Here is a 61,257-nt window from a genome sequence, read left to right on the forward strand (position 1 = left end):
GAGATTTGATCCCCAAATCCCTGGGTTGGGCTTTTTCCCCACTATGTCACATCTAGCTCTGAGATCTGCTAGATGCCTCCTCTGTGTGTATCCCTAGAGAATTGGTTCCTTGCAAGCAAACTGGTACTGGGCATGCTGGGTCAGAGGGCTAATCTGTAGTCTCCGGGAGGGGAGGTGGGGGTTGAGCATACGCAGCTCCTGCTCCTTCACCTGAAGTTGTGTGCAGTCTGCGCTCTTTTACAGGACTCTTCACTGTCCTCTTTTGTTGTTGTTTGTTTTTCTTGAGACAGGGTTTCTCTATGTAGCCCTGGACGCTGGGATTACAGGCATTCGGACCACCACCCTGGCTGCCCCTTAGTTTTTACTTTGTGTAACTTTCCAACTCTGTGCCACTGGCGTCACTTCTTTCCCCCTGAAGAATCGACCCACCCCCCAAATGGCCGCTTCCTTCAGTACTGGTTCTCAGACAATGCCAACACCTAGAACCCCCAGTGGAGCTTCTGGTTTCTATCTTGTCGCCCTACTTCTGTCCTGTGCCCCTCTCATGCCTGAGCACTGCTTGCTCTTGTAGCTAAGAGCAAATTGCTCAGGGAGGATCCTGAATTCTCATTAACAATGGTGTATAATAACAGTCCGGGTTTAATTGAGGACTCACCACGTGCCGCTGCACACCAAGCACTTTAAAGCTATTAACTCATTTCCTCTCCACAAAACCTTACAAAGTTGGTGGTATTATTTTTGCTCATCTTTTCAAACAACAATGCAACAGGGCAGACAGAGATTAGGTAACTTATCCAATGTGGCACAGCCACTGACAACTTCTTTACTGATTCCAAGCCAAAAATGAAGTTCAAGAAAGTCCTATGAGAGGCTCTTTGGGGCTTTTGCCCTGTAGCTTGCAGGAACCCATCTCCCACCGCTCTCCCCCTACCCCCGGTGTAACCCGCAGCCTGCCGGAACTATTTATAGTCCCCAGAAGCCACCGGGAGCTCTCACTGCTCCCTGTCTTTGTGCATGCTGCTCCCCCAGCTCTATGAAGTCAACCCGTGCACCCTTCTTTCCTGTTTCCTGTGGACCTTGTACACTACATTTTCGTTTTATCAGTGTGTTCTTTGTGAGAATCTATTTGCCCCAATCCCGACTGAGAATTTGACAGAAACAGAGGTCTTTAGAAGTGGACTCCAGAGCAGGGGCCCTGGTAATTTCAGCCCCTAGGATATGTTTGTGAAGGGATAAATACATGCATACTTCTGCCACGGAGGAGTCTAGCCCTAGCCTCCACCCTAGCAGGGGAGATTCGCCTAGAGAAGGTTGGGAGGTTGGCTCTAGTGAGCTGGTGGCTCTCTGGAAGGACCTTCGGAAGCCTTCGCCAAGGCCAGCTTGTGGGGGCAGGGCGTGAGCGCGGACACACCCCCCTGCATTCCCTCCAAGATCCAGCAGAGGGCGCCGACCCACGCCCCGCTACGCGCCGGGCAGGCCCCCTCGCGCAGGCGCGCCGCAGCGGGCGGAGGATCCGGGCCGCGCTTCCTCTCGCCAGGCCTGCGAGCTTCCTCCCTTCGGAGCCCGGGCGAGCTGAGGTTGGCCGCCACCGCCGAGCCTGCCGCCTTCCTTGCGCTCCCGCGACACCCCGCACCCGGCCCCGGAAGGTCACACCGGGGTGGGGTCCGAGCAGAGCCAACCCGGGCCGCGCCGCCGTCGGGGCCGTCCCCGGGCCAGCCGTCCCTCCCGCCCCGCCAGCGTCCAGCCGCCCAGCCTCCGGGGTGTGGGGCGCGGGCGACCCCCGCGGGCCGCGATCGAACGCCCGGGGCGGCCCCCGGCGGCCGGCGCGACGTCCCCAAATCGAACCTCGGTGGCCACGTTCGGAAGCGGAACTCTGCCGGGGCCGCGCCGGCTACATTGTTTCCTCCCCCCCGGACTCCCTCCCGCCCCCTTCCCCCGCCTTTCTTCCCTCCCCGACCCGGGCTGCGCGGCCGTCCCCCCGCCTGTCTGGCCGTCCTTCCTCCCCCTATTTTCGCTCCATACACCTCTTTGTACCGCACCCCCTGGGGACCCCTGCGCCCCTCCCCTCCCCCTTGGCCTCATGGACTGTCCTGCAGGCCGCTGATGCCGCCCGCGGTGAGGTGGCCTGGACCGCAGTGCCCCGAGAGAGGTGAGTGCTGGGCAGCCCCCAGGAGGTGGTTGTCCGTGTGTCCCCTGGAAGGGAGGAGGTCGCTTGTCCCGCCTCTATGGCCACCACTGCCGCGTCCACACCCATCGCCCCCCCCCCCACCTCCTAACCGGGTTCGAATTCTCCCGGGAATCACTGTCAGAACATTACTGGGAGGGAGCCACGAGGGAGGTACTGCCCTGTACCACAAGAGACTTAGGTTAGCCAAGTCCTACCCCTCAACCCCGTGTGGAACAGAGTGGGAAGTGGCTGGACCCCGAGGAAGAGAATCGGTATGGGTTGGGAAAATGGGCTGGACTATAGGGAGTTTGGCCCTTCCTGTTCAGGGCTGCCCTGAACATACTGACTTGCTTGATTCTGAGGTCTTGCTGGCTCCAAGCGGCCCACGGCCATGCCACCTCCCTTGAGCCCTGCTAGAAGTCTGGGTCCTTGAGCTGAGTCTGTCACCCTTGGCCTGCCAGAGGACCAGGCTTAAAGCAAGGGACCTCTGACCCTTGGGTGGAGAAACTGGGCAGAGCTTCCAGTCTGAGTGGAGGTGACACTGGACATTAGTACTATGCCCCCACCTTTAGCACCCCGGTCAGCCCATTTCCCAGCTCCTCAGGACCCGGCCTGTTGTTTGGAAGGGGTGTGTCGAGTCGCTGGAGCTTTGGAGCTTAAGTAGGTGCATTTTTTTCTTTTTGTACACTAGGGAACCGAGGCCCAAGGGGCAGGTCATATTCTAGGCCTCTGGTGGAGGAAGACTAGCTATCTTCATCCCTATTCTGCAGGGATGGATTGCTGTGGGTGGAGGACAACCAGGCTCGTTCTGGACTTACCAGGGACACAAGCGGTCCCTAGCCTGACCGAGGAGGGACCTTGTGGGGTGAGCACGTGTTCCCCTGCAGAGGGCTAGAGAAGAGGGAAAGGGCTTCCGGCCCTAATGCTACCTCCTTGTGAGCTAAGACATCATGGGTATTGCTTGTGAGACTTCTCCCTGATGCCTGGGACTGGGTCCTTTCTACTGGTGTGGGGACATGGTGGAGTGGAGTGTATAGAGCGTGGTCCTGACCCTGCCTTCCCCACATTTCCCAGCTGGCTCAGTCAGAGTGGGGTCAGCCTGGGCAAAGTGGGAGACAGCCTTGGCATGAAAGTATGGAGGAGTGCGGACACTATGGGACTTGTTTCTTCTGCCTCCCCGTTCCCTGGGCGTCGTGGTGTCTTGGTATGGCCACAACAGGATCAGGCCAGAGGCAGCAAGAGTTAGGTTGATTGTGCAGCAGGATCTTCTAGATCCCTTCAGGATGCTGAACTATGCCTAGGCCCCCTTGGAACATCAGGCAGTTTTGTCCTGCTCAGGCCCTTGCCCTTGTTTAAGGTTTTTCCTGGTGCCCTAAGATGCACTGGGGGGCGGGGGAAGGTGAAATACTCCCCGCCTGTGAGGCTATACTCACATAGTCTCATGCCCAACCCGAACTTCCTGTCCAGCCTCAGGGGTTGTGGCTGGGCCTGACATGGCTGGATGCTTCTTACTTAGCTGTAAGGGTGTGGCCAGGGTCCAGAGGCCTTTTAGAAAGCAGCTTAGCTTAGGCTAGCACATGTTCACAGCTGCTAGTTTCATTCGGTGAACTAATGCCCCCCATCAGAAGCAGCCACTCTCTATGTGTTGGGATGGGAACAAGGAAAGGCCAGGAAAGCAGATGCTGTCCCCACAGAGGCCACTCCACCCGGAGTGTCCCACAGCAGGTGTTGGTGAAGGGGCAGATTCCAGCTTTCTCCATGCCAGTACAAGTGAGTGGGCATGGAAGCCATAGCATGACCCAACCTCCCTGGTAATCCTCCTGGATCCCCTCCAAGTTGGTGGGACCACCCACATCCATTTCTGGGGTTCATCTTTTGAAGGATTCTGAAGTTTTGACACGTAGCCCTCAAAGAACAGAGATGTTAAGTCTGGGAAAGAGGGTAGAGAGGTCCTCTCATGCCTGAGAGTGTCCCAGATGGGAATAGCTTCTCCATAGCTAAAATGTCCTAAGTACCTGGACCAGAGCTGAAGTGATAGAACCTAGGAAAGCCAGTCTGAAGTCACTTAAAAACTAGACCTGCATTAATTTTAATATTTCGCAAGTACTGAGGGCCATACGTAGTAGCATACACCTGTAATCCCAGTACTGGGGAGGCTGAGGCAGGAAGAACCCAAGGTCAAGGCCAGCTTAGGTTCTAGACTGTGAAAGAAAGAAAACAAGCCCCAGAAATTTTAGAAGGCAGTGTAAGATTACATAGCGTGTTAGCCCTGTGTTCCTGATTTTCTTCCTTTGTTGCTGTCCCATTCAAGCATCTGCCACAACTCTTTCCCCATTTAATACTGTGTCCCTGGACATTTCCCGAGCTACCTGTCATGGTAACTGCCTCTAAAAAGCTTCAGGGTATTTTCAGGAGCTCTGCTACAGCATCGTCGCCCGAACCCTCTCCCCGAGTGTACGCTGCTTCCATCTGTCACTGTTGTGGGCTGTTACTACACACCCCGCAAGCAGCTCGTAGAGCGCAGACAGCTTAGCAGCCAAGCTTGTGGATTCCAAGCCCAGCCATCCCGTTGCCCCCTGAGCAGAGCTAACAGGTACAGAGAGAGACCCTTCTACCTCAGAGGACACTGAACTAACTAACCTACCAAGAAACTAGAAAATGCCTGGGACGGTGGTTAGTGTGGCTGCCTTAGCGTGGAAGAAAGATCCCTGAGCCATGGGCCCCAGAATGGCTGTCCCCTCAACTATCAGCAGTAAAGTGTCCTACCCCTCTGAAAGCCTCTGTGCCTGTATTATTGGCTTTTGTGTCTATGCTGTGTCCCCCTCCCCCTCCAATCACCATGTGATAGACTGCCTTAGGGCAGGGGCTGGCCTTGGAACCACAGACTGCCAGTTGCTGTCCAAGGCCTGACCCCACCCATTCCCCTTCATAGACTTGGAGTTGAGAGTAGCCGCCTACCACTACTGCTTCCCGGCACACAGTGGTGGTGCTTAAGTAGCCTTGAACTTGAGATCCCTCTGCTACAGTCCTCAGAGCACTGAGATTACAGGTGTGCACACGCTGAACCCAGCCTGAAGAGTCCCCTTGCCTTCCAGATTCTGCATGACTGTTCTAGGCTGCATGTTCCAGTGGAAAATGAGGGTTCCCAGTTTTCTTCGGTGACCAGGGAAGGGGAAGGTTAGAGTCTTGTACCTGAGAGTTAAAAACTAGGCTTATGTGCTAGTGTCCTCCTTTCCAAGTGTTCCCCAGGTCTAAACTGAAGGTGTATCTCTCACATGTGTTGCTATTCTTTATTGTGACTGGAGTAACTGGAATTGCCCTCCAGACCACACTGTGGGCAGTGGGAAGAAATCAGTCTCTGCTTGGCACATCCCGGGCCCAAGAAACTGTAGCTAGCTAGCCCTAAGTGACTATAGTGTGGCCCTTTAAATACAGAAGTTCTCAGGCTTGTAGCTTGGGACCCTGGCTGCCAGACTTCCTCTCTCTCTCTCTCTCTCTCTCTCTCTCTCTCTCTCTCTCTCTGTGTGTGTGTGTGTGTGTGATACTGGTGGCATGAAAATGGGCATTACTACTGCCCTCCTGTCCATAACTTCAGTAGGATGAGGTCACAGGGTTGGAACTTGCCCAAGATGCTGGCCTGGCTGGGATGAGCCCTTGGTTTCTCAGTTTCTCCCACCCTTGGTTAGGGACAGGATGGGTGGAGGAGCAGGCTGCTCCCTAAACCCAGCAGGGAGCACTGCTTCCCTCCTCCCTTCTGGGTCCCTTCATCCAAGGGCTGGAAATAGAATCCGCTAAGTAATGATTAAAGTCAAATTCGGGCCTAAAAATAAAGAGCTGAAGAAGGAAGAGCCTGTGTGCTCCCTGCATGGCTAAGGGAAGATGTGAGAGGGAGAGGCCGTTGGGTGGTTGAGCCCTAATCCCCAGAGTCAGGAGTGCTCCAGGAATTGGGGGATGCTCTCTTATTGGGTGCGATGCAGCCTGCCGCACCCACTGGTTGTAAACTGAACGGATGGTGTGCAGGATGAGAGAAGAGAATCCCATTTTGCCCCTGAGGAAACTGAGGCTCACTGAGTGAAGTGACTTACTTGCCCTGGACTAGCAGGGAGCTCCCCTGAGTGTAGGCCCCAGGACTGGAGGGCCCCACACAGCCCCGCCCACCCTGTTTTTGCTTGCTTTCTCTTCCTGGTTCTGTGAGAAGGGCAGCTTCTTCTAGCACACTAGTGCACACCCTCCAACCGCAGCTTCCCTCCGCCTCTCTTCCGTGGCCTGCTGTGAGCAGAAGAGAGCTGCTGGGCGCTCCCCTGGCTGCCCTGGCTCTGCACGGTTGGAAGACTTGTGGGCGGGTGGAACCTGGGTGTCATCCGACCCGTACATCCTGGCTGCTGCTTTTCAACCCAGCCCAGCCTGGCACCTGGTTCTCACCCAGCCTCAGGCGTTGCAGCCTTTAATGTGCACACTACAGGGAAAAAGGACGGGAGGGTGAGCTCCATTACTGGCCAGAGAAGAGGCTGGGCTCAGGGAAGCCTGGCAGGATAAGCCTGTGGTTCTCTGACCTGCAAGGCTGCTGGGATCTGCATAGGCTGGAGCAGCTTGGAGGCCTTCCTGGAAGGAGAATACGGCTTGTGAAAGCATTTGAGGAGGAGACAGAGCCAGCAGTCCTTGTTCAGTGGTTCTGCTGTCTACTCTGGGTTGCTGTGAGACTGTATGATGTCCTGATCTGTCTGTGCAAAGGCGGGGTGTGCAGACAGCCAGGAGTGAGTGCAGGTGTGCCTCTGCTTGCTGGAGCAAGAGGGGCGTGATGTCAGTAGTTGTCCCTAGCATTCCTGTTCTGTCCTTTTCAGGATGTCATACGATCTGCCAAGGAAAAGTTGGGAGGAGGGCTGCTAAGCCAGGTTCCAATGTAACTAAGTTTAAGTCCCTATTCCAGCACTTGGAAGCTGGTGGCCGCCTAGGTGGTGACCATTGGCAGGCTTGTTTCTTCACCTGTCTAGCAGGGATCTACCAGGGCTTGTGACAGGTAGGGGGGAGAGGATTAAGTAGCTGGTGCAAAGCCTCGAACCCAGTTGGCGCAGCAGGCTATCAGCCACATGCTTTTGTTTTCCATCAGTCTGCTGGGTGGGGGGTTGATAGCCCCTTCCCGTAGGTCTGTCCCTGGTGCTGTCTCAGTAGCTTAGCCTCTGGGCTGGGTGTTCTGCCCATGCTTGCTCTGGTGGCCCCTTGGTTGCTTTTGTTTGCTTTTCTGAGGCAGGGTCTCACTTTGTAGACCGAGCTGGCTTCAGATTTACCTGTCTCTGCCAAAAGCACTGGAGATGAGAAATCTGCCACCCAGATTTGTAGATCTTTATCTTAGTCACCTGTCCTCAGTCTCCCCTCCTGTAACTTGGCTAGGAGAAGTTGGTGGTGTGGAACAAAGCCGCTGCATGACTTTAAAGGGTTGTTGGAGGTTAGCGAAGAGGCTGTATGTAAATACAGGCAAAAGAAGATGCAAAGACCTAGAGTCTGTTCTAAGGGGTGGGGGGCAGAGGCCTCGGGTAGGACCCTGGGGAGACCTGGAGGCCCAGAGGCCCAGTGCCTGTAAGTAATTAGGCTTCTGAGTGGTAATTAGAAACCTTTCTGGGCCAGCAGTGGCAGCCTCTAGCCACAGTGTACCCTGGGGAGGAGGCTCCCCGTTAACCTCCCCTTAACTCACCCCTACTGCTCCTAAACTGCCAGACAGGATTTCCGGTCTCGCTGAGCCCCAGTGCATGCTATAATTTGGTTCTTTAACATTTTTCAACCATTAAACTCGGCCCTCCTCTTAGGTCAGAGGTGCTGGAGGCTGAGGGAGCCTGTGGGTGGGGGCAGGGCAGCAGGCCCCAGAGCCCAAGCCAGGCAGCTTTCCCACCCCTCTTGCCCAGAGCTCTGCACCCCAAAGGTGTGTGCTCTCAGACCTCCGGGGCTTCTGTGCAGTGGGGGTGCTGAGGGCCTGGCTGAACTGCTGGGATAGTGGGAGCCCTCCAGCCCCTCTGCCTAGTGTGTAACTGGGTAACAGTGCTGTCTGCCAGAGAGCCCTCTGCAGAGCCAGGGGTGGGGCTGACTGTGGCTGCCAAACCAGCTCAGCTGCTGGCTGGCTGCCCTTCTCAGGTGCTCAGCCCACTGCAGGGGGCGTGCCCAAGACGGCAACTCCACCTTTGCCCCTGCTGCCCTGTGACCTATGGGAAACTTCCTTTGGCAGCCTTGATTGACTCTCTCAGCAACCTGGCCTGCTCTAGGTACTCCTTTCCCGGTCCTTCCTGCTAACTGCTAGGCAGCTCTGGCTCTCTTCAGTCTTTTTAAGGCACTGGGGGTAGAACCCAAGGGGTTGGGGGTGGGCACATGGCTGTGCACATGCTTGACCACTAAGTTATACCCACAACCCTCTGTTTTTTGAATCATGGGCACACCTGGCCGATTGTTGGAGTGTATTTTGTTGGAATCCTCAGTACCTCAGCATAGGCTCGGCACAGAGGAGAGTTCTTATACCTCTAAGCTCCTCAGCCTTCCCTCCTCCTGCTCATCTTGACCACCAGACCTGACATGAAGTGCAAAAGAAGGCCCCTGAGACTCCAGCAGAGTGAGAAGGCAGAGGACCTTCCTGTGTTGCCACCACTGCCCCCCCTCCCGTGTATCTGTGTGTGTCTGCAGACAGTTCAGCTGGGTCCTGTAGCAGGACTAGAGTCTCTGTGGCCCATAGCGCCAGTCCCCCCAGGTCTCTGGTACACTTCCCTTTTCAGTGGGTATTTTTAGCTGCGTGTAAACAGTTTCTGAAGGCTCCCACGCCCCATTAAGCAGTGGAGTTTTGGTGAGGGGGTAGGGCTGGAATCTTTTGACCTACCCTAACCCTCTGCACGTGCCTGGTTCTGGGGGTCTGCAGCTGCTTTAGGGCAAGGAAAGGACAGCCTGGGAGCATCTGGGCTCCTACTTTCCCCCACTTCTTACCCGCTCCCGGACAGCCTGGGCTCCCAAGAAAGGCCTGCCTGAGGCTGCAGCCACTGACCTCAGCGCTTGGGCACAATGCCCAGCCTGTTCCTGGGACCCCGGCACAAGGGCTTCTGGGAGCAGGGTTTAGGGCAGGAAGTCAGAGAAGAAGCGTTGGCCCTACCACAATCCCAAGCCCCTGTCCTCCAGCCTTGTGGGGGTGGGAGACAGCTGCTGACCCTTTGGGGTTAAATATAGTCCTATTGGTTGCAGAACCTAGCGTGCCGTAGCCGGCCAGGCTTTTCCCTTTCTTTCGTTCATTCATTGAGTACTCATTACTTAGCAGCAGCTCTCAGCCCAGCCCATGCTGGGGATGTAGACATGAGTCAGAGCCCAGCTTCTCTCTTCTCCTGACACAAAGCTCCCCTTCTACCCTCAACTATAGGCCGCTGCTAGTGAGGTCCTTCGCTGGAGCACTGTGACATGAGAGACCCTGGAGGCAGGACCAGCTTGCACAGCTGGAGGACCAAAGAAGGCCTCCTGGTGGAAGTGGCTTTCAAAAATGGTGTATTTTCGATTTTATTTTTAGGGGCAAAGTAATATAGATGTTAATAGCTTTAAAACAAAACTAGGGACTGTCATTATCGCTCACTTGATAGTGTTTGCCTGGCCTTTCTGAAGCCCTGGGTAGACAGGTTCAGAAATTTAAAGTTAGCCTTGGCTACATAGTGAGTTAGAGGAACAAGTTTTCCTTTAATTCAGTTCCATCCCAGAAGCCACCTCTGTTGTCTGTCTCTCTCTCTCTCTCTAGATGTATTTATTTTATGTGTGTGAGTGTTTTCCTTGCATGTGTGTGTGTGTATCACGAGCATGACCGGTTCCCATGGAGTTCAGAAGGTGTCAGATCCCCTGGAACTGGAATTACAGACATTTATGAGCTGTTGTGTGGGTGCTGAAAACCGAGCCCAGGTCCTCTGCAAGAGCTGCAGTTGCTCTTAGCTACTGTTCCGTCTCTCCAGCTTTCTCCGTGTCTCTCAGAAACTATCTAGGCATCCCTAAGCTTAGGAGTGTGTATTTGTTTTCTGTAAAACACGCCTTGAGAGCCAGGGAAACGGTTCTGCTGGTAAAGACGACTCTGCCAAGCTTGACCGCCCAGGACCCACTTGGTGGAAAGGGGAGAACTAATTTCCGCAAGTCGCCCTCTGATTTCCACGTGCACCCACATGGATATAAGATAAACACATGTGTGTAATAAAAAATTTAAAACAACACAATTTATACCTGAGTGTGTTGGTTCATGCCTGTAATCCTGTCCTGGAGACTGAGGCAAGAGGACCTTGGGGTTTAAAATCTATCTGGACCACATAGCAAGAAAGAACCTGTATCAAAAATTCAAAAACACCTTGGCATGGTGGCACATGCCTTTAATTCCAGCACTCAGCAGCCAGAGGCAGGAGGATCTCTGTAAGTTGAAGACCAACCTGGTCTATATAGCAGATTCTAGGATAGACGGGACTACATAGAAGACCCGGTCTCAAAAAAACACAAACAAAAAAATCCAAAATCAGCAATAACAGCCACAAAACAAAAGCCCCACCTACAATTTGTAGTACACTGTAGGTCATCTGTGTCTGCATTTGCCTTTTTTTTTTTTGCTTTGTTTCAAAATCACCAAAAAGCAGAAATATATTGGAAGGTCCTTTGCTCATGTTTACCCATTCTTTAACATTTTGCCACATTTATATTGCTACTTTTGCTTTTTTGTTTTGGGGTGTGTGTCGCGCACGTAGACATCAAACGTGCCACAGTCTCTGTGTGTGTCCTATGGGGATCAAAGAACAGCTTTGTGGAGTTGTTTCTCTCCCTTCAGGCATGGAACTCAGGTTGTCAGTCTTAGCTGGAAGTATCCTTACCCTCCCTTGTTTTTTTTATGTCATGGCTGGGAGATTGGGGCCTCGGGCGTCGCGTGTGTCCCGGTTACCACCATCTTTCTGGAGTTGGGCGCATGCACGTTTTGCTACTTGTTAGTTGCCAGCATCATGTCTCTTACTCCGGAGAGTTTGGTTCTTTAGTTTGTTTTCTTTTGTGTGTCTGTGTGTGTGTAGGGAGGGGTGTGTGTGTGTGTGTGTGTGTGTGTGTGTGTGTGTGTGTGTGTTCATGTGCACATAAGAGTATGTGCATGTGAAAGCCAGAGGTCAGCGTCAGGTCATTCCTCAGGAACTGCTCACCGTGTTCTCACTGCACCCTGGGACTCTCACTCTGTAGCATAGGTGGGAGAGCTAACAAATTCCTGGCATCACGGGGTTTGCAAACTCATGCTGCCAACACTCAGACTGCTGTGGGTGCTTGGGACCAAACTCGGGTCTTCACGGCAAGCATTTTGCCCACTGAGCTATTTCTTCGGGTCCTTCTGTCTGTCTGTTTGGTTTGGTTTTCTCTGTGTGTCCCTGACTCTCCTGGAGCTTGCTCTGTAGACCAGGCTGGCCTCAAACTCAGAGACCTGCCTGCCTCTGCCTCCCGACTGCTGGGATTAGAGATTGTTTTGTTGTTTTAAGACAAGGTCTCACTTTGTAACCCAGTCTTGCTTCAAATGTATAATCTCTGTCCATTTCTTGTCACCACAAAGAACTCCTATTGTATTTTGCTCTTTTGTTTGTACAACAGTAGCAGCCCCCTCTGTGCCTCAAGGCTGCACAAAAATTCCTGGGATGATGGGAGAGGGCAAGTAAGTGGGCAGAGTGTAGGTGTCTGGGAATAGAAGTGAGAAAAGGGGACAGACAAGGTGCTTAGAAGCTAGAAAATGTGGGACATTCCAGTGACTTCCCAAAGGTCACACAGCAAGTCAGTTATAGGGCCAGGGCCAGGACTCAGTGTCCCTTACTCCCAGGACAGTGGTCCTGAACTACCTTCCTAGAGTGACTTGGGACCGTCTTCTGTGCCTACTCTTATAGTGGCTTATAGGAAGCAGCCTCTTGAAGCTGCTCTGCCTGGAGAGGCCACAAGGCAAGCTCCAGCCAGGACACTGCAGCTGCTCAGCCTCCTGGCCTGGTGACCTCACCATGACGGACAGGATGGAGGGTGTGTGGGAATGCAGTGACCCAGGTGCCAAGAGGATGGCAATGCTGGCTGTGATTGCAATTGTAGGCCCTGCTGGCTTCTTACCTAGCTGGTGTGTGTGTGAGGAAACTGTCTCAGAAGGCTCTGCTCTGGACTTCAGAGGTGGTGGTTGAGCAGCCTGCCCCTCTAAGCAGCATCCCCTGACTACCACTGCCTTGTCCCATCCTCTTCCTACATCCTTGTCCCTCATGGCTGCTCTTCACCCTGTGTGCCCCAGGCTAGGGTAGTCCCAGATAGACAGCATTTCTGGGGACAGAACATGGGATGCGGGAGGCAGGGGCTACCAGGAGGGCAGGGAGTCCTGGCCGAGGGGCTCAGGAGTCTGAATGTGAATCTCACTGGAGCTATGACCTCGGGCAATCTGAGCCACACTTGGGGGCCTCATCTATGAAATGGGGTTGGTAATAATAGCCCCTCTGTTTCTCAGCGTCATTAGGATTGGACGAGCTGTGAAGTGCCAAGGATAAGGCCTGACACTGAGTAAGTGCTCAGAAAACGGGGCCTGTGATTATTTTTATTATTATCATCAAGGCAGCAGGGAGGTGGCGCAGCAGCTGCAGGCCAGGAAGGAGTGTTTGCAAACTGACAGCTGGAAGGGTGACTAACAGTGCCCAGCCTCCGCTCCCTCCTGTGGTGGCAGCAGTGAGTTTTGAATTTGGGGAGAGTGGAGGAGGTGTGGTGAGCTGGTGAGCTAATAAGATCTCCATAGAAGGGCCCCCTATGGTTGGGGGCTCAGCCAACAGCAGTGGGACCCCAGCTCATGCTCAGGTTGTGTGTCTTGGGCAACCTCTTGGGCCTTGGTTTCCACTTCTTTAACGGGGAAGGAGGGCTCACAGCTCTCCATAGCGTGTGGTCCTCAGGACCCAGGAGCTGGTTCTTGTGCTCATGCTGGCTCAGTCATGGAAATATGGGGTGTGAGGGGGTGGTTCCTATAACACTTCCTGGGCCCAGTCTAGACAACAAGTTTGATAGGCTGGCCTCGCCTCTGGGTGCAAGAAGGGCTGTTTGTTCTGGAGAGGACAGGAAGCAAGCCAGACGCCGCCAACTCTGGGGTCGCATTCCATTCCTTCCCTAGCCTCTTTGCAGGGGTTCACTGTGTCCCCTTTCAGGATGAGGGCATACGAGGCCCAAAGGGTTGGTTCATTCTCTCCAGGTTGGCATGTCGATAAAGCCAGATTCAAAGCGCAGGTCTGTCTAGCTTGGGAGTGCTGGTCAGTGCCTGCACCCTTCATCCTTGCTTCTGCTGGATTCTGGGAGCATAGGCTCCCTGAAGAAGTCCCCCAGGCTCAGCACCCTCAACGTCCAATCATAGCTCTTCACAGTGCTGCCTTGCAGGCTCATGCTAGGGCCTCTGGAACCTTTCTCATAGAACAGACAGACAAGGGTGCTTGGGGCGGGCTCAGCAAGTTCGGGGTCATAGGGCCCAGAGGGCCCGTTGGTTCCGCTTTGCTTCATCAGCTTCCACCCAGGCCAGTTCTTTTTATTTTTTATTTTTTTAATTTTTATTTGCATTGGTGTTTTGTGTGCATGTGTCTGTGTGAGGGTCTCAGATCCCCTGGGACTGGAGTTAGAGCTTAAGTCATGTGGGCTCTGGGAATCAACCAGATCCTCTGGAAGAGCAGCCAGTGATCTTGACCACTGAGCCATCTCTCCAGCTCCCTAGGCCAGTTCTCCAGGCTGTGCCTACCTTCTGCTCTGACACCTTGGCCAGGATTGGCTAATAGATTAAGCTTTTCCATGTTACTTTTTCTGGCCCATCCTCATAAAAGAAGGTCTTAATCATGTAGCTCAGGCTAGCTATCTCTATGCCTCACCCTATACCATCTGCCTTTCTAACAAATTCCTTTTTATATCAATTTTTATTTGCTTGATTGCTCATGAATTTGAAACACACACACACACTTTGTGCTAGGGTTTAAACCCAGGGTCTTAAGCATTCTAAGCAACCACTGACCACTAAGATCAGTCTCTACTCCCACCCTCTACCTTTTGAAGTCTTCCAGTCTTCAGGGCTCAGTTCCCATGCTTCCTGCATTGGGTGTACGTGTGCCAGCACTTACACTGAACGTCCTCGTCTAGTGGTGAGGACACAGCCATAAATGCAATTACTAGACCTCACCTCTCCCATCCCAAGTGAGTCTGTCATGTAACCATGTGACCACAAAAGGGCCACTGGGTGTTTCCTCACCAGAACGGGAACAGTAGCCCTACTCTCTCTGCATCCTTCTGGGTTTCTCTGAGGTCTGGGGCCACATTTGGACCAATAGTAGTGGTGACCTGTGTGTGCAGACATGCTTGCTGCTCTTGAGGAGTGACCTAAGGAGTTGCCGTTACAAAAGTGCGTAGACATCCATAGCCCGCAAGCTGCTGTGGAGCAAGCCTTCTCCTGCAGAGGGGCTCAGACAGTCCCCATAGCCAACACCTTGAAGTCCCCTCATACTTGTCCAGTTCTTTTCTCTGCAGACATTCATCCTAACAGGCCTGGGTTGGTTTGGCCAGATTTTGAACTTGATACAAAGGGAATCACAAACCTTGTGCTTCCCTGTACTTGATTCTTTGGCTGAGAATCCAAGGCTGATGGGTGGCTGAGGTGGGTCATGCCACTACCGTACAGAATTCCCTTCTGTGGCCTCTCCCTGTTTCATCTACCTTGTTTTCAGCACCTGGGCAGTTCCCAGTCTGAGATTTACTACGGAGCACATCCACCACAGGAGAGCATCTGCCCCTCTCCTGGTGGACCTGGGCTGTTTTCTCTTGGGTGTGCACGTCGAAGTAGGCACAGACATTTACCTGTGCAGAGGCTTCTGGAGCAAGTTCTGTAGCCTGTGAGTTTGTACAGAGCACAAGTGATTTTCTTGGACCACTAGAAACCTGCCCAGTTTCAGTTTCCCTGACAACCCTCTAGGCCTCATTGGTCCTATTGGTCATTCTGTGAGACCTAGAAGGCCCCAGAGACATAGAATTGATGGCCACTTCTCTGGGACTCTTGAGTCTGTGTGCGTCTGCCCGAGGCTAGATAGAACAGCCCTGGATCCATGTCTCAGTTCTCGGAAGCTGTGGCACCGCTGCTTGTACTGCTTTGAAGGGGTTGATGATTACTGAGTGGGTAGGGGTCATCTCTTCTCAGCCTTCCTCAGCTTGGCTTTTCTCCCGCAGCTCTAATGGTACCAAGTAACAGATTGGCCTTCCTGTAGCACGGGGACGCCAGATCTAAGAAGATGTCAGCAATACAGGTACCATGGGTTGTGGTGGGCATAGATAAGGCAATCCCACGTTCCACCATCTCCAGTCTAGAAAAGAGGAGGTGCTTAGACCAGCCTATTCCCCATGCCCAACCCTTCATCCTAGTTGAAACCTTGAAGTAACTTTAATTCCAGTGTGCTCTGTTGGGCACAGGGCCCCAAACTGGGTTACAGAGGAATTTGAGCTGGAAGGAACTCGGTACTTCCCCAGGTTCATGGAAGTCAGCTAAGATGCTCTGGTCCCAAGGGCACTGGGGCAGGTGGGCAGAGAGGTGCGCCCCAGGCTGCACCCACACACCTATCCCTTACCCTGTAGGCCTCCTGGCCATCCGGTACAGAATGTATTGCCAAGTACAACTTCCATGGCACTGCTGAGCAAGACCTTCCCTTCTGCAAAGGAGATGTGCTCACCATCGTGGCCGTCACCAAGGTACTTGGGGACCCTAGATGCCTATTCCATTCTTTCACCGTCAGGGATTCCTTCTGGGTTTGGCTCCCCTTCAGAGGGAGGCAGACCTGAGAGTCTGTCTGGTCTCTCTCTCCAGGACCCAAACTGGTACAAAGCCAAAAACAAAGTGGGCCGTGAGGGCATCATCCCAGCCAACTATGTCCAGAAGCGTGAGGGCGTGAAGGCGGGCACCAAACTCAGCCTTATGCCGTGAGTACCAGGAGGAGGGCTGTAATCTCCTGGTTTGGGGAGAAGAGAGAAAAAGAGCCCCTGAGTAAGAGGCATTGTAGGAATGGAACCAGAGGTTGCACCTAACAGAGAGGAAATGGGGACCCAGCAGAAGAAAAAGAGGGCAGGGGGAAAATGATGTCCTCAAATGCCTGACTGGGAGTTGTAGGAAGTTGCACATGGGAGGCTGGTGGGAGGCACCTGGGTCAGTGCCATTGTGACCCCCAGCCTTGCCATTCTCCAGCTGGTTCCATGGCAAAATCACACGGGAGCAGGCCGAGCGGCTTCTCTACCCACCAGAGACAGGCTTGTTCCTGGTGCGGGAAAGCACCAACTACCCCGGGGACTACACACTGTGTGTGAGCTGTGAAGGCAAGGTGGAACACTACCGCATCATGTACCATGCGAGCAAGCTGAGCATTGATGAGGAGGTGTACTTCGAGAACCTCATGCAGCTGGTGGAGGTGAGCGCGGAGTCTGGGTGCTTGGGGAAACTCCCCTTCCTCCCCACACTCAGACATACCTGAGTCCATCTAAGGACATTTAGCACAAACCTGGCCCGACTCACCTGGCAGAGTAACCTGGACACGTTGACAGCTTCTGGGAGTCTTGACTCCTCACACCTCAGTGGAGCACCTGCTGTGGCCAGGGCCATAGTGTTTGCTGCCCATAGTGCCCCAACAAGGGCCCCAGCTTATAGGTATGGACACAAAGTTCCGGCTCAGTGAAGGTCTCATCTATGCGTTGGAGGGGCCACTAGGCTTTGAGCCCATCTGATCCAGAGCTCACTTCCTCTGCCACTTGGAACCTCATGGCTGAAGGTGTACCTTGGCCATCAGGGTCCTTGAGGGCTCTGTACACCCATAGGTTCTTGCAGCTTCCAATGCCAGCTCTGCCAGCTCTGCCCAGGCCATACTTGGCATTGGAAAACTGTCGGTTCCCTCCAAGCTCCCTCATCCTGTCTCTAGCTTACATCGGCCCTGAGTACACCTGGCTCAAGGCTGGAGTAGGGAGCAGGCCAAGCTTTGCTGTTTACCTTAAGATGCTGGTGAGGCCCAAAGCAGTAGTGGCAACGGGGAATCTAGTGGCCCAGGGTGGGTGGGGTGACAGGCATTCCCACCCTTCTTGAAATGAGGAACCCTCTCCACACAAAGCAGCTCGGGGCTCTGTGAACTGGCCTCTGCTGCCCTCTGGTGGTCAGGCCTGAGCCATGCATGAGTCAATGAAAAGTGAGGCCCAGTGGGTCTGGTTCTGAGGGCCTGCCCTCCCTCTGCAGCACTACACCACAGATGCCGATGGACTCTGCACGCGACTCATCAAACCAAAGGTCATGGAGGGCACAGTGGCGGCCCAAGATGAATTCTACCGCAGTGAGTGCCCACTACACCTCCCACACGCCCACTCCCCGCCCCCCACACTCCCACTCCCACTTCTGTCCTACCCTGGAGGCTTGGAGACCTCAGCACCCACATCTGAAAGAATCTGCCTTGCATCTGTCATCTCAAATGACCTCAACTAGTGTTCACCTCACTGACTGCTGCCTTTCCGCCCCGCCCACAGGTGGCTGGGCACTGAACATGAAGGAACTGAAGCTGCTACAGACGATCGGGAAGGGGGAGTTTGGGGGTGAGTTAAGGGAACCGGAGGGGGGGTGGCATTGAGAAGCTTCAGGAGTCCAGGAAACAGCGCCCCTCCCTTCTCCCCCCAGATGTGATGCTGGGTGATTATCGGGGTAACAGAGTTGCAGTTAAGTGCATCAAGAACGATGCCACTGCCCAGGCCTTCCTGGCTGAAGCCTCTGTCATGACGTGAGTAGAGACAGGCATAGGGCGGGCAGGCTGCCTGGGGTCTGGGTGGAGGGGAGGAGGCTGGCCGAACTCAGACCACCCTGTCCTGCCTTGTCCAGGCAACTTCGGCACAGCAACCTAGTCCAGCTACTGGGTGTGATTGTGGAGGAAAAGGGCGGGCTCTACATTGTCACAGAGTACATGGCCAAGGTAGGTGCTCCTCAGCCTCTCACTGTCCCCCCCCAGCCCCTCTACCTTGGCCCCACAGAGCTTTGAAGTTGCCAGTCTTGACCAGACACTTATTGACTGACTTTAAACAAGTCATGCCACCTCTCCAAGCCAAGGTGTCCCCACCCTCACATCCCTTTCTGTCCTGCCCCCAGGGGAGCTTGGTTGACTATCTTCGATCACGTGGTCGTTCGGTGCTAGGCGGAGACTGTCTCCTCAAATTCTCACTGTGAGTGATGCAGCCTGGGGTGGGGCTAAGAATCCTGAGACCCCTGCCATGCTGTGGGAGCCCCAGTCTGAGGAACCTGTGGCTGTCCTGTCCTCAGAGACGTCTGTGAGGCTATGGAGTACCTGGAGGGCAACAATTTTGTGCACCGAGACTTGGCTGCCCGGAACGTGCTGGTGTCTGAGGACAACGTGGCCAAAGTCAGTGACTTTGGCCTCACCAAGGAAGCTTCCAGCACTCAGGATACAGGCAAACTGCCAGTTAAGTGGACAGCTCCTGAAGCCTTGAGAGAGAAGGTGAGCGAGGGTCCTGGTTCACCCCCTCTCCCGAGCTTCCTAGAGTCAATGCTGATTGTCTTATCACATGGCAGAAATTTTCCACCAAGTCCGATGTGTGGAGTTTCGGAATCCTTCTCTGGGAAATCTATTCCTTTGGGCGAGTGCCTTACCCACGAATTGTGAGTATGGGTCTGGAAGCCATTGCATTGCAGAAGCTGTTGGCGGGGTGGCAATAGTAGCATCCTATGGGAACCACCTCCCTGGCTGGAGCCTAGTACCTCAGCTCTGTCCTGAGGAACTTCCAGGCCGCTCCCTGACCTGGACCTGAGGCAGGAGGAATTCTGGGTAGGGGTCCTTTCTGTGGTAAGGCATTGAACTCACATGCCACCTGCTCACAGCCCCTGAAGGACGTCGTCCCTCGGGTGGAAAAGGGCTATAAGATGGACGCCCCGGATGGCTGCCCGCCTGCAGTCTACGACGTTATGAAGAACTGCTGGCACCTGGATGCTGCCACGCGGCCCACCTTCCTGCAGCTTCGAGAGCAGCTGGAGCACATCAGAACCCATGAGCTGCATCTGTGACCTCTGCCTCCGCCTAGGCTGTGGGCCTGCAGGGACAGGGCCTAGAAGATCACAGATCTGGTGCCTGCTGCTCACTGGGCCTGAACTTGAACTGAGCCCCAGCGGGCTGGTAGGCCTCTTGCCTCTGACCTGCCTGTCCCTTCTGGCCCCCCAGAGACCCCACCTAGGCCTGGCATCTTCTCTCATGGACCCACCTATAGGGCTTGGGGCGCCCACTGAAGGGGCAGAGAAGGGAGGAGGACAGGAGCGGGAGGCAGTGCCCACAGTGGTCAGCCCTCTCTTGGCCTTCCATCACTCGCCTTCTTAGAGTTTTATTCCTTGCCTTTTTTTGAGATTCTTTTCCGTGTGTTTATTTTTTATTATTTTTCAACATAAGGAGAAAGAAAGTACCCAGCAAATGGGCATTTTACAAGAAGTACGAATCTTATTTTTCCTGTCCTGCCCCTGGGGGTGGGGGAGGAATCAGCCTCTCTCTAGGGACCGATCACCCCAGCCTGTTCCCCATCCCGTGTTCCATGTCCAGTGTTGCCTCGGTCGCCTATGTTTGCGCTTGACCATGTTGCACTGTTTGCATGTGCCCGAGGCAGGCGTCTGTCAGGGGCTTGGATTTCATGTGCTGTGGCCGCTCACCCACCGCCTTGTGAGATGGAATCGTAATAAACCACTCCCATGAGGACACCGCCACCCAGCCTCGGCGCTTTCTCCGCCGAGCCTGCCTGTCTGCCCAGTCGTCTTCCCATGCCATCTTGTCCATTCCCCTGTCTCTGTGAGTGGGGCTGAGAGGGAAGCATGGCCAGATGTAGCGCCTCTTTGTGTCAGCTGCACGAGCCAGTGTCCTGTGTCTGCCCATGGGGGAGTGCTCACCGCCTGTCCGTTCCTACCAGCTGCTACCTGAGCCCAGCACCAGGGCTGCCTTGGGCCCTGGGACCAGCCCGTGGGATGCTGCCTGGGTATTCTGGCTGCCTCTCCTGTCACGTTGTCATGGTCTGAAGCACAAAGAATTTGAATGGAAGTCCAGGCCTGCCCGGATGGGCTGTGGCCCTGGGACAAGAGCCCAGATAAACATGCCTCGAAGATACTGACCTCAGGGGTGATGGAAAGGGAGCCACTGGTGATTCTCACATTTCATCTAACATGTGACGGCCTTCTTTTTCTCACCCCTACTGTGTGCCAAGCCCTGACCTTCCTGGGTATTGCATGGATTGAGGCACTTTCCTTCTACCCCAACTGGGATAGACAAATGGGAAATGAGGGTGGGCCCTGGGCTTTTCTCCCCTCGGGTTGTCCAAGGGTGGTAGTAGAACTCAGGTAGGTAGGAGAGACTTGATTCATTTGAGATAAATAGGGAGGTTCCCTTTGTCTCTTGGTCCTGGCCCTCCCCTAGTTACAGGACCCGAGCCCCGGGAGTTTTGGCTTGAAGCATGTCTTATGTCTACCTCCCAGACCCACTGTTTTCCTGTCCCTCCCAAACAACTTTGCCCACCAAGGCCACCTCTGCACATACTGCAGGCTGATTTTTGTGAGAAAGCAGGCAGCTCAGTCATTCAACTGTAAATGTCCAAGTATCTGCGGTGTATAGACTAGGCTGGATGATTGCAGCAGCGTGGACCCTGTGGAATTCGTGGTTGAGAGGACAGACACACAGACAATGATAGGCTCTTACGTTGTGAAGGAACACCCAACACCAGAGTGTCGTCCATGCTGAGCTCAGGGTGGGTGCAAACACAGATGGTACCCCAGGGAGAGGAAACCACAGGTCTGGGAATTCAGATGAGTGAAGACAAACCTTGGACAACCGGACACCGATGGACAGCACTGGGAGATAAACGAGGGGCCTGCGGGTGGAAGGGTGTGGCCTACGTGTTTCCTATCAAGCCACGAGTTGGAATTCAGTGACAGGTTTGGGGCTTCAGAGACATGCCATTTTCAAAGTGATCACCCTCGGTCCCAGGAGGGAAGTGTGAGTAGGGTGGTGGTGAGAGGTGTAAGGGGGTCAGTAAGTCTCCGTGCTCCAGAGTAAAGGAGAGGGAGAAGCCAGACAGGCCTCTGACTTCCCTGCCGGCAGGGTATGAGCAAAGCTACGGTAGCTAGGCACCTGCCAATCAAGAGGACCAGAAGGGACCATCCCAGGTTGTGATGAGGGCAGTCTGAGTTGTGTGCTTTTGAAACTGCCAGGAGGTAGGGAATTGGTAAGACGCAGGCTGGAGAAGGAAGTGGCGAGTTGCCAGTGGATGGACTGAACCTGAAGGATGAGGTCCAGTGGTAGGAAAGTGCATAGGACAGAACCTGAGGGGCTCTCAGCAGGTCAGGAAGAGGACGTTCACAAGCCTGCAAACCCAGCGCTCGAGAGACTGAGCCAGGTAGATAAAGTGTTAGAGGCCAACCTGGGCTACTTATTGAGACCCTGTCTTCAAAAAAAAAAAACTAAAAATTGCCTGTGCAGGGCACAGAGGACGACAAGTTTGAGATTAGGAGGGAGCAGGGAGGTGGTGTCCTTAAGGCCCAGGGAGAGGCTTTCGATAGGGGAAGCCACTGGGGTCCTGCCTCCCAGAGGCGTACAGAGGCACTGAGGCATTAGTGTCCAAGTCCAAGGAGACTGGCCAGAGTGACCTCTGTGTCTGGTCAGGCCCGTAGCAGGAAAATGTATCTGGGACTGGGAGGAGAGAACATTGGTCGTGTCTAAATTCTGAAGGGAAACCAAACTGCTGAGAAGGCTATGGGGGTCAGAGCGTTCCTTGGAGCTGGTCTCTGAAACCGCGGAGGAGACACACTGAGGCCCTGGTGAATGTTTAATGATCAAATTGAAACCAGATACACACAGTGCTGTAACCCCAGCGCTTTCAGGGTGAGAGGGCAAGAGGATTAGGAGTTCAAAGCCACTTGGACTACATAGAGAGTTCTAGACCAGTCAGGGTTACAGGGTGAGACCCTGTCTTAGGAAGAAAACAAAAATGACAGCAGCGTGGGTGGGAGCTGATTTGTAACATTGATATCTAAATCATAAATACGGTGGCTAATTTCAGACCACCATCTCTGTTTAGAAGCCAGCAGCAGAGACTTGTAGAGGAGCAGAGTCAGCAGGTGCAGGTCTAGGTCACCTGAGACCTGAGGGTCCTTCAGCTTCTCTCCCTTATCCTGTCCCCTGCCTCTAGCTCCCTTCTCTATATTTCCTTTCCCCTTTCTGTTTTTGTTTTATTTTTAAAGGGTTTTTGGGGTGTGAGTGTGTGTGTTTTGTTTTGTTTTTGATATCTGTATAAAGTGCCAGCGACCCAAGACCTCACAAATGATAGGCACATGTTCTAACAATAGGATTGAGCTAACCCATCAGCACAGTTTTTCCTTTTTTCTTTTTTGTTTTTTGCTGAGATGAACTTACATTACTGAGGCTCCTACCCCCATTTTCCAGGTGCTGGAAACACCAGCCTGTGACTCCAGGCCCACTGTATGCAGTCCTAGGAATGAAACAGGACTTGGTGTTTGCTAGGCCAGCACTGCCAGCTGAGCCTCAGCCTCAGCCCCAGCTTTTGCTTTCTGTTTATGCTGCGTTTCTCCTGTCCTCCAGCTGTCTGTGTGACTGTTGGGTTGTTGTAAATGAGCATGACATAATTCCTAACCTAGAGGGTACCCCTAACATTGTGGACAGATGGGGGAACCCTCTCAGGAGTCAGCTTGCTGCCCAAAAATCCTTTGGGGTGTCACCTACTGCCAGTAGCCAGCCAAATAAGGCAGAGGCATCAGGAGGTGCAGGCCACTTTCCAGGCACTCAGTGAAGGGTGAGTATTGGGTGGTGGTGAGGGTGTTCCTTATCAAAAGAAGGGCACATGAGGAACAGAGGTAGAGGTGGTGATATTCCTAAGAAAGATGCATTCAGAGCTGAGGAGTGGGGTTTGGGAGCAAAGAAAGCTGAGAAAGCAGGGCCCAGACCTCACGTGGCTTCACAGACCAAAGTGGAGCCCAACTTTAAGCAACTGTGTACAGACTAGGGGCTACCATTGGCCTGTGCAGGACAGAGGAATAAGGGGAAGATCTAAAATCTAAAGAGTTTCTAGCCTGGACTGAGCTCAGAAAGGGAACCAGAAATTGTGGGGAAGCTGCTGTCAAGAGAATAGAACGTGATGGGTGATACTTGAGCTGGGCAAGCAGGAGAGCAGAGATGAAGGTCAACCCAGCTGCTGTTTTGCTGAGCTGCCCAACACTCTGTGTGTGTCAGGCCCTGGTCTATACACACGTTGTCATGTAACCCTCCAGATACCTCATATACTATGTCATATGGTTATATACAGTATTTATCTGTAGTATACAGCACATTGTAGTTAAGAAAGCCAAGATCCAGAAAGATTGAGACACAAAGTTACAGGCTAAAAGTGACAAGAGCTCATTTAAGTTAGTGATGGCAGAAGTGGAGGAGGTGGGAGGGTGTTTGGGTACAAGGACATCTCTGCCCCCTGGGGTGAGGAGCCTGGGGAGGGTGTGCTGGAGCAGAGATTCCACTAAACAGGATGTCCGGAATTTGGGGGCATACAATAGAATGGTTCCTCGCAGAGCTATCCACGCCTGTAGCCCCTGGGGAGGCTGGGCTGGAAGAAGGGATTTGGGAATCCCTCGTGGCGGAAACTAAGAGCAGAGATGAGCAATCCTAGCAGGCAGGTATAGAGGAGGGAAGAGACCTGAGGACCCCAGCTTATGAGGCTGAGAAGGGACAACAGCTGACAAAGGTGCCGTGCAGGGAGCAGAGGACTAGGGGAACAGAGGTGAGCACAGCAAAGGGAGAGTCCAGTGAAGGCGAAAGGTGAGCAAGATCGCAGGGAGTGCTGCATGGGGGCTGCAATGTGAAGTATTCTCTAAGCCAGAGGCCCTGTGTAATGTTAACAAATATCTAATTGGTTCCAGTAGGAAACAGACAAAAGTAAGGATACTGTCATGGTCCAATTTGGTGAACCAGTGAGTTCAACAGGGTTACTTGCAGGAGTATGGGTGAGGGGTCATTTACAGGAGGAGGAGGAAGAACTCAAAAGCAGATGCGTTGATACATGGATGAAAATGGGAGTCTCTGAAACTTGCTGCACAGCTTGCAAGAAACTGCACAGATCACAGTGTCTGCTAGGCAGCTCCACAAGTCTGAACCTCCTCAGTAGTTCATCCTTAGATAACCTGGAGACTCTTACACATCTCTTCAGTTTCAGGGACTTCTAGAGTTCTGAACTGTGTGTTTCCTGGGTCTTAATGAGCCTCCTTTTAGAAACTCTCGAGTCTTAAGGAGCTGTCCTTCCCTCAAAATTCTCTTAGTCTTTAGAATTTACTAGATTTCAGTGAACTTCCATCAAGGTGGTTTGTTAAAACTCACAAGGAAATGGCTACATAATACCTTGCTTGGATGGAGGTGAGAGCCAGGAAGCAGGGGTGTAGGAGGATCCATTTTTTCCTGAGATTAGCTGGGAAGGTGAAAGTGGTTGAGCATGGTACAGTGACTTCCTTTACCATGTCCTAAATGTGTGTGTTCACAGCCTGGGACTACTCAACTGAACACAGCCCAGACACGCAGCTTTCAGAATGCTTGAAAGGCTGCGTGGAAAGCCAACCTCTATCTGGATGGAAAGTTTGGAAATTAGCGTTTCTTACCTTTCAAGAATTTTTTTTGTATTATGTAAAGAGTAGGCTGGAGTGTAGCTCAGTGGTAGGGCTCCCTGGGTTGGATCTCCAGCATGAAAGAAAAGAAAGGAAGAATAGGAAGTAGAAGGCGAGCCTGAGGATATAGCTCAGTTGGTAGATTGCTTGCCTGGAAATAAGTCCTAGGTTTGATCGCCCACACCACATAAAACTGATGAAGAATCAGGCGAGAAAGACAGAAGGAAGAGATAGGTGTATCGCTGTGAGTTTGAGACCAGCCTGGTCTAGATAGCACATTCTAGGGCAGCTAGGGCTATAAAGTGAGATCTTGTCTCATAACAAACAAACAAACAAACAAACAGAGAACAATTGTAAGCTGGACATGGTGGAGCACACCTTTAGTTCCAGTACTCAGGAAGCAGAGACAGGTGGATCTCTGAATTCAAAACTAGCCTGATCCATGGAGTGAGTTCCAAGATAGCCAGGGCTACACACACACACACACACACACACACACACACACACACACCCTGCCTCAAAAATCTAAATAAATAAAAAGCAACAAAAAAACCCAACTATGACTACAAATGTTGTAACCTTAGCCTTGGGGACAGTGAGCAGAAGGGAGACACTAAAAGTCATCTCATCTACACAGCAAGTTCCAGGCTGACTTAGGTGACATGAGACCCTGTCTCAAAAAAAAAAAAAAATACAATGAACCCTCAAATTCCTACCATCTGGCTGAGGGTAGTGGCGCACACCTTTAGTCCCAGCACTTGGGAGGCAGAGGCAGGCAGATCTCTGTGTGCTGAAGATCAGCCCAGATCAGCCTGCTCTACAGAGTGAGTTCCAGGATAGTCAGGGCTATTACATATTCATTCCTACTATCCATTTCAACAATTACCACCCCGGGTCTGACCTGCACTGTCTATACCACCTGCTTGTCCCAGGCCTTGAGACATGTGAGAGCAAATCTCAAACGTGAATTCATCCAGAAAGCTTTAGCATATTTCTCCTAAATACTGAAAAAACATAAACTCAGTACCATATTACACCTAAAAAATTTCCCAAATACTAAAAAACCATAACCCCAATATATTACACCAAAAATTTAACCACAATTCTTTATATCTCATCAAATACCCATTATTCCAATTTTCCCAACTATTATTTTTTTCCAGTTAGATTAAAATTACACTCCAAACAAGTTCTATACATTGCATTTGTACTTGCTCTCCCCTCCATCCAATCCCACCCCTCATCCATCTTTTGTGAGACAGGACCTCACTACAGAGCCCAGGCTGGCCTTGAACTCAGAGTAATCCTCCTACCTTGTAGGTACTGATATCACTAGCATGAGCCACCACACCCAGTTATATTTTGCTTTTTTTTTTTTTTACAAAGGCATAGCCTCACTGTGTCATGTCATGTCTGGCTTGAAACTCACAGTACAAACCAGGCTAGTCTTGAACTAATAAAGACCCCCCTGCCTCTGCCCTCCGGGTGCTAACATTACAGGTGTCACCACACCCAGCCTCATTTCTGTTTTTAAGACAGGGTTTTACTGTGTTGCCTCGACTGGCCTGCTATTTGCTAGTCTTATCAAACTCACAGCGGTCCTCCTGCTTCAGCCTTCTGAGCGCCAAGATTATAGGCATATGGGCCAGCTGCTTTATCTTTAAGACACACTTTCCTTATTTATGGAATTTATTTGTGGGGGACCCAGAGGCACTGGCAGAATGAGCTACCTGGTGCACAGGATCACAGAGGGCCACAGCTGAAGTGGAGGGGAAGGGGCCGGGTGGGAGGCCAGAGAGTAGAATATGCATGTGCTGTTGAAGGAGAGGATGCAAAGACTACCCCCCAACAAGGAAGAGCAGGGCCTGGCACTGAGCATCCCTTAGCACCCCATTCTGTCACCAGCTACTAGAGCTGAGGGAAAATGGGAAGGCAGAGTAAGCCAAAGAACAGGGGCGGGCGAAGCTCAAATTGGCAAGGAGCCCAGGGGACAGTCAAGGCTGCAGGGTGGAGGTGAGGGAGGGTGGGGCCTAAGATCAGACCTGCGAGAGGAACAGGATGTGTGTTTTGGGGGGTGAGGTGCACAGAGTCAAAAATCAAGATCCTGGAAGGTCCCGGGTTATCTCCCTGCCTGACGGTGCATCCTGGATCCCATCATTATCTCATAGCCAGGATAATCCTGGTGCCCAGAAATCAGCTCCTTTGCAATGCTGGGGACCGGAGGTCCATCACCTTCCCTCTGCCTTCTTTTCCCACTGCTGGCTCTGTACAGTGCTGAAAGGAGCCACCCTCCTCAACGCAGGTTTGAGTACAAGCTCAGCTTCAAGGGACCAAGGCTGGCAGTTCCGGGGACTGGAATACCCTTCTGGAGCCACCACGGAGGTGAGGAACAAAAGGGGACTGGCCATGCCCAGGGTCCTTCAGAGTGCCAGAGGGCCTCTAGCCAGATGGACAGCGGGGGTGAAAGGTGCTGTATAGCGAAAGGGGTAACACGGGGGCAACAGTGCCTGGCCCAAGACCCCTCTCCAACCAGTCTCCTGCTCTGCCATACCCAGCTGCCTTGTCTTTCAAGACATACTTTCTTTGTTCATGGGAGTGTGTGTGTGTGTGTGTGTGTGTGTGTGTGTAGGACATGGAGGCACTGGCGGAAGAAGCTATTGGGCTTGCAGGACAACAGAGGATCGCAGCTAAAGAGGAGGGTGAAGGGATGCAAGACTCGGGGAGAGGGATGGGGTTGGTGGCCAGAGAGCACCACAATCCCACATCACCTCCCAGCTTTAGTTTCTCTTGTGCCACTCCTCTGCCCCAGGACCCCTACTTGCAGCCTCCTCTCCCTCTGCCTTCTGACTGTGAACACACAGGTGTGCACACGTATACTCATGCACACACCTAATATGCCTGACGCACAATAACAAGGCGCCTTGAACAGGGAAAAGTCTCCTTTCTGCTATAGTGACATTTTATTTGTGTTTTAATAAGTAAAGCTTTCCTGAAGATCAGAAAAGCAGAACAGCCAAGCCACTAGAGAAGTTTTACCTCTGCCAAGGCTGGGCGACTGCAGACTGAGCTCTGAGCCTCTGTCTCCTCCCCTCTTATATCCCCTCTAGTGCTGGGATTAAAGGCACATGACTCCCTGCTACTAAGATTAAAGGTGGTAGGCCCCACCACCTGGATCTGTTTTTGCGCAAATCTTGCGTAGCCCAGGATGGCCTTGAACTCACAGAGATCCATCACCTCTGTCTCTCAAATCCTGGGATTAAAGGTGTGTGCCACCACTGCCTAGCTTCTAGGGCTTAGCTTTGCCCTCTGATTTTCAGGCAAGCTTTATTTATTAAAACATAAATAAAACATCACGATACTCTGCTGTCCTCATCCTGAGCTAGAGGTCTGCTGGAAGGGAGGCCCTGTGTGTCCAGCTATTTTGTTACAGCGAACACCAGGCCCTTCCCTGTGGAGTAGAGGCGGAAGCAGACAGGAGAGGTTCTTAACTCACAGGTCTGTGCTCAGGGTCTTCCAAACCCAGACCTACAGTTTGTCTTATCTTGTTCATAAAGGGTCTGTGATGATGTCCTGAAAACTATACAATATGCAGGATTTTAAATTAAGGGTCAGAGTAGGTCATGAATTGAGCCCAAGAACATGACTCATTTTTAAAATATACTGTGAGTTTTGGCCAGCCATGAATTTTGTTCAGATCCTCCTAGCTCACAAAGCAAAAAGAAAAGGAAGGTTGGCTATGTATTTCTATCTGAGATACAAGTTCTGAACAATGGTCTGATTCCTAAGAAGCTCCAAGATGGCAGAAACTTTGATCCTCCTCCTCCTCTGAAGCCCAGGGGGTAAACAGAGAATGGGCTCCTTCACAGCCAGATGCTGCCTTAGGGACAGTGGCAGAGCCAGTGCTCTCTGCTCAGAGCCTTGCCACGTCTAAGGTGTCACAGAGCATGTGAGGGGTAGAGGGACATCCTCCAAGATCACCAGGCGATATGATTATAGTTGATTCATTCATCTCTCCTTTATCAGAGCCCCACCCAACGCTCCCCTGTGCCAGCCTGGATACCCAGAACTGAGTCAGGTTCTCAGTCTGGGGTGAAGTCCCAGACACTCTGCATAAAGACGAGTATGTAAGCTTAGTCAGATAAGCCCTACCTCCTGCAAATCTCCTAGGGCTGGGTGTGGTGGTATAGACCTGTAATCTCAGCACTCAGGAGGGTGAGGCAGGAGAATCAAGAGCTTGAGGCTAGCCAGGACTGCTTGGCAAGACCCTGTCTTTGTTATAAAAAGAATTGAGATGGCTTAGCTAGTAAAACCCTGACAGCCTGCATTTGATTTCCAGAACCCCACAGTGGAAGGAGACAACAGCTATTGGAAGACTATTGAAAGTTGTCCTCTGACCTCTATGTATGTGCCTGCATGTGTGCTTACACACACACACACACACACACACACACACACACACTTTTCTTTTTGAGACAGGGTTTCTTCTGTGTAGCAGTCTTGGCTGCCCTGGAACTTGCTCTGTAGATCAGGCTGGCCTCAAACTCATTGAGATCCACCTGCCTCTGCCTCCCAAGGACTGAAATTAAAGGCGTGTGCCACCACCACCTGGCCACATTAATGTTTTAAAGTATGAAAAAAAAAAAGCATTGGGCAAGCAGTGCTGCTCAGTGTTGGGCCAGCTCAGCTCAGAGTGCTTGTTTGCATGTTCAAGGCCCTGGGTTGGAATCTGAGTCCCACACAAAACCAGGTAGAACAGCAACCTGTTATCCCAGCACTCTGTGGAGATGGAGGCAGGAGGATCAGGAGTTTGGAGTCATCTCTATCCAGAGAGTTCTAGGCCAGCCTGGGCTATTTTATAAAAACAAACAACAGCTCACTTCAAGAAGTGGTGGCTTCCAGGGACTCTGAAACTTCTGTGCTTCCCCACCCGCCACTGACCTTTGCAGAGCAAACAGGCTGGATTAGCAAACTCCTGAAAGTCTTGCCAGGGTCTGGGCCTTGGACCAGGTTCCAGGCTGGCAGACCAGAGGGTGGAGAGCCAGCTAGAGTGGCGCCTCTGACTCCCTCCCTCCCTCTAGTTTCAGTTGTGTCTGGGATTACAGGTGTGTGCTACCACACTCAATTTTAGGGGGACACTGGGGATGGAACTCAGAGCTTTGTGTTTACTAGGCAAGAACTCTACCAACTGGGCTCCATCCCCAGCCCCATAAAATGAAATCATATAAAAATCGATGGCATAGACTTTCAGTGAGGCTGAAGTGGAACACAGGAAAGGACTGGCTCTTGCTGCCTTTTCTGGGTAACACTTACCAGCTGGATGCCGGTCCAATTTCCCCAATGGACTCTTGCATCTCACCAGCTAGCCCCATATCAAATGACAAGGTCTTTTGATACCCAGGGCTCAACTTTCACCAATGAGACAGGTGGGAGAAGAGGGTCTTGTGGTCCCCAACTGCCCTGCTCCACAGATGCCATACCAGGCCTAGAGGAAGTGCGGCTGGCTCCGTCTATGAAGAACCGTAGTGGTGCTGTGTGGAGCAAGATCTCTGTCTCCTTCCCTGACTGGGAAGTGGAGATGCAGATGAGGGTGACTGGACCGGGGCGCTGGGGAGCCCTGGGTATGGTGAGTGATCCTTACTCATCTCTGTTGGGGAGGTGGGTGCTAAATCCCAGGTACCAGTATCCTTCAGAGTTTCTGACCCATGGGCCTGGAACTTGCAGGCCATGTGGTACATCCGGGACAAGGGTCAAGTCGGCTCTGTCCCAGAGGGGCTGGTCTCATGGGATGGCATCAAAATCTTCTTTGATTCCTCTGCCAACAATATCCAGGTGGGTAGTCATCTCCTGCCCATTCTCCTGCCTGCTTTAACTCTGACCCTCAATCTCCTGACTGTACCTGAGGCTCAGGCTGATTGTCACCTCCCATGCAGAACAGCCCTGCCATTCGAGTGCTGGCCAGTGATGGGCATGGCCTCCAGGAGCAACTTGGGTAAGGGTCTGAGGGAACTGACCTTCCCCTTCCCTGGACTTAACAATCACCTGTACTTCCTCGCCTAAAGATCCCACCCCTCCTAGACCTGCCACCTTAGCTGACCTCTCATTATGAGCCCTGGGACCCTTTCCCACTGGTCTGAGCTGCACGTCAGGAGCCAGGGCGACAGTGTGCTTACTCTTCTGTCTGACCGCTCCATCTTTCTCCAGTCATTAGCTTACCAGCCCCAGGTAAAGCGATCAAGACCCAAACTACCATGAGGTTCTCACTCCAGATGTCCTTATTAAGAATGGCTTGGTAGGTGAGGCCACGTAGGCCCAGAAAGGCTCATTGCCCTGAATGGTTTCACAGCAGTGGCCAGGGAAGATCTAGGCACTAGCTGCACTGCTGTTTTAACTCCCAGCTGAGGTGGCCTCCTGTCCTTCCCCAGCTGGCTGCCCTAAGTGGCTGGACTGGTTTGTCAGTGTGTCTCCGCAAACATCCTTAGCCCATCACAATTAGGATAATTGCTGACATTTATGAATTTGGGCTTACTGTATACCAGGCGCAGTGCCCAGACATTTGACATTGTCTTGTGAATACTCATAACACTGTTATGAGGTAGTTGCAATTATTATCCTCATTTGAAAGACAACAGGACTGGGCTCTGGGAAGGGGAGCGAACTTGCCTAAGGTTATACAACCAGGCAGTTGCTGCCTTGAATCTGGCTTCTCCCTGCTCTCTGCTACCCAACACTCGGCTGAATGTGATAGCATAGGTCCCAGAGTGTGCACCCATGAACCAGAGAAACTCGGGCCCAACTCTCTGCTCCTAATTCCCTGGGCCTGCTGGTAAACTGGCCATATTTTCCTTGGCCTTTAGGACAGGTCTCCTGTCTGCCTCCAAACAGTCTGAGCCGCAGAGCAGTGGTGGCGAACACCTTTAATCCCAGCACTCAGGAGGCAGAGGCAGGCGGATCTCTGTGAGTTTGAGGTCAGCCTGGTCTACAAGAGCTAGTTTCAGGCCTGGAGAGATGGCTCAGTGGTTAAGAGCACTGATTGCTCTTCCAGAGGACCTGGGTTCAGTTCCCAGCACCCACATGGCAGCTCACAACTGTCTGAAGATCCAGTTCCAGGGGATCTGACACCTTCATAGCAGTGCACATAATATAAAGTAAATAAACAATAAGAAATATTAAAAAAAAAAAAAGAGCTAGTTCCAGGACAGGCTCCAAAGCTATAGGGAAATCTTGTCTCGGACCCCTTCCCCCACCCCCCACAAAGAAAGGAAAGGGACAGGCCTTGAAGCTTAAGGAAAATAGAGTGGGGTAGGGGCAGTGGGCTTGAGAGGTGAGCTGGGGGATAGAAATTGGAAATCCCACAGTTAGCCTGGGCCTCTGTCCCTTTGCAGATGCCCCTGGCTCCTGGGAACTCTCAGGTTCCAGCCAACATTGCCACGCAGCGTTTTCTTTCTTCTTCCTTCTTCTCTGGCCAAGGAAGCAAACTATTGCAAGGGAGCCTCAAGCTAGACAACAGGAACTTATTCCAGGCCAAGTCACCTAATGGGGACAGTGATAATTAATTCAGGCTTGAACAGAGTTGCTCCTGGGATGTCCCCCATTGGCCAGGCCAGTCTGTGGGTCTGTAGGGGCTGGCTGCATTCCAAGTGTCTGTAGGGATGGAACTGTACGCGAGCTGGGCTCCTGTCAGCGGAACTTCAGGAACTGGCCATCTCCCTTCCGAGCTCGGATCACCTACTGGAGGCAGAGGCTGCAAGTGAGTCACCCCTGCTGTTTCTGTGGGAGCCTCCAGTGGGGTGCCTAGCGTTCCAACAGCTTCATGCCTGTGACCCATGTCACTCACACGCGTGTCTTCACAGCTATGCTTGCATACATGGCTCTGGTACACTCAGACCAGTACTCACAGCTGCTCTTCCACTCACACAAAGGGTTTTTTTTTTTAAATGATACTACATTTTTTGGTGGGGGCATTTTGTTTCTTTTGTCTTTTTTCTTTTTCTACATTGGACCACCGTTTTCCCTCCTTCCTCTCCCCTCCTCCCGCTCCCCCATCCATTCCTCTTCGTTTCTTTATTTTTTTTTTAAGATTTATTTATTTGAGCCAGGCAAATTTGAGTCAAACGCCTTTAATCTTAGCAGTCAGGGAGGCAGAAGCAGGTGAATCTCTGTGAGTTCTAGGACAGCCAGAGATACACAGAGAAACCCTGTCTTGAAAAACAAACAAAAAAGATTTATTTATTATGGTGATACGGTGGTCTGCCTACATGTATGCCTGCAGGCCAGAAGAGGGCATCAGATCTTATTGTAGATGGTTGTGACCCACCATACGGCTGCTGGGAATTGAATTCAGGACCTCTAGAAGAGTCTGGGCTGGAGAAATGACTCAGTGGTTAAAAGCATTGCCTGCTTTTCCAAAGGTCCTGAGTTCACTTCCCAGCAACTACATGGTGGCTCACAACCATCTGTAATGAGATCTGGTGCCCTCTTGAGGAAGAGACCTGGTCAGTCATCCTCATCAACTTAGACCATGACACCCAGTATGAACAAGTTCAACAGAACCACCATATACGGGCTGCCCATACATGCTTCAGCATTGCCAGGGCATAAATTTCAAATTTTCCAGTTTCCTCTAGAAGAGCAGCCAGTACTCTTAACCTCTGAGCCATCTTTCCAGTCCCCTCTTCCTCTGTTTCTATTCAGAAAAGGGCAGGCCTCCTACGGATATCTACCAACCAAACATGGCATACCAAGCTGCAGTAAGACTAAGCACTACACCTCATATTAAAGACTGGATGAGGCAACCCAGTAAGAAGTAAAGAGTGCCAAAACTGGCAAAAGAGTCAGAGACAGAGAAGAAAAAAATGACAAGATTTCCTGAGTAAATTGGGAGCATGGGGACCTTGGGAGAAGGTTGAAGGGGAGGGGAGAGGCAGAAGGAGAGTAGAGAAAATATAGAACTAAAAAAAAAATCAATTAAAAAAAAGAGTCAGAGACAGCCCCCGCTCCCACTGTTAAGAGTCCCATAAGAATGGGGCTGGAGAGATGGCTCAGCGGTTAAGAGCATTGCCCGTTCTTCCAAAGATCTTGAGTTCAATTCCCAGCAACCACATGGTGGCCCACAACCATCTGTAATGAGGTCTGGTGCCCTCTTCTGGCTAACTGTATAAATAATAAATAAATAAATATTAAAAATAAGAGTCCCATAAGAAGACCAAACTATACGACTGTGCATACACACACCTCGGCAAGCCCCGCACAAGCTCTCTGATTGTCAGTTCAGTCTCTGTGAGCCCCTCTGAGTCCAGGTTAGTTGATTTTGTGGGTTTTCTTGTGGTGTCCTTGACCCCCTGGCTCCTACAATCCTTCCTTCCCCTCTTCCACAGGATTCTCCAAGGTCCATCTAATGTTCGGCTGTAGGTCTCTGCATCTGTTTCCATCAATTGCTGGATGAAGCCTCTCTGATGGCAATTGGGCTAGGCACCAGCCTATGAGTATAGCAGTATAATATTAGGAATCATTTCATTGACTGTTTTCCCCTTCAGTCTTGTTTGGTTCTATCCTAGGTCTCTGGGCTGTCCAGTCTCGGGGTCCTGGCCCTCCAGGCAGTATCAGGGGTGGCTCCCTCTCCTGGCATGGGTCTCAAGCTGGACCAGTCATTAGTTGGACACTCCAACAGTTTCTGTGCCACCTTTACCCCAGCACATCTTGCAGGCAGGACAAATTGTAGGTCAAAGGTTTTGTGGCTGGACTGGTGTCCCAGTTCCTCCACTGGAGGTCTTGCCTGGTTACAGAAGATGGCTAGTTTAGGCTCTGTGTTCCCCATTGCTAGGAGTCTTCACTAGGGTCACCTTCATCGATTCTTGGGAGTTTCCATTGCACTAGGTTTTTAGCTCATCCCCAAGATGCCCCCCAATCCCAGTTATCTCTCCAAGTACTCTTTCCCTCCATGCTCCCCTCAACCTGATCCCTCCTGTTCCTTTCCAACCCTGCCTCCCTCCACCCTCGATGTCTATTCTATTTCCCCTTCCCAGGGAGATTTATACACTCACCCCTTGAGCTCTCTTTGTTACTTAGCTTCTCTGGGTCTGTAGACTGAAGCATAGTTATCCTCTACTTTACAGATCATATTCACTTATGAGTGAGTACATACCATGTTTGGCTTTCTGGGTCTGGGTTACCTCACTCAGGGTGATTTTTTTCTAGTTCTATCCATTTGCCTGAAAATTTCATGATGTCATTGCTTTTTACAGCTGAGTAGTACTCCATTGTATTAATGTACCACATTTTCTTTATCCATTCTCTGGCTGAGGGGCATCTAGGTTGTTTCCAGTTTCTGGTTATTATGAATAAGCTGCTATGAACATAGTTGAGCAAATGTCCTTGTGGTGTGATGGAGCATCCTTTGGGTATATGCCCAGGAGTGGTATAGCTGGGTCTTGAGGTAGATTGATGTCCAATTTTCTGAGAAATTGCCGTATTGATTTCCAAAGTCGCTGAACAAGTTTGCTATCCCACCAGCAATGGAGGAGTCTTCCCCTTGTTTCACATCCTTGACAGCATGAGATGTGGCTCATGTTTTTTATCTTAGCCATTCTGACAGGATGGAATCTCAGAGTTGTTTTGATTCACATTTCCCTGATGGCTTAAATGTGTTGAACATTTCTTAAGTGTTTCTCAGCCATTTGAGATTCTATCTGTTTAAATCTGTACCCCCATTTTTGATTGGATTATTTTTTATGTCTAGTTTCTTGAGCTATTTATATATTTTGTCAGATGTGGGGTTGGTGAAGAGCTTTTCCCATTCTGTAGGCTGCTGTTTTGTTCTATTAATGGCACCCTTGTCCTCACAGAAGCTTTTCAGTTTCATGAGGTTCCATTTACTAATTGTCTATCCTAGAGCCTGTGCTATTGATGGTCTGCTCAGGAATCTGTCTCCTGTGCCAATGAGTTCGAGCTTGTTCCCCACCTTCTCTGCATTTATGTTGAGGCTTTTGATCCATGTGGACTTGAGTATCATACAAAGAATCTTAAGACACCCAGAACATACAAGGCTCACGTGAAACATACAAGGCACCCATATCATTTTCATGAACATACACGGCTCACATGAAACCAGCATCCATATCATTTTCATGCCATTCTGCTCCCAAGCTGTGTAGTTTCTATCTTCCCTCAGATCTGAAGCCAGTGAGGCTGAGTAGGGGTCAGTGCCTTATCCTGGGACCAGGCAGAGGCAGGAGCTCACTCCGCCCATCCCCCCTCAGGTGTCCTTGAGTGGAGGCCTTACTCGCAACAACCCTGAAGAGCTCTGTGTCAATGTGGAGTCCCTGCTCTTGGGCCCTGGAGGCTTCTTTGGGGTCTCAGCAGCCACCAGCACCTTAGCAGGTGAGGACCCTACCAGATAGGTAAGAGCCGAGGGCTGTGTTTGATGATGACAAAACCTTATTTATTCTAAAACACCTTTGTATGGTGTCAACTACTTCCTCATCAAGTGGTCTGGGCTGGTCACACCCCCTCTCTGACTTCTCTGTCAGGAGGTCACACTGGCCTTGAAGAGCTCTTGAGAGTCTGGGAGGGGAGACTGAGACTGTAGCTCTGTTGGTGAGTACTCCTGCGGCATTCGGGATCCCAGGTGTGGTGGTGCACGCCTGTGAATCACATCACTAGGGAGGGAGAGGTGGGGGAGTCAGGAGTTCAAAGTTACCCTCTGCTACATAGCAGATTCAGAGGTCAACCTGGGCCTCATGAGACACACACACACACACACAAACCTCTCAAATGATATAACACATGAGGAATTTTATATTCTCGTATCAATATCCATAAAGTCACGTTCCTGGATTCTGCGGATGGCGAGACGGGGACAACACAAGCTATGGTAGGGAACCGCAGCAGCAGGGTGTCTTGTAGTGGAGAGCCATGGAGAGTCCTGCAACTGAAAAGCAGGCTGAACCAGAGTACTGGAGCCTGTGAATGCCAGGACTTAAGTCTTTAGACCCTGGGTACCGAGGAGCCGTAGAAGGTTTCTAAGGAGAGAAGAGGGACATGGTTGTGAGCTTGTTGCGGCAACAGCCACTGTGTGCTCAGGATTGCAGTAGCAGCAGCCTTAGGTGTCCCGTGGGCTACTGCATGGCTGTTGGGCTGTCTCTCTCTGGTTGTGTAGTTCAACCCATACATCCCACACGCTTGTCTATTTGACCTTCATACCTTCGCCATAAGACAAAGGTCAAAGTCGTCCAGAGTCATGCAAGCCTCTCGTTTTCCTCTCGGCTGCTGGGTGAAAAGTTCCTTATCTTCCTTTCATCTGCCCCTCTTCCAGATGACCATGATGTCCTGTCCTTCCTGACCTTCAGTTTGAGGGAACCAGGTCCAGAGGTAATGCCAGTCCTTTCTGCCTAGAAGAGGTAGCTCAGAGACACAGCTCTCCTCAGGAGCCTCCATTCACAACAGGACATCCTTAGACCTGACATTCTAGTTCTCATCCCAGCTAGCTAGCTCTCTGAGCCCTGCTGAATTCAGGCCTTGGGTTGGGTAGTGTAGGGGCCAGGGTTTGTCCTTTAGGACCCCTAGGTGGTATTCACCTTTAATTCCAACACTCAGGAGGCAGAAAGGGGGGTGGATTTCTGTGAGTACTAGGTTAGGGCTGCACAGTTAGGATCTTGTCTCAAAAACATCAAAATAAAACCAAAAAAAAAAGCCCAGGGTGGGGGTTGGGAGAGGGAAGAGAAAGAACCCTAAAGAGGGGGCTGGGCCAGCAAAGAGGGGAGAAAAGGATGCCTGAAAGAGATGAGCCTAAATGAGCACCATACCTAAAGGCTTAAAATGTCCAAAGGCCTGATCTCACAGTGAGCAGAGAAAGAAGTGAAGCTGTGGTAGATATGGGTCTCATATGGCTGCTGGGCTCCATGGGGCCCTGGTGGTTGAGCTGTGGGTTCCTCCTTGGTCCCAGTGAGTCTGTGGTTTGGGAGGGAGACTGGGCTCCCAGGGGCCCTGAGGGAAGGCTGTCCCCCACAGGACTCTCACGCATTTGGGGTTTGTCTTTCTCTTCCAGGTGGCCCCCCAGACATTCATGGTGAAGGAGCAGTTCCGCCTGGCTAGGAAATTGGAAGAGCTGCAGGCAAGGCTGGCCCTGGGCACCAGCAAGGACAGCATTCGACCACTGGGCTCTGAAGTCCAGGAAGAAGGTAAGGACCCAGGAGCAGGCAGGTGGGGCTGTAGCACATTGGAGGCCACAGGTCACTGTCCTTAGAACCCAAAGTCCATTAACCAGTGGAGAAGTGGAGGCCCAAGGAGGTCGTATCTAGGCAGAACCTGGGCATTCTGACCTATTCCTATGAGACCCGCCCCCAAGACACATTTTCTTTTCCAGCGCGCGTGTGTATGTGTGTGTGTGTGTGTGTGTGTGTGTGTACAAGAGCATTTGTGTGACAGTCAGAGGACAAACTTTGTGGAATCTATTTTCTCCTTCCACCTCTACATGGGTTCTGGGGATCTGGGAATCAAACTTACATTATCAGGTTTTCCTGGCAAGCACTTACCTATTGCTTACCCTGCTTGCTGACCCCCAGACCCATTTTCCAGGGGAGGGTCTTAGAAGCAGAATCTATACCTCCTCATGTGCCACTCCAAAGCAGGATCTGCTGCCCCACCCCAGCGACCTTTCCAGTTTGGCTTTGCCCCAATCCCCAGGGGAAAGATTCTTTGACCTGGAGGATATACTGGGCAGACAAAGCCAGATCCTGCAGGCCCTCCAGGTTCTCTCCAGGCAGTTGGACCAGGCTGAGAGGAAGTGGAAACAGCAGCTGGGGCCTACAGTCCAAATCAGGCCTGAGGGAGGCTGGGTGAGTGACCCTGGGGCACCCTAGTCTCCACCCACAGCTTGTAAGAATAGTGGCAGTCTAGAGCTAGCCTTGTCAAAACTTGGAGAGAGAGGAGAGCAGGTCACAGGATGCAACAGAGCGGTATGTAAGAGGACATTAACACATAGCAATTGTCCTGGAGCCACAGGCCTGGGCTGCAGAGAAGAGATGCCAGGTATTTGGAATCCAGTCTACAGACAAATGGCAGAAATAGACTAGGCACTGATTGGCATATAGCCTCACATGTATTTGCATAAGACTTGCTTAAATGCTCTGCTGCACCAGAATCCTCATTTCATCTCTGCTACCACTCTGGCTCCTCCCTCCTCGTCCCCCCCCCCCCGCCCCCATGTCATTCCCTGGACATGCTCTGACTTGGGGAGTGAAAGGTAAACCCAGCCAAAGTGCAAGCTAGTGGGCAGAGGGAGCTGGCTGCTCACACAGGGTTTGCTGGGCTCTCCCAGACCAGGGCTTTAATATTTTGTTCTCAGTCCAGAGAAATCTAGGCTAGACTTTTGGAGTGACACAGAGGGGAAAGGCCCACACTCCAGGTATTTCTGGTCCTGCCTTCATGCTCTAGACCCCACTGGCATGATTCTGCTCACCCTCCAAAGGGTCAGCTATGTCTCCAGGTCACTTTGCCAGACTTGGGCCCATTACTGGATTCTAACCAGTGCTGACCCTCATTTTGGATCACAGCCTAGGAGAAAGACACAGAGAGATCCTTTTAAAAAGGGAGAAGAATTTGTGGAAAGCCTAGAGGTCCCTTTTGGGAGAAACATCACACCTTTGGGTCCCCCAGAAACCCAGAAACCCCAGAAACCCAGATGGATAACATCTATGGAAGATTCAGTGTGTCCCAAAAGGGGGAGAACCGTGGTTATTTAGTAAGGCCATGAAGAAGAGTAAAATATCCCTGGGGAACATGGACCCTGAGGAGAGGGGCACTCTACTCTGGACACTAGATAAGAGCTGGCTCTCTTGTAGAACACTGCTAAGGTCAGCACCCTGCTCTATGGACAGCGGACTCTGCTCCAGGCCCTGCAGGAGATGAGGTAAGGGGGGAAGGGGTAGAGTGACATGGAGACTGAGAGGGAAACAAGGCTCCTCTGTCATCCTGCCTCTGTCAGATTCCTGCCCGCCCGCCCTGCCCCATGATGGGGATGTAGCCATACATGGCTTTTTTTACCTGTGTGCTGGGAATGTGGACTCAGGTCCTTGTACTTGCAAAGCAAGCACTTCTACCCACTGAACCATCTCCTCAGTCCCCGAGGGCATACATTTTGATGGAGGTTCTTGGAGGAAGCCCAGCCAAGATGAGACCCTTTGGAGGAAATGATGTGAGGTTATTTTGCCTCCAGTCTCCCGGAATCTCACTCTGGCTCACCCTTGCCTGCAGAGCTCCCCTTAGAGCTCCGAGGGTGGGAAGATCCCTTGAACATTATGGATCCTGTGGCTGTATCCCCTCCTTCTAGATGCCTGGGGGTGGCAGAGGGCAAGAGCCTGAGAAGAGCTAATTCCCCTGGGCTAGAGATGAAAAGCAGAGCACAGGGAGCCTGGTCCATAGACAGATACTTTCGGAGAATTCTTTGTATATGCTAAAATTGTCTCAGGTTCTAGGGAGCGTATTTCTTTTAGAGTAAAAAAAAAAATGGCCCCAAGGATAAGACTCTATCAATGATATTTATTCTTTACCATGTGCTGGCTTGGGGGATTATGGGAAGAGATTAGGTAATTTGGGTACAACCAAAAAGGATAATGGATCATCTTTCTTGATTTCCATGCCCCCACCATACCACCAGGAAAGCAGCTGCCCGAATGGCTTCAGGAGCCCAGGTCTTCTATCTGCCTGTGGGTACTAAGCATCACTTTTTTGAACTGGACCAGATCCTCAGCCTCCTGCAGAAGGACCTCCGGGATCTGGTGGTAAGAAGTAGTGGATTGTACAAGGTGCTCATTCTTGAGGTCTGGTCTCTGCCACCCTTTTCCTAACACTTCTACAGCTTTGGAGGATTTGTCCAGTACCCCCAACAGGCACATCTATGTATCTATATGTGCCTACACATGGACATGAAAGGACACAAGAACACAAATTTCATAATCTCTCTCTCTCTCTCTCTCTCTCTCTCTCTCTCTCTCTCTCGTTTTTCAAGACAGGATTTCTCTGTGTAGTCCTGGAACTTGCTCTGAAGACCAGGCTGGTCTCAAACTCATAGAGATCTAGCTGCCTCTGCCTCCCAAATGCTGAGATTAAAGAAGTGCACCACCACCACCTGGCTGTCTTTGCACTCTTTTCCTCAAGAGGAAGGCCCACAAAGTCAGAACTACCCAAATGCCCTAGATGACCAGAGGAGAAGTGGGGTAGACCTTGCCAGGGACCACTCAGGTTCAACAGTGGTACTGACTTCCCCTGAGCCTCTGTCCTTCCTTGTTTTTTCCCTTGCCCTCATGTCCCCATCTGCCTCTCCTTTTCTCATCTCTTAGACCTTTGGTCTGTTGATGATTCCAGGGCCTGTCTCTTCTGAGCTATTCCCACAGATGGAACTATGCAAGAGTGGAGAAGGAAGCAGTTTTGGACACTTGTCTTTTTTCCTTGTTCTAGATGACAGCCCCAGATAGCCCCAGATAGCCCAAGCTTGAGGGAGCTAAATAGGGACCATGCAAGGCATAGATTCAGTCCCCCTCCCCTCTCCTGGGTTAGAAGCTGAGGCAAGGCCTCATGCTTTCCCCTTTCAGAAAAGGACAGCCAAGGCTTCCCGCCCATCTGGCTGGCTCCCAGGAACTTCTGCATGTCTTCGGACCAGCATCTTCCTGTTCTTCCTTGTCATTCAGACCGTAGGCTTCTTCTGCTACATGAACTTCAGGTGAGCCTTCCCACAGGCAGGACTTCCCATAGAACATTTATAACTTGGTTCTGGTCTACAACCGGTGAACTTGAAGTAGGGGACCCCAAAGCTCAGACGGGAGCTACCCAGTTCACCAGAAGGCTGGGAGCAGAATATAGAGCAGCGACACCTCACTTATCAAGCCCAGACACCCGCTCAGGCCCCAGTTCCATCTGGTCCTGCCCCACAGAGCTCACTCTAGCGTGAGCATCTGAAAATTACCTGACAGCCAGCAGTGCTGTGATGCCTGGGAAGCTTGGAGAGCCGGGAAAAAGCAACGGAATCATCTTGGGGGTGGGGGTAGGGGTTTATGGGGATCAGGGAATTGACCTGGAAAGGATATTTGATTTGGGTCATCAAAGTGACTAAGAGTTTTCCAGCTTGGCAAAATAGGTAAAGACATTGATGCAGAGGGAATAGCATCAGAAAAAGCGTGGAGGCATGAAAAAACATCTTTAGGGGAAAGAAAAAAATGCAGCAATTGAATATTGTTGAAGTAAAGTGCAGGGCCAATTTACAAGACTGGGCAAGGAACCTGGGTGTTTTGGATTAGAAATGAACGTCTTTAATCTCAGCACTTGGAAGGCTGGGGCAGAGGGATGATGAAGTCTGGACGAGCCTGGGCTACATAGTGAGATCTCTAAAAATGAAAGAAGAAAATGTGTGCACAGGAGTGGAGCTTTGGCACTAAGCCACCCAGAAAGACTTCAAATGCCAGGGTAAAATGTGAATGTCTGTGGCATGTCAAGAGAGCCATAGAAGGTCATAGAATATGGGAGGCCATGGTACACTGTGTATTGAGAGGCAAGTGTGAGTCTTGGTTTCAGAAGGAAGACTCAAGTAACTTTTTCTCTCTGGCAGCAGGCAGGAGCTGGACAAGAGGCTCCAGGAGTACCTGTCCACAGGAAGCCTTCCTCTAGAGCCCATGTTGCCCATCCCTAGGACCCTGGGGGCTCTAAGGAGACAGCCTGTCCCCTCCAGCATGCATGCTTGACCCAACTCAAAGCCATGTCTTACGGGGAGACAAACGGAGGATAGAGGATTTGGCCAGTATCCTTCCTGAGTGCCCATATCTTAGCTTTTGGCAAGTTCATCATATTAAAGGTGATGTTCCTCGCACTGTGCTGATCCCCTCATTTACCTTCCAGACTCACATAATCTCTGGTAGCTTTCCATCTTCTCTGGGTGGCAGGAATAGGGTTCAAGAGGGCAGGAAGGCCAAGGGTCAGATACCCCCACAGCCTTTTCCTCTGGGCTGCCGAGACAAAGGGAGACAGCTGTGCACAATTCTGCCCCTGAACTCACCAAGGACAAGGAGAGTCCCCTGGGTTCCTTCTGGCTCATCTTTTCAGTACCCCCAAACAACACTCCCCTTCCCCACTCCCTGAGGCTCCAGGGACAGCAGGGCAGACACGTGACAGAGGAACTGAGTGCAGACTCACCGAACCATGTAACTAGAATTCCTGATCAGCTCTTGCGGTCTCCCCACTCCCTAGCCTTGTAGCTGCTAGGGTCAGCAGATTGGAGGATGGAATAGGACCCAAGGCTAGGGGTGTTGGTTGAGGCTACCGTGTGCTCCAAGCTGAAGTCCTGGTTCTCGGGGATGCAGGGATCAAGGCACACATCAGTACAGCCCCTTCTCCCAGGGCAGCGACCCCACCACCACAAACAAGCCCTAATCAGCTGTCAGCAGTAACCGAGCAGAGCTTGGCTGGCGCTAAAGAAGGCACATGGGAAAGGCGGGAGTGAGGAGCGGGCACGTGGTCCAGGCTTCTCAGCCCCGTGCATGCCCCCCCACCCCCCCTCCCGTGAGGAGGGGTTTGGGAGGCAGCAGCGAGCAAAGCGTGGGGCGAGCGCGCACAGCCGGAGCTGTCCCTGGGACTTAGTGCTGAAGTAGGCTCCCGGCTAACCAGGCGCCTGGTGCAGTGGCCAGAGAAGACCATGGCGTTCATGGTGAAGTCCATGGTGGGTGGCCAGCTGAAGAACCTCACCGGAAGCCTGGGGGGCTGTGAGGACAAAGGGGATGGAGACAAGTCTGCAGCCGAAGCACAGGGCATGAGCCGAGAAGAGTACGAGGAGTATCAGAAGCAACTGGTGGAGGAGAAGTAAGTGGAATTCCTTCTTGGCTCCTGTGACCCACACACAAATACACTAACGCTGCTCTGCCCACCCCTGGGTCAGAGCTTCCCTTTACATCACCTAAACGTGGTGAGCGGGCGGGAGGGGCACTCGGCTACTTTCACAACCATCCCGTTTCTTCAAAACCCGGACCCTGTTCCATCTTCATCCTCTGGTCCAGGGGGAGTTGGGGGGGAGGGTGATGAGTGCCTGGGGGGGGGAGTGCACGTGCATCTCTGATGAAATAGGTAATCCCTTAATCCGATCTGGTCTTAACTGCCTGTTTCCAACTGGGGCTCCTCTGAGCCTGAGACTGTAAGAAAAGTGCTTTTTATCAGCAGGGCACAAGAGTCATGGGCACAGATCCAGGATGGGGCTATTCATAGATACTGAGCCTACTGTGTGCAGTAGTTCTAGGGCAGAGCAGAGATAGAGAGCTAGGGTCTGAGTTTTGGGGTGAGGTTGCTTGGTCCGGAACCTCATTTTGCTTACTAGCTGAGTAACTTTAGGAAAGTCCCTTAACATTTCTGTGGCTCCTTTTCTCTTCTGGAAGATGGGAGTGGTAATCACAACCCGTGCTTTATGTATCCGTGAGAGCTGATGACGTCACACATGTTAACCCTTTAGTGCGTCACCTGGCACAAGGCAGGTCTTCATGAAATGTTGGCTATTGTCATTTTGTTTAATCTTGGTTGCCTTGTGAATTGCAAAGTTTCATCCCCAGGTTACAGAAGAGGAAGCTAAGTGATTTACTGAAGGACACACTACAAGTGGCAGTGCTGGAGCCATGGGCCACATCCAGAGTGCCCACACATGCTTTCACTGCCTGCTCCACACAGCTTGCTGAGAAGGAACGGCAGACCCCAGGCAGCCATTGCAAAGGACGTTTATTAGGATCATCTGAGACAGAGAGAGTCAGGATCCCACCCAGTCAACTCTGTTCATTGGCAGGAGTGGAGAATATCAAGGAAGGACACTGTGACAAGCTGGTAGCAAAAGTTAAGACAGTCAGTCTGAGATGACTGGGCATAGGTCAGCTGGGGACTGGAGAATCCACGCAGCCTCCTCCCAGGTCTTCCAGACCATCTTAGCCCTTCCTTTGCTGACTTCCCAAAACTTCTCTCAACCTCTGAGGGGACTTCACAGCTGGTGTCCTTTTCCCATGCAGAATGGAGCGAGATGCACAGTTCACACAGAGGAAGGCGGAACGGGCCACACTGCGGAGTCACTTCAGAGACAAATACCGTCTGCCCAAGGTATCCAGGGCCTAAATTATGAGGTACTACTGGGACTCTGAGCACTAGGAGCTGGACTTCCCTCAGGGCCCCTCAGCTCTCAGCCCTGCAGACCCACAAGGTGCTTGATTACATTTTCCTTTTCTTATCCACTCACTCATTCATTCAACTCATTCATTCATTCACCTCCTCTCGGAGCTGAGACAGACCCTGGGCCTTTGGAAGCTTACAGGTTTGTGTTTATAGAGTCAGTCCTTGTTTCCTTCACTCCCTCCTCTCCCACCTGGGTCAAGCCTGGCTCATGAAGGCACAGAGGAGTAAGAAAGAAGACCTTATAAGGGGTGAGCCGTTGTGGGGCTGTTGAATGCGTGTGGAGAGCTGGCAGGAGGAGAGAACACAGCTCTGCCTCCTGTGCACCAGGCATTTACCTTCCTGTCCTCAGCGGACCCTCAACAAAGCTGCTAGATAGTTCTCACTGCGTGTGTGAAAAAGGAAACAACTTAGGGAGACTAAGGGACTAAGGTCTTACAGCCAGTGGGTGAGAACTCAAGCCCGTGGCTGTTGGGCCTCTACCTATTCCAGCCCTCAGGCTACTTTCCTGGATATGGGGGTCTACCTACAAAGAATAAGGTACCCCCTTAGCCTGTCTTTGTCTCAGAAGCCCCTGCCCCATTCTTCCCAAGATGCTGCAACACTAGATTAGCATACAAATGCGCCACTCCTACATGGGACAAGCCACTTCCAAGAATATCACTTTTGTGTGTCCAGAGCTGTGCTAGACTCCAAGGAGTAGGATGCCATAGCCTTGGCCTTGACTTCAGAGATCAAATATGTTGTATCACATTTACTCATCCAGCAAGTGTTTACTGAGCCCTTGGCTGCCATTGATTTCCCACAAGTCTCTCACAGGCAAACCTGGTTCAGAAAATTTGTATTATTGAACATCCGTATTATTGAAAATCTGGGTAGCAATGGGGTCATGGTTCAAATGCTTACACTAAACGTGGAAGAGACATTATTCTGCTGGGAGGGAATTCGGAGTCTAGCAAAAAAGGCAAGACTTGGGTACAGCAGTGTGGGATGTAGGAGAAGACCCTCCCCCAAGGCCTAGGGGAGTGTGGTGGCTCTCAGCAGGTGCCAAAGGAGTCCAGATATTGGAATGAGTGACACAGGTCTGAATCTAGCTTACTACTTCCCTTCCTCGTTGTAAGATCTTAGGCAAATTGTTTAAAATCTGTCTCCTTTTTTAAAAATTTTAATTTCTGAAGTAGACCTAACAGGTTCCATCCTGCTGAGGATGACCTTGAACTCCTGACCCTTCCACTTGCACTCAGTGCTGAGGTCACAGCTGTGACCACTTCTCATTTTTCCCCTAGTTTTTGCTTGTTGTTTGCTTGTTTTGAGACAGGTCTCATTATGTATCGCTGGCTGGCCTGGAACTTGAGGTGCTAGGTCAGACTAGCTTTGAACTCATAGAGATCCACTGGCCTCTGCCTCCCTAGTGTTGGGAGTAAAGGCATTGATCCCCACTGCTGACTTTTCCTAGTTTTATTTTGGTCTTTTTGTTTGATCATTTGGTTATTTTTTTTTAAGGAATTACTTATTTATTTATTTATTTATTTATTATGTATACAATATTCTGTCTATGTGTATGCCTGCAGGCCAGGAGAGGGCACCAGACGTCATTACAGATGGTTGTGAGCCACCATGTGGTTGCTGGGAATTGAACTCAGGACCTTTGGAAGAGCAGGCAATGCTCTTAACCTCTGAGCCATCTCTCCAGCCCTCATTTGTTTTGTTTTTGAGACAGGGTTTCTTTGTGTAGCTTTGTAGCTCTGTAGACTAAGCTGGCCTCAAACTCAGAGATCTGCCTGCCTCTGCCTTCTGGGATTAAAGGTGTATGCCACCATGGCTGGCATTTTTCTAGATATTTTTTAGTCACAAAAAGAAAAAGCATTCTTGGTGCTAGACTATGACCACCTGTTGCTCTTGCAGAAGACTGTAGTTTAGTTCTCAGTGTGCACATCAAAAGTTCACAACTGCCTGTAACTCCAGCTCCAGGGGTTTGATACCCTCTTCAGGCCTCCATGAGCACCCCCCCCCCCATGTGCACATACACTTCAACATAATAAAATAAATCTAAAAAATTTTAAAAGCACCTAGGTTCCTGTCAACCATAGACTAGGTATTAATAACTGGTACCCATCACTGGTTTCATTGTGCCATTCAGTGGAGTTAGCCACAGTCAACACGTGACTCAGCCTACCATAACAGAGTGACATTTTCTTTTTGATTAGTCTCTCTGCTAGTCCTTCAGTATCCCAGGTGACTAAGGCCATGTAAAAGCTGCAAGGTTAGGAAGTGCAAAGTCTCCGTGTCTACCCACGGAAGGCTTGACTCAGGTGTGGGGACAGACGCTGACCTCACTGGAATCCAGGGCCCCAGAACCAAGCCTGCTAGGTCCTCCTAGACCTCCACCCTTGTCTCATCTCTCTTCCCTGCAGAATGAGACAGATGAAAGCCAGATCCAGCTGGCAGGAGGAGACGTGGAACTCCCTCGGGAGCTAGCCAAGATGATCGAAGAGGACACGGAGGAAGAAGAAGATAAGGCCTCTGTGCTGGGACAGCTGGCCAGCCTCCCTGGCTTAGACCTCAGCTCACTTAAGGACAAGGCCCAGACTACACTAGGGGACCTCAAGCAATCAGCTGAGAAGTGCCACATCATGTGACCACTTCCCCTGGGGTTACCTCTGGGATGGCCAGAGGGCTGGTCCCATGTGAGGGCTAGGAGAGTGTCTCAGCTTCCAGATACCTCCACTCCATCTTGGGCTCCCCCCCCCCCATCCCAGCCTAGCCCCAGAGCCTTCTCGTCCATGTCCAGCCTGGGCTCTGACTCACCCTCTTTATTGCCAGCAAAGTTCTCATTCTTCATTTTCTCCCTCTTCAGCCTGGAAAGGTTGCCAAGTTGATAGGATTAGCCCAACCCTCTCTGGGTACAGTCCCCTGTTCTTTCACACAAGAGCACTCACAGAAGGATACAGAAGCCCTGGCTCATTTGCCACAGATGCATCCTGGCACACATAGACACATACCCCTTGGGTTGCCAGTCCCTGCAGATACCAGCACTTGGATAGTCAGAGGGACTCTGGGCACACAGGAAGCCTGTTTCTATCCCCACCTTTATCATCCTAGAAGCTGCTCCTTTCGGGTTTTGTCTCGCCATCTGTAAAGTGGGGATGGACTGAGTGATTTCTAAAATTCTCTCCTGATTGGCATCCCTGACCGCTCAGAACAGAGCTCACATCCCTTCTTGGGCAGGGCAGCAGCTGCAGCCACAGCATCACACAGCTGCCACTGTGGGTTCTGGGAGCGGAGCAAGGCTGTGTGAGGGGCGGGGTGCCAAGGATGGAGCTGGCACTGAACAGTAGCGCCAACAGCTCCAGACCGACTCTGGGCCCAGGGCCCAGCCAGAATTTGTTCTGTTCCTGTAGAATTCTCTAGATTCCATAGTTGGAATTTCCTCTTCTCGCTGAGTGGAAAATAAAAATTCCAAATGGCATGACTCTTCCCACGTCCTGCTGACTTGGAGTTCGCAGGCCTCACGCCTGCCCTTGGAGGGGCATCCTCTATCGCTTCACCCCAGCTTCAGAGGGCTCTTGGAGAGGAACGAGAAAAGGAGGCTTCTGTGGGACTGTTTAGTGTCAGCCTCGACAAGAGGCCCTCTCAGGGCCACATGTGGGGGTGGGGGCTTCACTGAGGGAGCAGACGCACTGTGGGCCTGACGAAGTAAGTCTGAGCACCAAGAGTTAGAGGAGGGCGTGGCAGCCAGCTGGATGGAGAGGTGCATGGGAAGGTGGGACATCTGTCCTGTTGTGTCCCCTCACCTAAGAGATGGAGAATGAAACCCAAAGAGAGGGTCACCATGCTCCAGCCTGGCTCTGCTGTGTGTCCCCAAGTAGGTTCTTTACTTCTCTGAGCCTGTGTTGCTCCTAGGAAATGAAGAGTTCTCTCCCCCCAAAATAATATGTGTTTCAAAGAGTAGCCATTTGTTTTCTTTTATTATTGGTAGTGCTGGGGACCCAGGGCCTCATACACTGCATACTAAGGCAAGTATTCTACAACTGAGCTACACCCACTCCCTTAAGAATAAGAATGCCCTCTATCAGTCCTAGTAATACTTTTTGTTTTGAGACAGGGTTTCTCTGTGTATCTTTGGCTGTCCTGGAACTCACTCTGTAGACCAGGCTGGCCTTGAACTCAGAGATCTGCTTGTCTCTACCTCCTGAGTATTGGGGTTAAAGGCATGCACCACCACACCCAGCTGTGGTAACACTCTTTAAAATAACAGGTGGAGGCACCACCAGCACTGAAAGCCACTGGCAAAGGCAGCATTAGGCCCTGGCAGCTGGTGGGGAGGTGCCCTGAGGCTGGAAGCTGGTGCTCTCAAAGAGTTTTGTGTTTAGGTAGTGAATTATTGTTTCTCTCTCTCTTTGTTGGTCATTGGTTGGTATTAATGTTATTTTGCTCTATTTGAGACAGTCTCATGTAGCTCAGGCCGGCCTCAAACTTCTACATAGGCACGGATGATCTTGGACCTCTGATCATCTTGCCACCACTTCCTGAGTGCCTTGATTATAGGAACAGGTCAACACACCCAGTTTAGGCTGTGCTTGGAATCTAACCAAGGACTTTATGCATGTTAGGCAAGCACTTTTACCAACTGGGCCGCATCGCCTCACTTTCTGTGTTTGGTAGTTTTTAAATTTTAACTTTATTGTTTTGTATGTATGAATGTTTGCATGTATGTATGTGTACCATGGGTGTGCCTGGTGACCAAGGAGGCCAGAAGCCAAGGAGGCCAGAAGAGGGCATCAGATACTCCTGGAGCTGGAGCAGCTACAGATGGCTTTGAGTTGCCATGGGGTAGGTGCTGGGAATTGAATGTGTGTCTGGAAGGGCAACCAGTGCTCTTAACCACTGAGCATCTCTCCAGCCCCTTTGTATCTGAGAGGGGATCACTATTTAGCCCAGACCAGTCTGGAACTTTGCTCTCCTGATCTAGCCTCCCAAGTGCTAGGATTACATTAGTAGCAACACCATGTATGACTTTAGTGAAGAATCAAGAGAAAAATGTTTTTCTTCCATGAAGACTCCAAATGTCATCACACTCTCTGGTGGCTGGCAGGCGGGGTAGGGGATTGGTGTTCTGGAAGTTCCAAATAGCTGCCCCAGTGGGTTATCCCAAGGGCTTGCCAGGCAGAAGGAAAGTGCTACAGGCACCTGGGACCTCCTGGCCTCTGCGCTGAAGGGCTAGCCTGTGGGGAAGCCATCACTATTACAGGCAGGAATTAAACAGTTGGTTTTCAAGGGCAAAGTTCCTGTAAAATAAGAACAAGGAAGAGTAGGTAATGCTGAGGTGGAAGAGCTGAGAGAAAGGGAGGAAAAATCAAGGGGGTGAGGACAGAAGGGATCTACATCCTGATAATAAGAGAGGGGAACAGCCTAGGGAGGCACCTGAGTCTCTCAGATGCCCCTGGTCCACCCCGGGGGAAGGGCTTAGCAGCCACTGGACAAAACCCTCTTCTGACCTTCCCAGAGGAGCCCCAAGCTGGGGGTGGGGAGAGCATGGGCTGCCTCAGCAGCAGCAACAGCAGGGTTCACGTCAGCCCTCCACCCTCAGGGGCCTTCTGCCTAATGGGATTGGACAGCCCCTTCCCCCTCAGTGCTTTGCTGGCTGAGAAAGAGGCCAGCACGGCAGGTCAGGTGGTAGGGGTGCTTGGGGACACTCACTGAACCCTGTCAAAGCAGGGCTGTTTGGTGCCTGAGGTCAGGAAGTGGGAGGGGACTCTGCCTCTCACTGACTCCCTGCTCATGTCCCAGGAACTCCATGAGACCCTGACCTGGTGTTGTGTCCCCAGAATGGAGCAGAGGAGGTTCTAGGGCAGAGGAACCAGCCTGAAGCTCAGGCAAAGATGGCTAAGGTGGGCAGGCTGAGCCCCACCCCCATCTCTGTCAGCTGTGCTACTGAAGTTTTCTGTCCTTCCACATAGTCATTCTTGGCTCCATGCCCTCCACAGGAGAGGCTAACCTAGCCAAGCTGGAACTGTCTTCAGCACAGGCCCTGGATGGAACTGCACAAGCTCCTCTTCTCCCATTCTGTTTCCACTCTTTTTTTGAGACAGGGTTTCTCTGTGTAGCTTTGGAGCCTGTCCTAGAACTCACTCTGTAGCCCAGACTGGCCTTGAACTCACAGAGATCTGCCTGCCTCTGCCTCCCAAGTGTACGCCACCACTGCCTGGATCCACTCTTATTTTATATAGTCACATGCTCCAGGACTGGCCCACCCATCTGATAGGAAGTGAAGACCACAAAGGAAGCCATTTGCCTCCAACATTTCCTTTGCAACAAAGCCTAACCACCTCCTCCCCAAACAGGCCATGATGCCTCAAGCCTTCTCTTTCCCTCCCATCTCTCTGCTCTTTCTCGCTTCCTCTTTTCTTCTTTCCCTTGCAGGACACAGGAAATATCCAGAGTTGATGAAAAAAAGAATCTTTCTGGGCCCAATTTTTCTTACTCCCTAACTCCTACCCTGAGCTACTGTAGATTTCTTAAGGAAAATGAGAACTCCCCCAAATGGGGAGGGATTCTGCGGGAAGTATATCCCAGGACACCTCCTAGCCCACTGCATACACATCAAGGTCTCTGCCTCCACAACACACAGGATTCCGGAGAAATTAGTGACACCTCTGGACCCTACAGTCCACGTCTCCTACCTCCCATGCACCCAGGCAGTTCAGGCCCAGTTCCCAGCGGGAAGAGGAGTGCAGAAATAACAAGTGGCTTTCTAAGGCCAGCTGTTTCCCAAGGCTGGGGTGGGGAGGGTGGCCAGGCTTTGGAATGTGCAGGATCTCCCTTTCTCCCAACCACCAGATGGTCCCTCCTCAGACACTGGAAGCCCTAGGCAGGCACTAGGGACATCTGGGGCATAGTCACTTGTCCAGCTGAGCTCCTGACAGTGCCTATTGACCCAATTGACGCTCAGCTCAGCACTGGGAGGTGGGAGCTTCTGTCCTCTATCCCAGAGCTGAGGTTGCTACACGGCTGTGGAGCCTACAGTCCTGCCTCTAACCCTGTGACTGCCAGGCATTGCTATTCCCAGAGCTTGTGGGAGGGGTGGGGAGGTCACTGGCCTGGGTTCAGGGGTGTGTAGCAGTGCTGCCCTCACTCAGCAGGACCATGAATGTAGGTCTACATGTGAGCTAGGACACAGTTTTGTTTGTGTCTCTGTGTTTGGTATTTCAAGTGATAGCTTGGTAGTGTGAATTACTATGGGGAAAAGTGGCCATTGATGTGCTGCACCCCTCCTGGCTCAGCCGTGTCCCTCTTAGAGAAGCCTGGTACAGCAACTTGGCCTCTCAGGCTAGAGTCCTTCCAGATCACAAGCAGGAACTAAGGCTGTATATCCTTTCCTATAAAAGGGGGAGGTGTGTGCTGCAGGCAGAGCCCAGACACCTGCGTCCTTTGGTCTATTCCAGAGGCTTAGCTGCTCCTCCAGGGGCTGGCCCTTGGGAAAATGTGAGGTCCAGGCCCAGGTGCCGTCCCTGCGTCACTCTGGTATTGGGTGAGATGGGAGGACAAGGGACGGAGCTCCAGGATGGACATCTCTGAAAGCCTGGGAGGTAGGAAGTGGCGGCAGTTCTCCACCTCTCAGGTGGAAAATATTTGGAAAGCAGATCTTGAGCTTCCTTTGGCCTGTGCCACTAGAAAGGCTCTCCGGAGCCCCCTCCCCTCTTGCTCCAGCTCCTAGTCACCTGCTTCACAGGTAGCTTGGCAACAGGACCTTCCTGGAGGACATCAGTTCTACACTTGGGAGAAGCCCTTCCCAGAGCCTCAGACTCCCATGCCCCTCCTGTACTGGGTGTCCCATGCAGTCCTCTCCTCAAACATCCTGCTCTCAGGCAGCTGCCCAGTGCTGCTATGACAATAAACAAGTCTAAAGCCACGATGCCCCTCTGCCTCGCCCTTTTGTGAGCTTCCCCCACCCTTTGTTATTCTGCCTCCCTCCCAGCCAGTCTTCTCCATTCATCCCTACCTTCCTCTCCCTAATTTTTCTTACTGAAACTTTTTATCTGCTCCATTCCCAGAGAAAATTTGAAGTTTGCTTTCTCCCTTCATTTGAAAATAATATTTTATTGTACTCATGCTGTGTAACAGGCCCATAAACACTGCCTCATCACCAACAGACTAACCGTGCAGGCCAAGCATCGGGCCAAGGACCAGAACCATGACTTCAGCAGCTCCCACTGCCCCATAGGACACTGTTGCACACTGCCCCACAATGGCTAGGACAAAGGCTACAGAAATTTCATTCTTTCTGACTTGACCTCTCCTGTATCAGACCCACAGACCCCTCGTAGTAGGCCCGAGACTGTTGGAAATTACCCAGTCTAGGGATCTTTGAGGGACTAAGAATGAGATGAAGAAACTCTAAAAGTTGCCCTTTTCCTAAAACCCAGCTTACTGTTCAGTCACTGGCCCAGTGTGAGAAGAATGAGAAGCCTGGGCCATGGAGGGTGCACTGTGGGATGGTGTAGAGAGAAGGCTTCCAGAGGGCTTGCCTCCTGCTACGAAGAAGCTGAGGTATGTACAGCAAGGGCCTGGCTGGGCTCCAGGCCTGTCCCCCCCTGCCCCGCCCCTCTCCAACACACACTAGGTAGTGGGCAGCAATGGTGCCAATCAGTGGGGCTCCTGGGTCCCCAGAGAGGAAGACAGATGTGCACCTGCTGCTTCCCTCTCCCCAGCTTTCCTAGGTGATGAGCAGGGACACTTCACCTATTTTTTCTTTTTCTTTCCTTTTTTCTTTTTTTGGTTTTTTGAGACAGGGTTTCTCTGTAGTTTTGGAGCCTGTCCTGGAATTAGCTCTTGTAGACCAGGCTGGCCTCGAACTCACAGCGATCTGCCTGTCTCTGCCTCCTGAGTGCTAGGATTAAAGGCGTGCGCCACCACGTCCCGGCTTCACCTATTTTTTCAAAGCAAGAAGAGATGTATAAGTACAGAAAATAATTTAATAGAGAAACAACGAACTGCATTCTTTACATACACCCAGCCTCTGGCAAGGAGGATGCTCTACTTTGCCCTATGGAGACAGTTAAGGGCAGGATGATTAGAAATCACCAACATTCTGACTTTAGAAATAACCCCTGCTCCCCCCATACAAATAAACTCTCACTGCTTGTGATTTGGGGTTATTTGATGCAGAACAGCTCCCCTGTTCCTTATTCAAAATCAACCTCAACACAAAAATTTGAAACAAGATGATTGGGGGGGGCAATAAAAAGAAACCCTCCAATAATTCCAGGTATGTAAATTCATCTCCAGCTCACATAAGCTATAAACTGTGGAGGTATCCATGGCTTAACAAGACAAGAGAAGACCCTGGCCCAGTCAACCCCCCGCTCTAGCACAGGGCCCACTATACGGCTAAGGTGGCATGTTCCCCCTGAGGATCCCCTCCTCTATGCCAAGGCAGGGATAGTCCTGGAATTCTCACATGTACCCCACCTCTACAAAGGACATGACTTTCATGCATGAAGGATTGTCTTAAAGTACTGAAAAGGATGGCAGGCGTGTGCTCCCGGAAAGACTGGAGAGTTCTGCAGGGCTGATTGCATTCTGTAGGGCAGGTAGTCCCTGAGGGGTACTGGAGGGTCCTATTCCAGTGCAAGAAGGGAGCAGGGCTAGAAAAAAGGTTCCCAGGAAGGGTTGGCCCAGGTACAGCAGCTGCCTGGTAGCAGGGAAAGAAGAGAGGTGCCCTCAAGAGACATGATGTCCTCTTTGCAGAGCAGAATACAGTGTGATGATATCCTGAGGCCAACATCCCCTAATAACAATGTCATATTAAGGTAATCCTCAGTACACCTGGCCACCAGATCCCCAGGGGTGGAGAGTACTCAGATGAACACTGGGAACTAGGATGAGGGCATCTTGGAGGTGTTCATCCAGGGAGGCCTCAGGTGCACGGGTGTGAACCTGGGCTGGTAAACAGCTTCTCTCAGGCTTGTGTCCCATCCACTAGTTCTTCTGGTGTCATTGTAGTGTGCAAGCTGAGGGAGGGGAAAGGGAAACGTCAGGCTTGGGTCTGTGGCAAGGGAGGCAGGACCCTGTTATGGGCTGTCAGACCCCAGGGCACGACTCACAGCTACGGACAGACTCCGACAGTCCCTCTTTGTCCAGAGTCGCTGCGTCCCAGTGAGATTCCCTTATCTGTGGGACGTAAAGCATGGCAGGGGTAAGGCAAACAGCTAGACTCAGAAGCCACAGTGCACACACAACCACAGCCCACTGCCCAGTGTGGCTCATCCATGCCCACCTTGATCTGCTCTTTCAGGTATTCAGCTCGAGCCATGAGGTTCTGAACCTGCCAAGAGAAGGCACGCCCAGAAGTGAGCAGGCTTCAAATCAAGTACTTCTTCACCCTTGGTGCTCTCTGGAGTCCTCTGCCTTGTCTCTGATCCTCTACTTTGCTCCCTCCTTCAGGAAACCTGCCCTGCTGCAGGAGCCCAACAAACTTTTGGTTTACCCAGGCACCAAAGTCCTGGGTCACTGACTTCACTATTCTGAGGCCTGCACTCTGGTCTTGAAACACCCGAGAGCAGGGGAATTCCATATGTAGTCTAAAGAGGTCTCACAGACACAGCTGGGTAAAAGGAGAGGAAGACACTCTACTCCCACACCCACTGAGTACCTCAGTGTGAAGGAGTTCCCGCCTTCGGCCCTGGGCTTCTGCTGTAAAGAGAGCAAAGATGGTGAGGACAGGGCAGCCAGAGGCAGGGGCAGAAGCGGGCTGTGGCCTTACCTGCCAACAGCAGTAGCAGCTCCCCGAGGCTGTGCTGGTACAGGTCAAGGGCATCCTGCTCCTTGCCAGCTTCCTCCTACAGACAGAGGGACATCACATTATTCCATGTTGTGCCCTTGGTTTCCTTCCAACCCACCTGTGCCCCTCCCAAGGAAACAAACCTTGGCCATGGCAGCTGAGGCCACTTCCAGGGCAGCAAGGAGGCGAGGCTTGTCACGGGCCATCTCTGATGTGAGAGGAAAGGCTCACAGTGAAGGGAGCAGCCTGTTGTTTTCTCCACAGAAAGCCTACCTCAGTCTCCCTGTCAAGATGGAGTGGGGCTGCCAGGACTCGTGCATGGTCCAAGAACTGAAGCCTACCTCGCAGCAGGCCTTGGACAGATGTGCCCTGCCTTTGCAGGGCCTGGTTGGAGGAGGAGACGATGGCTTTGAGCTCCTCTGCCCGGGACACATACTGCCCCACCTGTAGGAGAATAAGGGGCTGAGGGCTGTCCCCTTAGCCAGCATCCACCTCCACATTTGCCTCTGGTCCTCAGTGACTGCCTCACACTAACCAGGTCAGACATCAAACACGCTAGCCTGATCTAATCCTTCCCCAGCCCTATCCTGTGACAGAGGAGGTTCCAAATCTGAGCGCCATCTGTCAGAGATTTGTGATCTTTGGGTCCTCTTCTTCCATGTCCATCCATTTCCTCCTGGGGAGATCACCCTACCTTGGCCTTAATGGCCTCCTTCCGCTGGGAATCCACTTCGTCTGTGGAAGGTGAAGGGTTCACATGAGGATTCTGCCTGGAAATCCCCGCCCACAGTCAGCCCTCTGCAATCCTCAGATACCAGCTCCAGGTTTATCGTCTGCATTGTCTCCCCTAAGGTCCTGAATGGGGAGCCTGACCCCACTCCTGCCCCTTCTGCACCCAGGTCATAGGAACGGTCTGGGCCTCACAGTGCAGGGCAGGTACAAAGAAGTCCAGAGCCTTGCAGTAGAGTGACAGCGCTGTGGCAGCGTCCCCCTCCTGGTCCTTCTTCACAGCCTCCACCACAAGGGCTGTCTAGAGGAGGGGAGAATCAGCGGTCAGACCTAACTTCCCAATGCCACACCTACCAGCACCAGTCAGAATCCCACCTGCCTTGTGGCTACCAGCTCAGCTTCTATGGGACAGTTCACCACCACAGTAGGTAAATGAGACCCAGCCCACCTCATCCCCATTGGTCTGCTTACTGCCCGCGCCAGGCTCTCCCCACTGGGCATGTGCTCCAGGTCCACCCAGGGGTGGGCAAAGAAGTCCTTGAAGGAGATCCGACGGCTGGGATCCCGTTCTAGAAGTCGCTGCAGCAGGTCACGGCAGTCTAGGGAGAGTTGGGGCCGAAGGGGGAGCTGCAGAGGAATATGGCAGGGACATATGACACTGAGTCCAAAGCCTGAGGCTTCTTAGGAACTCCCGTAAGGGGTACATATTTGGAGGTGGGCTATCTAAGACTTGAGGAGAACACGCAGGTGGTGACGAGCAGGAAGAGAGCCACACATCCTTTACCAGGCTCCTATCAAATGGGAATTTGCCACCAGCCCAGTTCTATGAGAAGACTGGACCTGGCTCCATCATGGCCTTTGCCCCATTGGTTGCCTGCTGCGGCTGACCTGGATCCTCAGGAATGGACCAGATCCAAGGCTTCCACTGTAGAGCATGTCCCACCACCATGAAAGGCCTGGAGCCTAGACTGCAGTCTGCACCAGAGGAATAAAAACCTAGGGCCTTGAATCCCTCAATCCCCAGCGGATGCCACGACCCTGCAAGACGCACCTCAATAACCCGATTGCTGCGAATCTTTTCTTCTAGCTCTGAGAACGATCTGGAAGCAAAAGGAGGTTGTCCAAAGAGGGCTTCTGTGGAAAAAGGCAGAGGTGAGGCTGGAAGAAAACAGGGTTAAGTTTTGCCTCGCTCATCCCTGGGAAGGGAACCAAAATCCCTTGGAGTAGAGCTCTGGGGTCTCCAGTTTTCATCAGAACCCAGAGAAGCCTTGCCCAAGTTCAGAGTAAGCAGGGTGGAGAGCAAGGGAACAAAGGTCTCACCATACAGGATGACCCCCACAGACCAGAGGTCCACACGAGCATCATACTGCCGCTGACACACCATCTCAGGAGCCATGTAGAGTGGGGAGCCACGCAGCACATGCTTCTCATCTCGTGGGGACATGTGCTGTGCAAAGCCAAAGTCTGCAGGCAAGAGGCCAGGCACAGTGCTCAAATCCCAGCTGCTACTGTAACTCTAATCAGAGCTCCTCCCCACCCTAGACTCACCGGGACTGCTCCTGTCTCCTCCCCTGTGCTATGATCCACAGCACTCAACCTAAGTCACTCTGGGGTGGAAACCCTCCTCGCGGCACATAGCCTTTTAAGCACCATCTTCCTAAGAAGCCCATCTCAAAACACCATGCGCACTGAAAGTCCTCCTGCCCCTCCTCCCAGGACTAAGCATGTTCTCTGGCCTCCAAACTCAAGTCCATTCTTTTTCAAATTGTATCAGAGGCCACGACCACCCTTCCAGGGCCATATTCTCCTCAGTGTCCAGACTGAGCCCTAATCCTTTTTTTTTTTAATATTTATTTATTTATTATGTATACAATATTCTGTCAGTGTATATGCCCGCAGGCCAGAAGAGGGCACAGATCTCATTACAGATGGTTGTGAGCCACCATGTGGTTGCTGGGAATTGAACTCAGGACCTTTGGAAGAGCAGGCAATGCTCCTAACCTCTGAGCCATCTCTCCAGCCCCTGAGCCCTAATCCTAATGACAGATTAAGTTGGGTCCCTACTCACAGACTGATCCTGGATGCTGGTCACACACTGGCATTATTGCCAGACTGAGCTCCATTTCTGACCCAGAGTGATCCCTAACTCCATCCACAGCACTGCAGGACTTAAGTGTGTGCTGCAGCCTGAGAACAGGCGCTACCTTTTAGTGACAGGCTCAAACCTGACCTACCACCAATGACTGAAGACAGGGACCCCAGGGGACAAGGATGCTGAGGAAGCCCAACAAGGAGCTCACGGTTCACCCACTCTACACCATCACCCTGCTGTTCCTGACTCAGACCTGCCAGTTTCAGATGGGGCTTCTCCAAAGAGCTCAGCAGAATGTTCTGGGGCTTCAGATCCAGATGAGAGATGTTTCGTTCATGCAGGAACTTCAGGGCACTAGCTGGGGAGCGGGCCCCATGAAAATTAGTCAGAGTCTAGTTCCCACCTGCCTCTCCCTGCCCCAGGCTTCCATTTACCCTCTTCCTGAGGCATTACAGTGGCTTTGTCCTGGCTAGACTGCAGGATACAAGGAAGCACCAGACTCCTGTCACTTTTTAAAGGCATGCACCGCCATCACCTGGAACTCCTGCCACTACTAAACACTTCCCCAAAGGCCTGCTCTTTGTACCCTTCATAAGACACCGCCCTCCCCGCTTCTAGGAGCCTCCTGAAAAGCCCAAGTCCTTTTGCATTCTTCCTCACTAAAGCACTTGGGTTCCACCTACTGGACCCTGGAAGAGTCTACAAGGTTCTTACATCATGTTCTACATGTGGAAGAACTCCCCACATACGGTAGGACACAGACATGGGAGACTGCGAAGCACTGGGGTGGGGGGAAGAGAACACAGGGCAGGCCGTTGGCTTTTACCCAGCTGTTGCATGAAAACACGAGCCACCTTCTCAGGTAGGATCCTGCGGGTGTGGATGAAGCGAGAGAGGTCACCCCCTGCACAGAACTCCATGATGAGGTAGATATTGTCATTGTCCCACTGTGGTTGGAAGTAAAGAGGCAGCTATAGGCAGTGTCCCTCCTCTAGCCTCCTTAGGAGGGAGCCCCGCCCCAGGCTCGCACCTGGAAGTCTTTCAGCTGCACAATATGGGGGTGCCGGATGCCCTTGAGGATCTCAATCTCAGTCAGGAGGTTTTCCACAGATGCCTTGTTGAGACTTTTCTTGGCCACGCATTTTATGGCTACCACCTCCCGAGTATCCTTCTGTAGGACAGGAAATTTGAGGTCTCTGTCTTGGGGGAACCTGCCCCATGGGCTAGAGAGGGCTCGGGGTCCCTCTGCAACCTTCCCCCTACCTGGGTCTATCCACTCTCCACTGGCCTCCAAGTTTCCCAGCTTCCCCTTCCCAAATCAATGAGGCACCCAGATTCTGGAATCCTGGCTTCCCAACCCAGCAAGTGTTCTCCAAATCCCTGTTTCTAACCTTCTGGAGCAGCCAAAAAAAAAAAAAAAAAAAAAAAAAAAAAAAAAAGTCAAGGTTGTTAGAACTGGCCACTCTGCTTTCTAACTGGTCCTGCCTCCCGGGAGTCTGGTCTCAGACTCCTCCCAGCCCCTAAGGCGACTTCCGTGCAGAGCCGGTTCCTCAGCCACTGACACCGAGGTTCCCTTACGTCTTCGCCCACCCTTCCAGAGCAAACCGGCGTGTGTTTGTTTTTAAACCTAAGAGGGGCGGCCAGTTCCAGCCTCTTCCACTCGCCAGGCGTCAGGCGTCCGCCTCTCTCCTGCTCCGGCAGGCCGATCACCCAGCAGCACTTGGTCGGGGCTGGCGGGCACAGGAGCCAGGTAGGTGCCCGGCGCCGGGACACCTCGGGCACAGCCCGCCCACACCCACCTTGGCGTAGGCCTTGTACACGGTGGCGTACGTGCCACTGCCCAGGCGCTCGGTAAAGATGAAACCGTCCAGCCGAGGAAGACCCCAGCAGGGCCCAGCCATACCGCGCCCGCCGCCAGGTGCTTCCTGGTTCGGGGCGCAGGTTCCGGCCAGAGGCGAAGTCGGGGGCGCTCGAGGGGCGGCGGGGCGGGACTCCGCACAGCCCCAGCGCAGCCCGCCGGAAGCGCAGCTCGACGCCTCCCCTCCGAAGCTCCGCCCAGCCTGCCGCGGGCTGGGTGACACCTTCTGCCACGGACTGCCAGGCCGGTTTTTAGACACTGGGGCTTAGTGGGCGAAGCGGAAGTGGGTCGAGTACTGAGGACACTATCACGTGGAAAAGCCTCTCTCAGCACACAGCATCCTAGAGACCACCCGCGTTGGGGGCGGGAGGAAGACCCTGGCCGTCTGCCCTCCACGACCAGAAGCAGTGGGACGAGATCCCTGGGCCGCCGTGGGTGAAGGAGGACCCCAGCAAGTTCTCTGATCCACTACAAGCGCTCTGGCACGCACACAACACACACAATAGAATATTAAAAACTGGTTTTTATATACGCATCCTCCTGAATATTAACCTTCATCAGGTGATGAAAGGAGACAGAGACCCACATTGGAGCACCCGACTGAAATCTCAAGGTCCAAATCAGGAGCAGAAGGAGAGAGCACGAGAAAGGAACTCAGGACCGCGAGGGGTGCACCCACACACTGAGACAATGGGGATGTTCTATCGGGAACCTACTAAGGCCAGCTGGCCTGGGTCTGAAAAAGCATGGGATA

At 52.0% G+C, this 61,257-nt stretch overlaps 4 protein-coding genes across 11 annotated transcripts; 3 read left to right on the forward strand and 1 right to left on the reverse strand.

The window, feature by feature from the left end:
- Window positions 1–1,494: 1,494 nt before the first annotated feature.
- Window positions 1,495–19,922, forward strand: Csk (C-terminal Src kinase). 4 transcript variants are annotated; one of them, XM_041647459.1, is made up of 13 exons: window positions 1,495–2,149; window positions 15,377–15,453; window positions 15,779–15,892; window positions 16,008–16,120; window positions 16,383–16,602; window positions 17,415–17,508; window positions 17,699–17,764; window positions 17,847–17,946; window positions 18,045–18,135; window positions 18,309–18,382; window positions 18,480–18,675; window positions 18,750–18,836; window positions 19,056–19,922. In XM_041647459.1, exons 2-13 carry the CDS (start codon window positions 15,439–15,441, stop codon window positions 19,236–19,238), a joined length of 1,353 nt encoding a protein of 450 aa, XP_041503393.1. In that variant the 5' UTR covers window positions 1,495–2,149; window positions 15,377–15,438; the 3' UTR covers window positions 19,239–19,922. The 4 variants fall into 4 exon arrangements, with proteins under 4 accessions (XP_041503393.1, XP_041503396.1, XP_041503394.1 ...); XM_041647462.1 differs by lacking the exon at window positions 1,495–2,149 and adding an exon at window positions 2,809–2,827; XM_041647460.1 differs by lacking the exon at window positions 1,495–2,149 and adding an exon at window positions 2,960–3,032.
- Window positions 19,923–27,070: 7,148 nt separating this feature from the next.
- On the forward strand, window positions 27,071–42,592 carry Lman1l (lectin, mannose binding 1 like). The gene is made up of 13 exons (XM_041647464.1): window positions 27,071–27,245; window positions 30,332–30,486; window positions 30,585–30,692; window positions 30,794–30,852; window positions 32,511–32,610; window positions 36,119–36,239; window positions 37,174–37,229; window positions 37,906–38,038; window positions 38,544–38,695; window positions 39,701–39,768; window positions 40,516–40,639; window positions 41,450–41,577; window positions 42,463–42,592. The coding sequence occupies exons 1-13, from the start codon at window positions 27,071–27,073 to the stop codon at window positions 42,590–42,592; spliced, it is 1,509 nt and encodes a 502-aa protein (XP_041503398.1).
- Window positions 42,593–43,433: 841 nt separating this feature from the next.
- Cplx3 (complexin 3) lies at window positions 43,434–48,504 on the forward strand. The gene is made up of 3 exons (XM_041647472.1): window positions 43,434–43,703; window positions 44,885–44,972; window positions 47,456–48,504. The coding sequence occupies exons 1-3, from the start codon at window positions 43,540–43,542 to the stop codon at window positions 47,678–47,680; spliced, it is 477 nt and encodes a 158-aa protein (XP_041503406.1). The 5' UTR covers window positions 43,434–43,539; the 3' UTR covers window positions 47,681–48,504.
- Window positions 48,505–53,154: 4,650 nt separating this feature from the next.
- Ulk3 (unc-51 like kinase 3) lies at window positions 53,155–60,718 on the reverse strand. Of its 5 annotated transcripts, none has more exons than XM_041647454.1 (16): window positions 60,445–60,718; window positions 59,676–59,816; window positions 59,472–59,592; window positions 58,899–59,003; window positions 57,874–58,017; window positions 57,605–57,687; window positions 57,025–57,180; window positions 56,749–56,854; window positions 56,519–56,559; window positions 56,166–56,268; window positions 55,968–56,032; window positions 55,807–55,882; window positions 55,696–55,733; window positions 55,321–55,368; window positions 55,148–55,214; window positions 53,155–55,054 (listed from the first exon to the last, which is right to left on the reverse strand). In XM_041647454.1, exons 1-16 carry the CDS (start codon window positions 60,544–60,546, stop codon window positions 55,038–55,040), a joined length of 1,413 nt encoding a protein of 470 aa, XP_041503388.1. In that variant the 5' UTR covers window positions 60,547–60,718; the 3' UTR covers window positions 53,155–55,037. The 5 variants fall into 5 exon arrangements, with proteins under 5 accessions (XP_041503388.1, XP_041503387.1, XP_041503391.1 ...); XM_041647453.1 differs by having other exon boundaries at window positions 55,696–55,736; XM_041647457.1 differs by having other exon boundaries at window positions 55,696–55,736; window positions 59,472–59,515; window positions 60,273–60,718.
- Between the last annotated feature and the right edge of the window lie 539 nt (window positions 60,719–61,257).

The sequence above is a fragment of the Microtus oregoni genome, unplaced genomic scaffold, assembly GCF_018167655.1.
Source record: "Microtus oregoni isolate MIOR12 unplaced genomic scaffold, Mior012 000179F_ref0000403, whole genome shotgun sequence".
NCBI lineage: Eukaryota > Metazoa > Chordata > Mammalia > Rodentia > Cricetidae > Microtus > Microtus oregoni.

What these genes read in the sequence shown, in the direction of transcription:
- Lman1l (XM_041647464.1), top strand. Translation starts at nt 27,071, where the DNA reads ATGCTGGGGACCGGAGGTCCATCACCTTCCCTCTGCCTTCTTTTCCCA. An exon ending in GCTGGGGAGCCCTGGGTATG is followed by an intron (nt 30,487 to 30,584) that starts GTGAGTGATCCT and finishes TGGAACTTGCAG; the next exon opens with GCCATGTGGTACATCCGGGA. An exon ending in AGGACCTCCGGGATCTGGTG is followed by an intron (nt 40,640 to 41,449) that starts GTAAGAAGTAGT and finishes TTCCCCTTTCAG; the next exon opens with AAAAGGACAGCCAAGGCTTC.
- Cplx3 (XM_041647472.1), top strand. Translation starts at nt 43,540, where the DNA reads ATGGCGTTCATGGTGAAGTCCATGGTGGGTGGCCAGCTGAAGAACCTC. An exon ending in AAGCAACTGGTGGAGGAGAA is followed by an intron (nt 43,704 to 44,884) that starts GTAAGTGGAATT and finishes TTTCCCATGCAG; the next exon opens with AATGGAGCGAGATGCACAGT. An exon ending in ACAAATACCGTCTGCCCAAG is followed by an intron (nt 44,973 to 47,455) that starts GTATCCAGGGCC and finishes TCTTCCCTGCAG; the next exon opens with AATGAGACAGATGAAAGCCA.
- Ulk3 (XM_041647453.1), bottom strand. Translation starts at nt 60,546, where the DNA reads ATGGCTGGGCCCTGCTGGGGTCTTCCTCGGCTGGACGGTTTCATCTTT. An exon ending in GGGAGAGCCTGGCGCGGGCA is followed by an intron (nt 56,855 to 57,024) that starts GTAAGCAGACCA and finishes CCCCTCCTCTAG; the next exon opens with ACAGCCCTTGTGGTGGAGGC. An exon ending in AGGAGGCCATTAAGGCCAAG is followed by an intron (nt 56,269 to 56,518) that starts GTAGGGTGATCT and finishes ATTCTCCTACAG; the next exon opens with GTGGGGCAGTATGTGTCCCG.
- Csk (XM_041647459.1), top strand. An exon ending in CCAAGATGAATTCTACCGCA is followed by an intron (nt 17,509 to 17,698) that starts GTGAGTGCCCAC and finishes CCCCGCCCACAG; the next exon opens with GTGGCTGGGCACTGAACATG. An exon ending in TCACAGAGTACATGGCCAAG is followed by an intron (nt 18,136 to 18,308) that starts GTAGGTGCTCCT and finishes TCCTGCCCCCAG; the next exon opens with GGGAGCTTGGTTGACTATCT.